At 38.3% G+C, this 72,089-nt stretch overlaps 1 pseudogene; it reads left to right on the top strand.

The window, feature by feature from the left end:
• Positions 1-32,270: 32,270 nt before the first annotated feature.
• LOC128355183 (xaa-Pro dipeptidase-like) lies at positions 32,271-71,480 on the top strand (annotated as a pseudogene).
• The last annotated feature ends 609 nt before the right edge of the window (positions 71,481-72,089 follow it).

Here is a 72,089-nt window from a genome sequence, read left to right as displayed (position 1 = left end):
AACGAATGAACTATGTTGCTGTCATTTCATAACACTTACTGAGCTAACAACATTGCATTGTAACTTGACTCACTGTTTAAACTATTAACTTTAGTATGTGAGGAAATGGAGCATCCTACTGAGAGACTGCAGCAAAGTGAGCACATGAGGATGTTTGCTCTTTTTTTCAAAGAGTGTTTCACGGCATATTTAATTCAGAGCAGGTGATGCTCATTAAATATGCATGATTTGTCTATTATCTTGGAAATCACAAGCCTACTGAAAAGAAGAAACTGTTACAAGAGTGTGTTTCAGGGTTATTTTTCCCCTCATTACAGTATGTGATACAGCTGGATATTTTTATGTGACCATAGGAGAGGGGTAAATATGCTGCATCGTTATGAAGCATGACCACTAAGGTATCATTATCACCTCCCTCATCATCTACTCTGTCTGAAATATTCACAGACAAAGTGGAAGCTATTAGAAACTCTTGGGTGTGACAGTTTCTTTTGCCTACTGATCAGAAATAAAAATCTTCTTTGTACTTGAGGGTGTTCTGTTCAGTTCTGTACTCGCTGCACCGGCCCACTTGCCCCCGTTCTATTAGTTACCCTCCTGAGAGGCAGAGCAGCAGCTGTCCTCAGCCAATCATCCATCACTGTGTCCTCTGGGTGTGGGTGCAGGAAAAGAGCAATGAGCAGCAATCCTATCTATCAGCCTCCAGAAGCAGTGAGGCAGAGTTCAAGTTGGTAATGAATTTAGTCTACCAACAACAGGTTTCTTATAATGGCCTCGCTTTAAATTTTAATGTATTACCTTTGTACTCGTTTTCATTCAGCACTTCTTAAAATGTTCTACACAGTTTTCCCTATTTCTGTGGAGTAATTTGCAACCCTGGTGTTGTCAGTTTGTCATTACCTTCTTAGATAGCCACTTTGTTGCAGCATTACCGTTGCTGTCAGTTATTAATCAGCTACTAAGCTAACATAAACATAAATCACATGCCGAGTTCTCAGTCACTTTATTAAGTTTGTCTTTTAACTTGATTTTATTCAGAAAAAGGTAAATCTGATTTACTTTGATTCATGACCCTGCATGTTCACTGGTTGCACATGCGTCACCCTCCAGGCTGCCTGCCATCACCAGACATAATCCTGGGAACAATTACAGTCCCTTCAAAATGTAACTTTTCAAAGCAAATCAGTAAACGTAACCTCTAAGACTCAGGGTTTCTATTTCTTGAATATTAGCAGGGTCAGGGAAAAAAAACATTTAGATATATGTACTGTACCTGAAGACAAAATCAATAACTAATAAAATGCATCATTACATTTTAAATGTATGTGATGTGTCAATAAATATTCTGATGTATAGTGTACATTTAAAAGGGAATTTCATGCTTGAGAGGCGTGGGTTGGTCCACCAACAAAAGACCTGTGTAAAGACAGTGGAGTAAAGAAAAGAGTTGCATAATGGCTAGAATAGCAGAGGATCATCTTCAATAGCTGCAACAGAGTCAATACTCTGTAACACAAATTTGGGTTTAAATTACTCCAGGCTTGAAAATACTGGGTTCATTAAAGGAGTTACATTCACAGAAGAATGGATTAGCTTTTGAAGTATATACTTCTGAAGTAAACACATCTGAAGCCGCTAGCGCTACCCAGAGGCTATATATAAAATATATCCACCACTTACAACAACACTCTATATTCTATGAATTCACTTAGAAAATATGTAAAATATATACAGTATGTTATATTTATGTTAACCATGCTCCACCACCTACAGACAATGTCACATGTGTGCCTTATTGTGGTTCTGTCAATGGAGTGATTCTGTCTTTAAAAACAGAATGTGGAATGTAGCAACTAGTATAGTGATATAGTATACATCAACATTTTTAGATGTAATCCTTTATCAAACATTTGCTAACATCTTCTCATTTAAGTTATGTATCAAAGGGACATGGCAGAAAATTTGGGTCAAAGTGTATGTCCCTATCCAGTCTGTTCCTGCCCAAATGTTGTCTACACTGACCAATAAATCTGTTTTCATGTGCAACACAAGCTGCTGCCTCAGTACTGAATATTGAATATAGAAGTCAATGGTGTATAGTGTGTTTATATTGTCAGCATATACACAAGAGTTCCTGACATTGGACGATGGCTTTGGTGTGCAGTTTGTGCTGAAGATAAAAGGCATCTGCATACTCTGTGGACTGAGAAAGCAGGCACGCAGGTGATGACTCCTGTGCTTTTATCAGGGTCTTCTGCTGGGCTTTTAGAGTGATGGAGGCAGTGATGGAGCAGTCTCTTCTCCTCCAGGCAGCCTGCGAGTAAATCATTCAAGGCGCCTTAGCATCATCACATCAGAAAGGAGCGGCCTCATTTTTAAATGAAAACATTTCCAGTATGGATATGGAATCTTTTCTCTTTTTTTTAATGCATGTATGCAGCATTCATCCTCTTTGGTGTGTGGAGAAATGGCAGTGTTTTGAAACTGATTCCATAGACTTCAGTCACTTTTATCTTTTCACAGGAGCTCAGCTGTCAGGAGGGCTGCCTGATATGACTTTAATCAGCAAATTGAATAGGTGTATCCAGCTTATCAGAAAAAGGCTCTCACACAGTGTAGAGCTCCAGTAGAAGAGTGCTTCAGCTTAGGGCTGATCACAATGAAAAGAATATTACCATACTTTTCTCTATTGTAGATTTATATGTATTTATTCAGCTCCTGGCTCTGATGCAGCCCTTAAAAGTTCCTCAGTTGGACTAATTAGAGCTGTGCTAGCTTATCCCACTGACTATTGTGGTGGTTATGGAAGCTTGCCTACTGGGACACACTATTTCTCACACAGTAAGCATCTTATTTTCCCTAGATATCACTGCTGATATAGCTGTAATGGGAGCAACAGTAAAGTATTAGCTGTTATATTCTTAATTGCCTGCAAACAGCTTGTGAGGCATCTTGCCCAATGACATGCTGAGAGAGAGGCTCGGAAAATAAAAACAAAGTGTGTCACGGCCGCAGCATTCCTTTTTTCAATTCCCATTATCTGTGCATCAATGTAGACGAAAAAAAATGTAGAGCAAAATCTTTAAATCTCCATGCTGTAAACCTGACCTCACAGTGTTGTACTTGTCTTCTCTTTGACACGGTGCACTGGTGAGTGTCCTCGTTATTTAGACACTTTTTAAAAAATCTGAATGTAGTGTACAGTCCATTTATTTTGCATGCCTTTGGAGCGTGGGAGGGAACTCAAACATCCGAGCGAAGAGCGTGGCAACAGTGCGAGACTATACAAACTCAACGAAATAGCTAAATGAAACCTGCATCCTTCTCGCTGCGCCACGGCAGCTCATATAGCTAACCCTCAATGGCTCAGTAGCATTGTGTCACCACAGTCAAGCTGTATCATGCTGTGACGGATGGAGGACAGTTGCACTCCCTCCCCCTGCTGTGTGCCATCCCCCCCTGACTCATTTGCTTGACCTTGACAACAAAGTCACTGTGACTCTGAAAGTGTAGATGCAAGCACCCTCGGGAGACAGCCTAACCACCACATTCACTAATCCACTCTGTAAGACTCCTCTACCACAGCTCCCCTACGGCCTGCTCAGGTTCTGCAGCATGTGAGCATAGTTAACAAAGAAAAAACACTGTCAGGTGTTGTATAAATGAGCAAAGGCTTTTTTTTTTAAATCTGTGTATTGTCACAGTTATTGTATTCATGTCTGTGCTGCCATTGATCAGAAAAGACAACTTAATTATCAGCATATTATTTGTTATTATTAAGTGCACATTTAGAGTTATTTTTTCATGACAAATGAATTAAATGTCTTCTGTTTGTTCATCTTGATATTATAATACAATGGCAGGTGGACAATTATAAATCTATCACAGATGAACAGAGTCCTCATAAGCTTCTTTGCTGCATTCATTCCTCCACTATGAGAGAACAAAGCCCTCAGGATGATATGTCCATGGAAACAGTCTCTATCCCTGCAGACCTGCATGGTAATTAGCTTGATGTTAGCTGTCTTTCTCCAGCATATGGCACATTAAGATTAAATATGCATGCCTTGTTTTGACACTAACCCAATGTCTTTTAAGATGAAACACCTGCTCGTTTAGAGAAAATGAGTAAAGAAAGGAAACTGGACAGAGTGACATAATGATGACTGACAGGAAATTTTGAAAAAGGATAAGAAAGTAAATTATATAATTATTTATTTATTTTATTGTTATTTTAAGATCTTGGAATAACAGGCGTTTTCTTGGGATCATAATAACGATCTTGTCATTTTTTTTTTATGCATCTAAACACAACCCATCATTCTTTCATTTTCTCCTCTGAATGTTAAACGCCAAGTATAATGTTACCTCTCAATGCAGAAAGGTGTTCCTTGCCCCTTTCGTATTACCTTTAATCAGTGACTGGCACATGTATTAATTGGGTCGTGAGACATGAGAGACTGCTGGCTTGCTGACTGAACTCCTCTACATTAAGCTATTTTGCTGCTTGTCCCGACTGTTTAGATGTTCAGTTCTCTCTGGCTCACTGTCGCTAAGCAACAATGAGTATGTGTATTTATTTCTGTGTGATATCCCAATGTTGTTAGTATTATTTATGTGACTTTTTTATTTTAATATTTGCATATAAAAGGGACATCACTATCAGGGGGCAAGAGGTGCACGAGGAAAAATCAATGTCAAGCAATATGAAGCAAAAAAGTGTGATTAGGTCACAAAAGTAGTAGAATTGATTGATTAGATACTGGGAGATACAAAGCTGGTCCAGTTTACTGTGTGCTGTGCCTAATCAGGAGCATACTTAATAAGGATGATGTGACTCTGACTCATTAAAGGACCATTGTGTAAGATTTAGTGGCATCTATGATACATCTCCCTTACCCTAAACTTCCAAGTGTGTAGGAGAAACTATGGTGGTTCTGAATCTTGTGAAAAATGCAAAGGCCCTCTCTAGAGCCCATGTTTGGTTTGTGTGTTCTGGACCACTGTAGAAGTAAAGGTGCAACATGGTGGACTCATCTCATTAGGCTTGTTCTAAGGTAACAAAACCACACAACAGTTATCATTTCAGGTGACTGACCATTAATTAAAACATACTTATTAATATTTGATTCCATTTTCATTTAGATGCCACTAAACTCTATACACTGCAGCTTTAAGTTCCAGTGGGAACTGGTGGAAAATATACACGTATCGGTCAATCTGAAAATAGCACGATTTTACATCATGTTTCCTGTGACTTTTTAGTTTGTAGTTTTGTAGTTCTTTTCAACTTCACCCACCCAAGTCTGAAGAATCGTATTGGTTTGTCAATAATTCTGGAGCATATTGCTGCATCAGGGTATTGTGACTCACTGCATGAGGCTGCTGGAAACAATTTCAAGCAGTTTGCTTTATCTTCCAGGGCTGCATGTTGGTAAGGGACTTGTTTGGTTTGTTAAGAGGAGAACACAACCATTAAAGTGTTCAGTTGCAGCATGACACAAATACTCTTGAGGCACAACTAAAGAAGTAGGGCCCATTGGTTGCTTATGAGTATTGTTCAACATCCTGAGCTCCAATGGGGAGCCCTGTGCTGGTGATGAAAGTGGAGGTGTTGTCTGCTCTGCCCCGAGGGTGAACACTCCTCTCACCACACAGATCCAGGCACGGTTTGATATCTCCCTTCCACAGCTTTTGATCCTGCCATGTAAGCAGTGCTATATGAGGGAAAAAAGCCCTGCTGTGAATATAAAAACACAGCGCTGGTGTTTATTAAACAACTGCAGAATGTGAGGAATTTCTAGTTTGATAATTACCCTATGATTATTCTCATTTGGTGGGGAGAGGATTGCTGCTTTTGTGCAGTGCGTCTTATAGAAATATATGGTATACAACCTACTGCATAACTTTTGCCTTTCAACACATCACATCTTGCAATTTTTGTATGCTCCGCTTACAGCAATGTAGACAGTTATATAGTTTTCTTTTTATTTAAATGACACCTGCTTATGCGAAGATTTTAGTGCAAATCAAGGTCATTTTGAAATGTCTGCAATAGCTCTCCAAACAGTCCCTCAGTAAAACACTGAATGGTTTTTATTCATAGCAAGAGAATATGATTGTTAGTGGGTGCTGAAAGACAGAAAGATTTTGTTTCTCTTCGGTATATAAAATTGTGATTTGATCGTGACTCATAAATGCTACCCGGTACACAAGCAAACAGTTGCTAAAGCACTAAGCCTGTTGATCAAGTTCTTTTGTTTGTTTGTTTTGGGTTTTATTGGATCACAAGTTTGTCTAACAGCATACACATATTAAATAAAAGACACAGAAAACACCACAACATGACTGATTGCGTTATAAATATAAGCTGAGAACATGGAAGCAAATAAGGGCGATGAAGGTTTGAATATCACTGGCTGTTATGAATACAGAAAAAGGGAAAGTTATGTTATAATAATAATGAAGTCATGAGGGACTACTTAGTAAATGCTCAGTATGATGGATAAATTGAGGACGGACAAAAAGGAGTAACTAATGTTTAACCAATGGGTCGTTATTGTTTTGTGTCGCTCGCTGTCTGGTTCAGTGTTAATCAGAAACGACTCATAAAAAAATAGATGAGTGTGTCGATTTACAGATGATTAACTACTAATTAACTAATCATTACCAAATTATCCAATAATTTAGTATCTCACGGTCTCTTTTCTAGTAACTAATCATTATCTAGTATGTTATCCCCCATTGGGAGTTATTGGAGAAGCATGATTCATCAATTATCAGGTCATTACTGTTTGGTCCTCACTCGTTCCTAAGTAACTCATAATTTTGTCTACTGCATTGTAAAGTATTACCAAAATAATGACAACAATAAATTGATTACTGCCATATTATCACAGCTAATTATAAGAAAACTACTACTACTACTACTACAGTACTACTACAAACAAGAGCAAAATTAGACACTTCATAGTACTCTACTTTGACCTAGATGTGATATCCTCTGAAAAAAAATACAGAGGGTGACAGGTGCAACAGATCGGCTAGCTAACAATAGATTGCTGGATGGTTGGGACAGTTGAATGTCATAAAACTAGGCCCTTTGGCTACATATTGGACAGAAAATCCTTCAGAGATATAGTGGTCACCTGCCTCCACTCCAGCATCACGCAGCACATGCGTGTCAGAAAATTTGCAAGAAAACCATGATGCCAGTTTAAATATAGCTGAGACAGACGTCAAAACACTGGCATTTAATCTGATCTTATATTATTCTGTAATGAACACTGACCTTTTTCCAGTGAATTGGAGTGAACTCTGAAAGGTTGTCACAGAAACACGTTTGGGTTGTAATCCTAGTCCTCTCTGCTTTTTGGGAGCAACTTGTCAAGCTAGTGTCAGAGAGTACGTCTGCAGCACACCTGTCAGTTTGATGAAAAATAAAAAATGTTTTCCAGTGTGTGTTAAAACCCTCAAGCAAACAGTGATATGAGTTTCGGGATTATGTTTTTAAAGCAATAAAACAATTTCAAATCAGTTTGATGCCTGTCTGCCAAATCAAGTGGGCAAGTATGTGCTGTGAAATGTGGCAGTAGTATGTTATGTAGTATTAATAGTGTTAGGGATGACATAAATATCTGACATAGCATATTTGTGAAAATATAAATAAATTAGCAAAATGAATGAATAACACTGTTTAACAGCAGACACAAACCATATTTGGCACGTTTGTAAGATGTGTATGTTACATAAGAGGAAACTAAAAGGGAACTAGGCCCTTGACAGTTGTAGCATTAAACCTTGTTTGAATCATCCTCTTCTATTGCATGTAATCTCTGCAGAAAAGCCCCTGTGCCCACTGCTGTAATTACAGCTGCTTAACTTATCTGCAATATGCAAACAAGCCCATCTTGATTACTTGTAATAATCATCATTTTCCACTTAACTGGTAATCAGCTTTTCAGATGTTTTTCATCTTGTGAAAAAAAAACTGTAGCTTTTGGGTCTCTCCAGACATCACATCTGCACCAAACAGAGAGTAAACACAGCATGTGAGGAGATGTTGTGATGAAGATCATAGGTTAGATCTGAAGTTGTGGAAATGATTATTTGTTAAGAACCCTGTTAAACCATGATAATATAAGACTAATCAAGCAATGCAAACAAATTCATATGAGTGTAACAATACTGAATGGATTCATAATTATCTTCCAGCCCAAAACAGTAAAACAAAGAGAAATTCAGCCTCACTCACAGTAGTGCACTTTCAGACTGAGGACGAGAGTGGCCATAACAAGATGATGGCCTGCACTTGGATCCCTCTGGATCATTTAAGCAGAATTAAACGACCATCACTGCCCCCGTGCATTAGCTTAATAGCAGGGATTTTCTCATGCACTTAGTCCTCTTGTGAGTTTTAAGTATGTTGATAAATAGGAGTTTACTACAATACCTCTGACGTGAAGGTGATTTGTAGTAAATTGGAACATACCATGCATGCTGATGTCTGCTGAGATATACTGGAGCAGGGTCTGCTCCACTATGAAATAAGTATGTGTTTAACAGATCTTTTGCAGACTTTTATGGACACTTTTCATAAGTCTGACTCATAAAGACTTTGTTTAATGGGATTATCAGTGAGAGAGCTACCAAAGGTTTTTACGTGCAGTATACACTGATCATCCATGAATTAAATTAAAACCATCAGCCCAATATTGTATAGATTCCCCCCTCGTGCCATCTGACCTGTTGATGCATGGACTCCAGAAGACCTCTGAAGTTGTCGTCTGGTATCATACTGAAATTTATGTATTTGGATAAACCCCTTGAGATGCATCATCTCGTTTTCGAGGGGGTCCAGACATATAAACAGACATTGATTCAACATACATGCATAGACTAGACAATAGAAAAGACAATACAAAAGACAACAAAATAAATAAATAAATAAATAAAAATACAGAAAATAAAAAACAAACAGAAAGAAGAGAGAGGGAAAAAAAGGACAGACCACAGTAACATCATATCGACATCAGAACAAAACAACCATACACACAATGGCCAACACTGAAACTGAGACAACAGATAATGAATACAATCACTTCACCAAATCAGAAAGTTCATGCAGCTTCAATGAAAACAAGAGCAAGCCAATTCAAGGTGAGAAGACAGAGCACACTTAAAGATAACAAATGAAGGAATGGATCTGATATTAGCCAGTAGGTTATTCCAATCTGCTGGTGCTTTAAACATAAAAGATCTTCTGCTGAAAGATTTATTAACATTGGGAACAGAAAAATAGAGATGGGGAGAATGTCTGATATGGTAAATTGATGTATATGGTATAAGAAACTGCTGTAGATAAGGTGGATAATTAAGGTTAATACATTTGTTTATAAGTTGCAACCAGTGCATATGTCTTCTCACATTCAATGATGGCCAGTTGAGTCTATTGTACATCGTGCAGTGAGGGGTTTGATAAGGGCAACCAAGGACAAACCTACAAAGCCTATTGCAGGCTGTGTTAAGTGCAGCAAGGTCAGATTTATGAGCAGTTTGTTATACAACATCACAATAATCCATGATTGGAAGTATAAGTTGAGTGGCCAGTCTCTTACGTACACTAAATGAAAAACAGTTAGGAGAGCGATATAACGTATTAATACCAAAGTTAACTTTGCGTAATAGATTATTTAAATTAGGTTTAAAAGTGAGTTCTGAATTCAGCCATACACCAAGATATTTAAAACTGTCAACTTTATGCAGTGGTGAGCCGTCATTACAGTTTATAACACAGGAACCAGGTTTGGATTTCAGTTTTTGTTTGGTATCAAATATAATGATGTAGGATTTTGATTTATTAAGCAGTTTGTTACAAGATATCCATTCCTGAACAGAGGTAAAATCAGACTGAAGAGAAGATTGAATTTGTGGTATATCAGGCTGGGATGTATATATGACGGTGTCATCAGCATAAAGTTGAACACAACATTTAGCAAGACTTAATGGGAGATTATTTACATATATTGAGAAAAGAAGTGGTCCGAGTGTTGACCCCTGAGGGACACCACGTTGCTGAATAAGGAGATCGGATTGAAATCCATTGAAGACAACACATCAAAGACATTATCAGCAGATCCTTTAAGTCTTGTAAATTGCAGGATGGGGCCTCCATGGATTGGACTCGTTTTTCCAGCACATCCTACAGATACTCAGTTGAACTGACATCTGGGGAATTCGGAGGCTAAGGCAACACCTTGAACTCTTTGTCATGTTCCTTAAACCATTCCTGAACACTTTTTTTGCAGTTTAGCAGGGTGCATTATCCTGTTGACAGAGCCACTGTCATCAGAGAATACCGTTGCCATGAAGGGGTGTACTTGGTCTGCAACAAGTGATAGCCTTGGGCCCCCATGACCCTGTTGCTGATTTATTGGTTATCCTTCCTTGGACAACTTCTGGTAGGTACTGACCACTGCATACCTGCAATACCCCAGAAAACCAGCCGTTGTGGAGATGCTCTGACCCAGTCGTCTAGCCATCACAATTTGACCCTTGTCAAAGTCTCTCCTTGTGCTTTTTACTCGTTGTCCTGCTATCAACACATCAACTGCAAGAACTGACTGTTCACTTGCTGCCTGATAGAGTCCACTTGCTACAAAAATGCCTCACCCAAGGTAACATGTAATATCACAAGTGCTGTCTCAACTCTTACAAACAATTGAAACCCTTGCATAAAGATTTGCACTGACACATCTTGCTGAGCACACGTATGTATTGGTAATTACGGTGTGTGAAGGTTCATTGCTTGAGGCTGAGAGTGATATTCCCTAAATAAATAAAGGTTAAGATAAACAAACAGACCCCAAGTTCATAAATTAGTTTAAGAATATGATGCCCCTTGCGTGCTAAAGCAGGACTAGTCTCAGCTGAAACTCAATTTGCTTGACAAATCACGTTTGAGTCGGAAAGGCGCTGTCCTTGCTGATGCAGGTGAACATGCCTCATATGAAAATAATATGAATTAAAGAAAAATGATCACAGATCAGCAGATATTTTTGACCTTCAAACCATGGACTGAAGTTAGATTGTTGGCAGTGACCATCATTACCTGCATGATAACACTGGACTGACAACTCAGGTTTGCAAAAGGGAAAACATGGACTTCTGCTTCCTGTTAAGAAACCAAAACTATATCTGCACAAACACTCCTGGAGCTGTGGCTGCTTTGGTTTCTTTATAGCCTGGAGGCAACTTGGACATTCCCTAATCACTCTAACAGCAGCACTGAAATGGATGATTGACAGCAGGACACTCATGGTACATGTACTGTAACACACCTGTCATAACTGTCTATTCTCATCTCCCACATCATTTGTCAAACTCACTTTCATACTTGTACTGTTTATCTTTCCCCAACCAGTTCCAACTGACTTGACCTGAATAGTGTAGCTGGGGGGTAGGTGATTAAGATGATTCTCCAAAGACAAAGTCATAAATATTATCTTTCACTCATTTTTTTAAACTGTAAGTTGTAATCTAATAACACTGTAGTTCATACTTGGAAAGTTTGTTTCAGGGGTACAAATGTTCGAGGACGAGAGAACATATTTTGCAACTGGAAAAGCAAACAGTGAACTCGCTGACACCAGCAGCTCAGCTTCAACAAACCACCTGACTGTACTGTATGACCAAACAATCTCAACTCAAATCTCCATAACACCTTTTTTTCCAACAAAAAATAACCTCACTGACACATTGAGACTCAGTAAATGATGTCATTCAGTCTATAATGTAGCTGTAATAAAAATCCAAATGTATATAACTCAATAAAATAAAATAAAATTCAAAATAGACTGATCTGTTAATTCATTTATATATATTGAAATGTTGTGATATCTGTACATATGGAGCCCCAGAGGCATTGATTAGATAAACTGACCTAAATGGTTACTTTCTTGCCTGAAAATATATTAAAACTTAAAAGTGGCATATTAGCAGTTCTACAGCTAAAAATACAACAGTTTGATCTCTGCTGATTAGTACAAATGCATTGTGGGACATTTAGCTTTGTTGGCCTTCTGACGACCAATGGTGTAACTTTATCACTCAGTCATTCAGTCATTCAGTCAGTCAGGTACAAACATTCACGTTCATAGGGCTGGTCCCACTGTTACAGTTCAGTCAAAAATACTGCAGTACAATGCATAATTTTGGGCTTTGAGAAACTCCAACAGATATAATTTCAGACCTATTATCACAACTGTATGTATGAGCATTAAGCCTTGTATTATATGCAGGTTTCACTGTAGGAAAGTGCAGCATTATTTTAGTCTTTAGTTTGAGTAAGAGCTTTGAATTGTTTGGTTATGTACCACCCATGTGCACTTCTCAGGGCTAATTGCCCTCATCTTTCAGGATGCCTGCCAACATTACCAACCCAAGGATGTGCTGCTTGACACTTAAGCTGTTTGCAGATGGGTAATAAAGTGTGCTAAGCTCATTTGAGCCGTGCCTTTTAAATGTTCCGCTCTGTGCCAGGGGAGCTATAAAAGCGCATCACTGCTCATGTGAGACACGTTCTTGTGTGAAGCCAGAAATCACTGCTTAGTCTTTCCATCAGATTAGTTTGTCCCTGTACGCCTTTAAGATATATTAGAGAGCGGATGGATGGATGAATGGATGGATAGATGGATGGATGGATGGATGGATGCTACGGAGGGTTTTACATCAAAATGTGACAAAACCTCCAGAACATACCCCCTATGCCCCTTTGTTGCTCTAATCACACACTAAATCAGACTATCAAAATTATTACAAGAGGTAGTATCTGTCATCTAAAATGAGGAACAGCAGGGGAGAGACACCACTTCAAAACGGAGCACAAAATCAGCATATAAGGTATCATTTCAGAGGAGAGTGATCCAGACAACAGAGATTTTAATATTAAGATTTTAATATATAATTTAATACAGGCACACAGGGCAGCATTAAAGCAGCCTTATATTGCACTGATTGCATGATTAAGAAGAATAATCATCCTTCTGTACTATGCTTTGTATAAAAAGCTCAGTACAATTAAGTAATTTAACTTGTATTGTTGGTCACTTTTAATGGGGCACATTCAAGCCTTTATCCCTCAGTGCCAGTGTAGAGAAACTATGTGAGCTCGTTACCAGTGTTGGACACAATCTGCAAACCTTACACTGTGTTATAATAGTTGTTTCTAGCCATGCGCTGTGTTTGGCTGATGAGTGCCATAATCTCCATATCAATACATCAGATGGCACACAGCACAGTATCATGTGCTATAACCTGCACCTGTCACCCACTCACCACTATTGATCAGATTTATCACAGGGCAAAAAAAAGCATCGCATTTACATTATTTGTTTATTGCAGTGCCAGTCATAGTCAGCAGCTGATCTTTGCGTATGAAAGAAGCTGGCACATCATTCGTGGACACCAACTGCAGACAACAGTCCGTAATTCTGTATGACTGTATGAATAGATGACTGGGACTGTTATGTGTTAATCATTTAATGGATTTTATTAATGGATTTTATTAATGGATTCACAATGTTTTGTTGCATTCAAATAAACTTGAATACAAACATTTTCTGTTGTCCTTCAGCTACTTATTCATTTGCATTTCCACAATTTGTTATCAAGTTAGTTATCAATACACAGCCAAAAGTTGCTCTGTATTGACAACTACAGTACATCAGGCAAAGTACTATCAGTTTTTACCAGTTACAAAAAACAGCTACAGTATTGAATGACTGGCACATGTAACAATTCTTCTATTGTTTAGCCACTTCATATCATCACTTATTGCACATTTATAGTCTATATTGCCATTTTGATCTGTGACTAAAACAAAAAGTTGTCACAGTATTGTGTCTTCGAAAAATAACTCATTTGGTAATTCCAAAAACAAACCCTCTCTGGTTACAACAAACCCTCCTTGGTTAAGGTTTGTTTAAACTGAATTAAAAGTGCTTGGTTAAGGTTGGGAAATCATGGACATCATGGTTAAATATCTGCTGTTGGTGAAAGATGACATGAACCACAGTCTAAAGTTGGAATTATGCTCTTGCAAAGATAGGTATAATGACATCTAAAGACTTATGCAGAGAAGAGTGCTATAGGCAACTGTATGTCGCAGAGGCTAGCAGAGGAGTTGACATGCACACCTTCCAATACTGCACAAGTATGAACCTGAGCTAACTGGTTGTTCCAACTCTAGTCAGGAGGCAGATTTGAAACCTAGAATAATAAATGTTATTGTTGTACATGTTGTATGTGCAAGTATAAAAGAAACAGCACAGCAAATGTCCAGAGAAGCATATTTCAGTCTGAGGATGCTTTGGTACAGTCAAACTACGTCAAAGTCAGGGTGCCTCCACCTTTGCTACTTGCAGACAGCAGTAATTACTCTTGAGACGTTTGTCAAGCTACTGTGAACATATGTGATTTTAGGTGATTAATCAACTGACCATGAGTGCTGTTGTTTAACCAGTGGGATAGTCACATATCCAAACCTGTCTGTTGTTTATTATCTAAGCACTAACAATATTTAAAAAGAGCAATATTACAAATTTTAATCAGAGATGTCTAAAGCTGCCCTGTTCAGAAAATATGATTTCTTTATTCCAGCTTTACACTGCTCAGAAAATCCAGAATGCAGGATGTTTTCTAGGACTATTTTAAATTTAAAATTCAATACACACAGTTGTGCTCTTAAAATATTAGTGGCCATTTCATGGACATACCACATTGTGATGCACCTCTTTCTGCAACTCACCGTCTTGGACCCTAAACTACATATAACCATCTCCATCAAAAATCTCCCTCTAACATCTTGTTCACTGCAACCCAAAAAGAAATCTGAACCATGAAACATCAGCTAATGGCGTTGGCACAGTAATAGAAAAATAAATGATACTTGGAGGAAAGCCTAATTGTATGCCAGCTTTGATGTTATAACTCTTTTTGAGAGAATTTCATGTTCTCAAGCCACTCATTTCATTACACCGAATTAAGCACACTCTCTGAGCATGCCATTATCTTAAAGTTGTTTAAGAGGGGAAGGTGTTATGGTATACAGTAGCAGCTGATTCCCTAGTGCCTCCTTGTGTTTCCCCTTCCCTGTGTTCTCAGTGCTTTCCTGTATGTCTCTCTGTGTGTTTATATTTTGCTTGTGTGTGGGTTGGCGTGGTTGCTCTTCCTTGTTCTCTGACTCCTGGCTCTACTCATCCTGCACACCTGTCTGCAAATGGATTATCACCTCCACCTGTCTGCTCGCCTGCCTCTCATCAGTTTTGCAGCTTGCAGTATAGCTACACCTTGTCTTTACCCACTCTTTGTCAGAATGTTGTTTCAACCACAATGGTAGCTACAATTCAAGGCAAACTTATTTTATATCCCTAATGATTCAGTTTCTTCATGTTTTGCACTTGTTTTTCTTGTGTCCCAGGAACGTTACATGCCATCAGCCTCTCATCCAGATCCTACCTTACAATAAAAACTCTTCTCTTACCACACATCCCTCTCCATGTCCTGCAATTGGGCCCCTCTTATGTGTTTATAACAGGACAATCTGGCTAACATGGACCCAGCAGACATGGACGATCTACATCATACCAAAGATAAGTTAGGGCAACCCTGGTGGGCCAACATCATCACGACCTCTGTAAAGGTTGTGGAAATCCTCAGGACCCTTCAGCCAGTGTTCACCAGATCAGAACCCAGGGTGCCCTCATGTCCACTTAATCCTTCCCTGTTCTGTAACCTCTCCAGCTCTGCCTACCCATCTGCCCAGAGAGCATATCCCCCCACCAGAGAAGTACACTTGAGATCAGCAGCCCCTTACTTACAGTACTGATAGATCAAAGATCCCTCATGTAATTAGGTTACTTAAAGGGAATACCTTAGACTGGGCATCAGTGGTGAGGGAAAGTAAGTCTAACCTTAGTATGTCTTTTTATACATTTGTTTCTGAAATTTAAAAACAAACAAACATTTTGATGATCCTGTTTGGGTGGCCAGTGACAACTCTCACACAACCATTACACTTAATAGTCATTTAAACTCTAATGCAGGCCAACTTCACTAGAACAAAACAGACATGAATAAAAAAATCTGTGTTTGACACAATCATTTTGCTAATGTGTGAAGCAATCAGTCTGATTGTTGTAAACATTTAAAACTCTGGTACTCTGTACTGGTACTGCTAGAAGACTACACAAATGGAAGGATTAATAGGGAACAAATCCAGGGACCATGGAGATTTCCTGGCCCATGATGTTGACTGGCTAATAAGGCGGTTTAGATTCCCTAGAGGTATGTTCTTGGATCTATGTGCTAAATTGGGTCTAGTTTTAGACAAATCAACCTGACTACACCATCCAGGTAAGAATGCCTGCCGTCTTAGATGGCATTATTAATGAGTAGTCAATACACAAGGTTTCCTTACACTGTGAAAGAACAGGCCAACATTAAAATGCAGTTTGCAGTGTTGTCTAGTTACCCAATTGTAATTAATGCAACTGACTGCACTCATATTGCTATAAGAGCTCCATATGAAAATTAATTTGTTTATGTTAATCAAAACTATGTGCAGGCACTGTGTATGATGACTGGCTTCTAGGTAAGCTAATAAACAATGTATTGTAGAACCATTCAAGCCTGATGTATAATTACTCCCCACTATTACCTGCAGGTGACAGTGGCGGGCTCCTCACCCCATTTCCAAACCTGCAGACCACAGAGGAAATGTGCTATAATGCTTCTCACAATTGTGCAGGCTCAGTTGTGAAGCGTGTCATCTGACAAAAGTTTGCAAAATCATCAGGGCATGTGGCATTCTGCACATAATTGCAGTCCCTCCTGAGAACTGGCTCAAGCTCTTCACTAGTTTCCCATGTCATCCTGGTTCCAAGACTTAGGCTGACTAGGCCCTCTTTCTGGCTGAACATCTCCAGAACATACCCTTTTAACCCCCAACCCAGAATGCAGCTAGAGGCGACGCTATATATCCCTGCCTCTACTGGCTGTAGTGGGATCTGGATTGTATGAAAAGTGGTTAAAGTGGATAAAGAGAGGCCATGGAAAAATTACAGTCATGGCTAACTGGTTGCTGGAATCATCCACATTGACTACAGAGGTATCACCAACCTTCACTGTCAAGAATAAATATCCTTTGCCCTTCATTAACTCCGCCTTTGAACCCATCCATGAAGCCATCATCTTCTCAAAACTGGATTTGAGAAAAGTTTACCACCTGGTTACAGGATACAAGCAGAAAACAGCATTTAAGTACTTCACTACCTTATTTTAAATAGAGTACACCTGCTTGGAGTATGCGTTTTGGTCTGACCAGTACCCCCACTGTGTTCCAAGTCCTGGTCAGTGACATCTTCTATGATTACCACAAATGGTTGAGAGTTGAAAAGTGGGCAAGTGAAGACAGACCTGAAAGAGATCAAGGTGGTGGCAAACCCACATCAGCGCTCCAGCAGTTGCTCAGCTTTGCCAAATTTTTACCTCTGCTTTATCAGGGACTATGGTCAAGTGGCCACGCTCCTAACCCAACTCATCTCCACTGCATCTCCCATTCTCTTGTCCTGTCTTGATGCATTTTATGTTTTATTTAAAGCAATTTGAATTGCCTTGTTGTGTAAATGTGTTATATGAATAAACTTGCCTTGCCTTCTCTTGGACTGCTGAGGTAGACTTAAAAGATGCTGCACATCCATGCCTGTGCTCAGTCTCCTTAGTCTAAGCCCACTTTTGTTGTTGCCACTCTGCTGGCTGCAACTGACACACTGATGATTGTCACTGCTCACCAGCCCTCAACTACCAATCAGGTCAGAAATTTTGACTTTCCTCAAGAGATCTCCCGATGCAAACTACTTCCAAACTCATAAGGTCCAAGTTTCTTTTAAGTTATGTAGGTCAATATGAGATTGATTTAATCATTAATCCCACTGTTGTCAGGCTCAAGCTTCCTCCTCACATGAAGATTCATCCCACATTTCATGCCTCACAGTTGAAACCTGTCTCAAATAGCCCACTGCCTCTTTCAGTGGTGGCCCTTCCACCCCCAGCGCATTATCAGCATTCATCCAGCCTATACCGTCCAGCCGTTGCTTGATCTATGTCAGACACGTTCCACAAATGCTATAATAAATAGTAAGATTATGATGGTAACACATGTACAATTACTACAGTGGTTTGGGAAGAATACTGCATAAATGGTTTTGCAATAAACACAAAAATATCAACCTCTGCTATTCTGTTCAGCAATTGTCTATCTACCAGTGTTTTTTTTATTTTTCTCCTGTTACAGTAGTTATGCTTGAAGTTTTCCTTTATGTGGGATTTGTAGGCAGACATGCTTGTATCTTTTACCTTGAGCCACATGGGAGAAGTTTGTGACATTGCTCTACTTAAATCGTCCACACTGTGAAGTTATGTATGTATATATATATATATTATAGTGCAACTAGTTTTGACTCATTTCATCATACTGTGAGATACAGTACAGTGCAACTATGTGTGCTGTCAAAGTCCAAGAAAATTAAATGCAGAGTTAATGGAACTTCTTAACAAATCACTGTCTGCAATTTTCCTCTTCAAGCCTCAGTGCCATTTCAAATGACTTCCTGCATCTCATTTTGTGCAAATTATTTTGCTCTGTGCTGAAAGATCTCTGTATGACTCTTCACTGCATCTCTCCCCTTGAACAACTAAATAAAAAAAATTCTAGCAATTAGAGTGCTTTTCATGTTTTTTTTATTTGTCAGCTTAGGAAATGCCTGGCCTCAAGAATGTATGTATTTTCACAAAATGCTATCATTTGAAATTAAATTACATACTATAACTGATTTCATATTAGTTACAGAGGAGCAAAGCATGCATTTGGAGTGCATTTACAGAGCATTTATTTTATTTAACATTGCAAACAGCAACCTGAGAATGAAAGAGCCGCTGCTTCCAGCCCTGTCTCTTTGTGGTCTGTTTGCCCTGTTCTGCTTCTCTCCTCTGTGCTGCTGTCCTGAAGAAATGCTCCGGGGATCACACTCACCTCCTGTTCTTTTGGAGAAGGGGTATTCTTAAAAAAAATGAAATTTCTAACATGTCTTCACCTTTGGCACCAGAAGGAAATATTGGCTGCAACCTCGCACGATAATTGTGTCTGCAGTCAAAAGCAGGTGGAGGCGGAGGCTTTCTCTGAGCTGTTTTTGGCCTCCCAGACAGAGCTGTAAGCCAGCCCGCTCAGCTGTAATGGTCTTCGTGCTTGCCTGGCTGCCCTTGGCATTAGACACAGACCTTTATTACCCTGCAGGAAGCCGGTTCATTACTGCCGTGCTTCTCTCCTCTGCAAACTTTCTATTTCTTTTCTCCCCTTGCTTATTACAAAGATTACCAAAGAGAGTTCAAGGGCTGAACCATTTTGATGATGTAACATTTCTCAAATGAGCCGGGACGCCAGTCAGGCACATCTCCCACAGGAGAAAAAATATTGACTTATATTTCCAGGGTTGGGTGGCAGTAAATGAATTGAAATTGTTTTTTTTTTCTTGTTTTATAAATGAAAATGACTTTAGAGACAATAGATCCTGACACAGCGTGTTGTCGCCTTGGATTTATTGGAAGTTTGAAATGAAGTCGGGAAGAGATCAATGACACCAGGTGACGTCATCTCTGTAACCATGGGTTACTGCTGCTGTTATTTCTGTGTAACTATTTTTGTAAAAAGCATTAATAATCTCTGGTGTCTGTTGCTCAGTGAGTCATCGGAGGCGGTGTCACTGTTGAAGAATCACCTAGCAGGGATCATAAGAGAATGACTAAAGATAGACCATTAGGAACATCTCGCTAACAAGATAACAACTGATTTGCCTGACATTTTGAAGGAATCAAAGGCCGTCTGCCAGCGAAAAGTAAGACTGCAGTGCAATGCAGATGACAAGTTGATAGCACAACTTCAACACCAGCACACTAGATATATTTAAATCTTTGCAAAAACATTCTCACTATGACATTTCAATGGTGTGCTGTGACTTTCATAGAGATTCAGCCGAAGACAACAGACGCACTTAATTGACAAGAAAGAAACAAGTGGTGTGTTTTCTACATGTACAGTATGTGCTTTCTTTTCTGCTTGGATGACATGTAGCATTTCTCCATTATCCAATAGCATTGCAGGGAAATACAAATAGTTTTCACTGTTACTGTATAGCTTTTACTTAGGTGTACATAATGTTGTAATTGGTTTCTTGTAATATTTGCTGATGAGAAATAAAAGGCTAATGTCAAGGAACTATAAGCACCAGTGAAGTATAAAAAAAGTAATCATTAATGTAATCTAACTGAAATTCAGCTTGAGTGTCCCTCAGCTGTATTCACGCATGGTGAAACAGATATTTGATAAGTAGCTGATGTAATGATCAGAGAGAGGATCTCACACTTGCTCATTGCTGTCTGTTCTAACAGCCTCTGATTAAGACAGATAAGGAGCTCGAGGTCCTGTGCTGCATTAACAGGATTTCCAGTCGAGCCCACTAGATTGTAAGACCTTGTGAGGCTGGACAGACCTGCCACAGGGGAGAAGAACTCCTCACTCCTCATTCAAACTCATCACATTTTTAAAAAACTCATGATCTGAGCATTTTGGAGATAGATCGGCATCCTCTGCGGCACTGTGTTTAGGCTGTTAGAATTGGTGCTGCAAATGCATGAAATAGATTGGAGATCAAGTCCACAGGCATACCAACAGAGTTGACAACTATTTAAATGTTTTATTTGAACAGTGTAGTATGGTTAACATGTCTATTTATGCATGTTTATGAGCACTTATCCAAATGTTAGTAAGCCTACAGTCAGTTTATTAGGAACACCTGTGCAGTCTAATGTAATCCAAGCTTAGCTGGAGGGCTAAATTGGATGTTGGTAGTATTGGACATGCTCATGGACACATGTGGCCCAGAGAGCATGCACACAATGTTTTCATCCCGGTATTTACTTACAGGTGGAAGTGGCTTCAAGTTGTACTTAAAGTTTGAATGTCTAATTTCTAACGTTATATTTACATCTCATAAATATAATGCTTTTTTGCTTTGTGGGAAACTAATAATAATGATATTCCAACTGTCCAATTAAATCAAATCTACTATTTAGCATTCCATGACATGCCTTTTTCTAATGATATGACACAGAATAATAATCAATATTAATATTCAGGGAAGACAGTTTGTCACAATTATGCAGGCAGGTGGATAAAAATGCAGCAGCAACTGGTAGGCAACAAGAGCTGAAGAAATAATAACTATTTGTTTCCAAATTAAGGTTGTAGACAGACAAAGGTAACAGAACTGTCTGGCTTGACACACAAGAAGCATAGCATAAGTAACAAAGCAACGAAAGCAACCACCAAGATATATTGACCACAAAAAACTCAAAACTGACAGGTATAAATGAACAAGGAACTAATCATAGAACAAGACACAGCTGAGTGGAGCATTACTCAAATATAGAGGGAAATACAAGTATTGGTAGAAACTGAAGACAACCAGGATGTTGCAGACAATGAACACAGCAAAGCGAACGAGACTAAACACAGAGCCGATGTGCAGGGGATGCGCAGGACTACGGCAACTCATGAGGAACACAAGCGGTTACAAACTGACAAGATTAAAACCAAAGTAAGGCAGAGATTAAACTAAAGAAAATCTTGGTACCAAGCTAAAGCTACTGAATTTTTTTTAAAATCACAAACAACTTGTAAACAACAGCACATACAAAACAAAAAAGTCCAGGAACATTTTAAATGATGGAGGGTGGTAAGGGATCTGGATAACAGATTTTGAGGTCCTAGTCCAAAAAAAGGTTGAGAACCACTGATTCATTGTAATTAGTGTGCTACTTTGTCATATGATGATATTTAATTTTATTATATTTTTCCAGACAATGTAATCAGCAGTCAAATATATCAGCCAAGCATGTTGCAACTGCATCTGAAATGTTTTGAGATAGAATTTAGACATTTTGCTCATGTGACTCAAATGAAACTCCATTACAGTTAACTGTGCCATTGCATTAATTATAAATGGGAGGTGAACTTTGAAACCTTTGGCTGTTGTATTAAATCTATTTTAAACTTTCTTGTTGAAAAGTTACTCCAAGCAACTTCACAACAGTCATGCAGAAGAGGTCAAGTGAAATGTGCATTTAGAAGCGAGCATAGGCTAATTGGACAGTCCAGATTGATGGCAAGCACTTTAACCATGAGAAATAATTGCTTGTCGTTTCTAAATTGATTAATGAAAGGCCTCAGAGAATATATGAATGTTTTTTTTTCTTTCTTTCTTTACTCATTATGAAGAGAAGACATTATTTAATTGGGCTGTGGCAGGAGAAGAAAAAGTAAATCTCTGAACGCTTTCCACAGCACATGTGCACATGTCAAGTAATAACCAATTACTGAGTTCGACAATTAATCAATTGTAGACGTGATTGTACACAATCAGAGGGAGATCTGTTGATGAGACATTCTGCTAGAGGCATAATGTTTTTTTAAACCTTGAAACATGCAATATGTTAAAGGTTGAGAAAGCTATAAAGGGAGTGTGTTCCTTTCATAAATTGTTACTTTTTGAAACAGAATAAAACATTTCTACTTCCCAACGGTTGCCAAGGTGGCCTTGAAAGACAAGGCTGATTTCTCTTCTTACCTCCTGGTTAGCCCAGCCTTGAGCAGCCTGAGGCTCTGGCTTGTGCTTTCTGCTCCCATTGTCAGCGATAAAGCTGGTGATGTATATTAAATGACATAGGTCTTCATAAGTGTCATTGTCTCACTGGTCTGATGAAGACTAATATCTGCACTCCTCTCACCAGTGGCTTTCTCTTTTATCACTGCAGGGATAGTCTAAGAGGAGCAGGGCTGTGGAAGCAGAAATGGACTTAAAGCCGAGAGATTCAGTGTGTGTAAGAAAATATATCTGCTGCATTTGAAAGTGTATGTGGAAAGGTGTTAAGATGATCTGATGAATTAAAAAACATTCAGTCATACTGTATGATGCTATTAAAATATTACACTATCTGTGTCTTTCCTTCTCACTTGCTTGGATAAACATGCTGTTATAGCTACATTTCCACATGAACACTTGGGTGCCTTAAGTGGCCTGTTTGTGAAATTGAACATGCAGGGGTTTTTTTTTCTTTTTTGCTGAGAATAGCCTTCTCTGAATTGCGGAGCCGTATGAAGCTTTTGGAAATTAAATCTTCAATCTATGTTATACAGCTGCTAATGGACACCCCAATACTTAGACTACAATCCTCTTTACTTAATGTAGTGTTGGGAAATCAAAACAGTATTTATGTACAAAGTGCTGCAAATATCTCCATTGAAGTGCCATTTTCCAAGTGTTTTTTCAGTTTCATATCATTTTGTTTTTGTTTCACGTTTTTTCCCTGAATATAAAGCATCTCTCCTGTATGTCGAGGAACTCAGGTTATTCTTCTTGATGGCATTAAATGAGGGTCCCTTTATGCTCCCCTCATCTCAACAATAGGATTTGTGGGATTGTGCAACTAATAAATGAAATAGATGCCAAAGGGAAACCCTCTCTTAAATAGTAATTTCTTGCCCCATCTAGTGATTTCTATGAAATGATATTCATACATTTATGGGATACGATTTCTTATGTATTTTTATATTGCTGACACTGGTGAGCACTATATTAGAAGGAAATACTCAGTGAAAATATATTTTCTGAAACAGAACTAACACATAGCTTATTTCTTTCATTGTTTGTGTCCTTCAGACACAGAAACAACGCATTAGAGCTTTTTATGTTGTTTTCTAGTTTACAATAGCCAGAGAGATGAAAAGTTTGCATATAAACAAATATATAAATGCATTCAGCATAATTTCCTATGTGAAACGTGGAGCTCTTTACTGGTAGCTGACCCATGTGCTGAGGTGAGTGTCAAGGTAGTGTTTGCTTAAAAAGCTGTCTTAACATCATGTCATGTGACCACATTTGAAGGCAACTGTGTGAATAGCTGTTCTGAGCAGCCACACATGAAAGCAGGGTGAAAAGCCTGCGGTCATAAAGAAGGGCGAGACACGATAATCATTCAACACAGACAAGACATTCTGACAATCTTTACAGGAAGACATTAATACCATCGCACTTGTTTACATACAAATGATAGCTTGAAGGGGAAATCCAACCTCACCTCATCACACATGATTTTGGTAAGTCACAAAAATTGTCAGCCTCTGACACCGTGTTTCAACATTTGTAAGGAGTTGGGGGAGGGAGTATCAGATGCTGTTCAACCAATTTCAAAAGTTCTTCAGTTGGAGCATACTCTGCTAGATTGTATGACTTGTTTTTGATAAACAGAATTGGCCTGAACAGATGTTAAAACCAACCTTGAACCTTTAACCTTTAACACTGTGCCAGCTGATATCAATACAGTCAAAGCATTGATTTTGAATATCAGTCAAAGTGTGCTTAATTTCACCTTCACAGCTAATGTTAAACATTCAGGGTGGTGTATATGAAAATACTGCATTGCACAGTAGTCACAGTTAAAAGGTAACTGTAGTGGGATTGGCTGCACATAATTTTAGGTTGACATGATTTTTTTTCTGAGTTTAATTGACACAGTGAAGCAAGGAGCATCCTCAAGGCCAGTAGGGATGATGGAGATTGCATCTCCCGGGAGACGCCGTACTCTGTCAGGAGCTTTGTTGAGAAAATGTAAGAATGTGTCTCAAGGCCTCTCATATGTTGTAAATCTGACAAGAGGCGGACTGCGCAGCCATTTGACCCTTGGACCTGCTTGATGAGAGGGTGCTGTGCAGGGTTCAATCTGGGGAATAGAGACACACTCTGATAAAGTTGATGTAGTGCATTGTAAGATAAGCCTAATGTTAGCTTGTCTCAGTTGCACTCTCACTAAGTCAATATAGATGGAGGCAGGGATGTTCTATGACATATTGAATGTTGTGTCCTTCACCATTGTTTTCAAGCTGACCACACCATCTGTCACTGTAGAAAAAGCTTATACAGCTCAATGACAGAAACACTGTTGCATGTCACCAGCATTTTTGCCTCTCTTTTACTGAAATCTACTATTTTTGAGCCCATATTTCTGCTCATTTGACACCAAACAACTATGCACATTCATTGCACTTATCCCTAAACTTTGCTAGTTGCAGTAACATTTTAATGAGGTAGATTATTTTAGGTTCGTTTAAATGTCAAAGCATGAAGAAGGACAAGCCCATTTACATGTCACGTGCCCTGGCAAGGTAACTATCCTTGGCTTTGACTTGACAGGGTCAGACTGCTTTGGCTTTGTCTTCTCTTGGGACATCATTAAATTTCTGTTTCGAGCACCTGAGCCTCTTTTAGTCATCCGATCACGTAACTCACTATCTCCCTGAGCTATAATGTGATGTCCTCTTTCCATGCCCCGGCTCAAATTTTAAAATCTAAAGTTTCTCCCAAGACTGGTCACTTTTTATTCAGATATCTATTGAGATCAGACTGTGTTGGATGGCCAGCTGAGCAGACCTTGTCACATCCTCACAGTGCTTGGCCTAGATTGTGCCACCAAAAGGACAGATGCATTAAAATCCTCATGATGAAGTAGTCTGCTCTACACAGCAAAAAAAAAAAAAAAAACTAAAAAAAACTGTGTTTTGTTGGTCAAGGTCAGGACTAGTGTCTGGAATTCATTTGAATGAATCACACCTATTAAATAATGTGTACTTAAAACAGAACAGTAATGGTGTTTTTAAGTAAATGTATTTGCATTATTCGTTTTTGTTTTTGGGGAGGGTGGGTTTGGTTAATAAAACAGTGAGGTGTGTTAGACCTCTGTGACTTACATCTTTTTCTAATCTTCTGCTGAGTGTAAACATCTAAATGGTAAATTGCAAAGCAATACATCATAAGCAATCAACAGAACCCTCTCTCCACAGTTGCCACCAGTGTCATGCTGTTAAGGCACAGCACACACAAACTGCTGTTTTTCTGCCCATTTGATGTTTTGTTTTTGTGCCGCACAGTTTTAAACAGTGATGTTTTATTGTATTTATGGCACAGTTAAAGTAAAGAGTACACATACCAATCTGACTGAGTAAACTGATCAGATGTAGATGTGATGAATCAGCACTTCCTGTGTCAATATCCTGTGTCAGGCATGTTGAACTTGTCCAGAGCAGAGGTGGAAGGCAACAAGATGGATTTTTCATTTTAACCTAATCCTAAAAAATACTAATGTATTGGGGCCCTGAAGGACCTCTGTTAAAAACACCCAATTCCACCTATGTAATTTAATAGATGGAACTATTTATTGAATTCATGTTGGTCATAGGTCCTAATTTAAAGTACCACTCGCTATCAGAGGGGTGGGGACACACATGTGGAAAGATGCAATTGGTATTAAAGATGTATAGTATATGTTTTATACAATATACAAATTAGCTATACCTTTCTTAAAATAATAGTAAACCGGGGGGGGGGGTTTCAACCTTCAAAATGTAACTCACAAGCTTGCAATGAATTAGAGTACACATCATTATTTGACTGCTGTACAGTAGGTGGGTGTAAAAAGGTGGATTTCTGGTTTGATTTAATCACAATACAGAATAAAGACCATCAGGTAACAAGTTCTACATTCCACAACATAGCAACATACGTTTTCTTTTTGACTGCTTGACAAATTGGAGAGCAAGGAGGACTTCAATTTCACCTGTCAATCTTCATCTGCACTCCCACTGCTACAAGCTCAGAAGGAAATGAAGTGCATTTTCTTGATGTTTTAAAGACAACTTTAATAACCAAAATGTGCACTTGTTAAAAGTTTGTGGTAGAATGAAGAATTCTCAAGTTCAAATACTAGAGTGAGACTGACTTTGTATTTTTTCCCCCAAAACAGTTAGAGAATTGTAGTTCCTATATGTATTCATCCTTGCCTTTGTTGTTCAGAGATGCAAGAACATTTGGTATTGTAAGCAAAAGTTTTACCCTTTTTCATTCCTTTTCTTCTATATTGTTGAAGTCACAATTTCTTTGTTAATTCTGGCTGATGAGGCCTTTACAAGTCGACTAAACACTAGAAATGTAATAAATGAGCTGTGGATTGTCCCTTTTTAGTCTGAAATGCATGTAGTTGATTGAAGAGGTGAATACAACCAGCAACAATAAGTGTTTAGAAAAGAGAGAGGTGAGTGAGTGTTGGGTGACTAGTGCTTGAAAGTAGCTATGGCATAAGCATCTATAACAATCCAGTTAAATGTGTACCACCCTCTCTCTATCGAAAGAACATTATGTTCCTTATCAGTGTCAGCATTTGTTCCAGTGGTTGTAGTATATTTATCCTGACACAGATAAGACAGCCACAGTGTTTCTTTCACAGATTCCCAGAATATCTTTGCTCCTCAAACCCAAGCCAAGATAAGATTTTGTGCTGGATTTTGTCTCCATTGAATGAATGATTCCAAACAAAATGCTACAGGGATGCTTGGGTAATTGTTTTAGCTGATCTGTGTAGTCGTGCTGTATCTAGAGCCATCTGCTGTGCTAAAACTGCTACTACTGACCATAGATATGGCATAGTGCTGGTATGCCTCATCTCATGATCTAACTGATCTCTTCTGATAACATTGTCACACACTCCAGTATGTGCTTAGCTTGTCCTGTTTGTGTAATGGAGCATGATAAAAGGGGATTGTACCAGCAATCCTACCTGTTTCTCTTATTGTACTCATGTTCCCATGTGGGATCAGCATTTGACCTGAGGGCTGATGATTATAAAAGAAAAGGCATGTTGCCAGTAGGGATTTCTTTAGCTCTTATCAGTTCCATTTGGACAATGAGATATTGTATTGGGCATTTGAGAGATGTAATGGCGGAATGCTAATTAGAAGGCAGACAGGATGTGGCAGAGCAGGTACAGTTGAAGGAGAAGTACTGTGGACACGGAGGGACTGCAGGGCTTTGTGAAAAGGTCATGCAAGGCTGCTGTGTGCCCACTGTGAAGGATAGTATATGACACGAGGACAGAGCCAGTGACCCAACACTCTCTGTCCTGACACACCACGCTCCGCTTGGCATACCTTTCATGCGACACACCTGCTTTCTGACCTGCTTTCATCTCAGCACAAAGAGGATGACCACTTCATTTCAAAGCATTCATTGGAGCTGCACACACAGAATTCTCTGACATGATCAGGTGCCTTGATTGCTGTGAGACTTTTTGAAATGTTTTAACTTCATTACCCAGCATAATGTGATTAAAGTAAACTCCACACAGCATTCTCATGTGGAGGAGTACAAATGAAGAGAGTAGTATGAATCCACAGGCTCTCAGTTGGGGTGGGTGGGATGGTGGGATGCTCCTCTGTTCTGCAGCTCTAATTTGTGATTCAAGTCTGGAGTATTTTTGCATTAAAAATGTGCCGGGTGTAGCTTCAAAGATTAAAGTAATGAAAACTATCCATTGTATGTCGTGAAGAGCGCATTCCATTTCAAAAAGCAACTTACAGATTCGCGATTGCATGAATTTTAAGCACTGATGGGCTCAGTGGTAATCAAACCAATAAATCTGGAGGTGTACCTACTGAGCTATACAAGATGTTGTTTGATTCTATTGTGAGAACGGGGAAAGGACATGGGTGGGATATTTATTATCCATGGGGATTCAATCTGTCAGGATTAGAGAGCGTTTGGTGATTTCTTTAATGAGTTTTGTTGCACTGAGCGATCACAGTCAGAGGGTCTCCGCAGTCAACAATGCTGGAAAATGTAATTACTCTGAAACTAATTATTCATTCAAACTCTTGTTGAGGGCTGACTTTGAAGAGATGGTGGTTGCCTAGTTGATGCCCTTGCCTCAAGTGTTTGACAGAAGTGTTAGCTGATACTAGAAGAGATCACAATCATATAGTTTACTACTGTAGAAGTTCATGTTTATATTGTTGTCATGCAGTTATTCTGCATCAGCACAGCAGACACAGTTTCTTTTTTTACTTGGTAAGTTTTATAACAGCATATAATTGAAACAACCATTTCCAGACCAGTTTTTATTGCCTCCTGACTGAGAAAGAATCTAAAAATGGATTTTGACAGAAATTCCTCTTGGGGCAAAAGCAAAAGTGCAGTCTAGTGTGGTTCAGTAAGCAAACAGTTTGTACTTTGAATGTCTGTTCAGGTTTAGGAGGATCCCTTTCACAACAATAACTGAATGAAGTGTAGCACACTGACACTGTCGATATTGCATGCAAGCAGATTTGAAATGTGAATGAGTAGCAATGATACCATCATAACTCAAAAAGTTTCATCAGCAATGATTATTTTTATTCAATATTAAAAAACGGGAGACTTTTTGTGATGGTTCAGTTGTTCATTCAAGCAGGATGTATCTCTGCCTCTAAGTGCATTGAAGCAAGAAAGAAGAAGCGCCCTGTGTGTTTTGACCACACAGCATCATACAGAGCACTCAGTTGGTGGTTTCTTTCCAGGATGTTAAAGTGACACCGAGTCTCTGCATGTCAGGCCTGGTCAAGGTCCTCAGTTTGTCATCTCTCTACCCTGCATCATCCTGCGTGTTGTGCCTTATCAGGGTCAGTGGCAAACATCATTGCATTCAGCACCAAATATCCTCCTCCTCACTTCCTCATCCCAGCCTTTCAATGCCAAACTCTTGCCCTCCATCTTCCCCCGTGTTTTTCCATCTCTGTCTTCATGAAAGGATTACCAGCTGGGTATGTGGAGAAGATGGACTAAAGCCACAGACCAAGCACTGAGGATTCAGTTTGGTATTATAGTGTGGATTTGGAATATTTCATCAACTACAGTTGGAATATGAGTCTATGATGGTTGTGTTGCAGCTCTTAATATTCTCATTGGCATGATGTTTCTGCTTTCAAATATTAATATTGGTAAGCTATACTGGTTATCTCTCTGGATTCAAACTGGATGTGATGGATGTATTTATGTTATACATTCAACCTACATCAATTACAAACATGTGTTGATCCTGGAGGAGCTCGGCGGGGTGCTTGTTTTATTTGACTATTTTTGATGTATTTAGTTTAGTTTTTAGTTTTTTTTACTTTCTAGACTTAGCTGTTACTTTGCAGTCCAAATTGATTTAATGTTGTGAAGAATTATAGGTTTCTTGTGGTGGGTCATGTTTTATTGCTGAGATTTGCTTTGAAATACTGAATACCTCAATCAGTGTTTTTTATTCTGTCATCAGTAGCAGTTATAAGGACTGCATGATGTACTTCACACAGGAAAGATGATGTTAATGTACAATAATAATCAAGTGTGCCTTAGGCTATGATAAATATGGAATACCAGAAGATATGAAAGACAAACACATCTATCAGATTTTCAGATCAATTTGTGGATACATGTATTATTATTCTGATTCGCCTGTAGAGTCTGCCAAGATTCACTACTAATGCACTTTTATTAAGTTTATTAAAGTGTTGGAGCATTTTAAGACTGCTCCAACTATTAGGGGATCACACTGCTCTGCCTCCCAGGGAAAACTTAGGCCATGGTGCTAGACAGTAGGCTCTGGCTAATTGAACCCCCGATTAAGGAGGAACAATGCAGAACAGTGGACTAGCTCTTCACCCTTACAGGGATACTTAAGGGTCATGGGAGTTTGCACATCCAGCCTATGTGTGCTTTTTGGATTTTGAGAAAGCTTGTGACCTTCTCCTTCAGGCGACCTTGTGGAGTATGAGTATAGGTTACTGGGTCCATTTCTGTGAGCCATTTGGTCCTTGCAGATGTTATGGTTCTGTTGTTTTCAACACACCATGACCTCATGCTGCCAAATGTGAAGTAGGGTTAGAGTCAGCTCCTCCAAATCTGAGCCCATGGTGCTCTACCGGTAAAAAATGTGAACTGTTCCCTCTGGGTTGGGTGTGAGTTGCTTCCCCAAGTGGAGGAGTTCAAGTATCTCAGGGTCTTGTTGATAAGTGAGAGAAAGATGGAGTATCAGCAGTAATGCAGGCGTTGTACTGGACCATTGTGGTTACAACAGCTAATGATACATGATAGTGTACCAGGTCCACTTGACAGAGTACCAGGGCGCAAAATACATTACCAGGAAAAGAAATTAAAGCTGCAAACATCGATTAATGGGTCCTCATTCTCCACAAATGTTGGGCTGTGACGCAGTCGGAAGGCTCGCACAGCAGGCATGCAGAGGTCTGTGCACCCCGGTTTTCATTGTAGTGTATGATGTTGAGAACACACCATGTGAATTACATGTAAATCAGATTATGTTTATCATATAAGGCTGACTTCCTGGGTCCAGTAGGTGGCTATGAACCCTGAACACATTCAAGTGTCTTCATCATGCGTGACGAATTTGGGGCAGATTGGACAATGTATGTCGGAGTTCTGAGGACTTCCTGCTTTATGGCGAAACATTGAGATTTGCCACACTGCCACGCCCACCAGGTATAACAGAGGCGAAAGATTTTGATGGCTTTTCATCTTCAAGGTCTGAAAATGATACAGAGTGAATTTGAAGTCTGTGGAGTCAAATCTGTGGGAGGAGTACAAGGCGTGGAAATGGAAAAAATTGAAAAAATTGCAAATTTGAATCAAAATGGCCGACTTCCTGTTGGACTGGTCATGATAGATATGCATACCACATGTCATTTGTCTACATTAATCTGGAAGGGGTATCAACTTTTACATTTTAAAGAGGGCGCTGTTGAGTCGCTTTGCCACACCCATGTCAAAGACGTACATAGAATGTTAACTGGCTGCCCTCCTTTGCCTGTCAAAAACAGAATTGTATTTTAATGGCACAGAATGTGTTGCCATGGCAATGATTATTGGTGATGAGCTTCAGGAAGTAGCATCATCAAGGTCTTAAATTTTAGCTGAGTCAATTTCAGGTGTATTTTCCTGGAGTAAATAGCAGTGGCGGCTGGCCCATAGGGGGCGCTGGGGCACCGCCCCGCCAGCTGTTTAGGGGAAAAAATATCTTTTACATTTAAAAAAAAATAATCAATGCCAGTTTTACTTAATAGTGTGTGTGCCTACATGCAATTTAAATCATTTAAACAACATTTCCACCAACTGACACTCATTAAACAGTGAATTTCCACTGACAGACAGTGTATCATTCTCTCATGGGGCGCTCGGCAGAAGTGCCCCTGACCTGCAGCTAAACAGCCAATCCGGTATGGTTGCTAGGGAGAAATTATGAATAATTGGCCTATCAACGTCGCCAAATTTAACGCCGGTGGGGCGCTGGAAATTTCAGCCCAACTGCTACGTAACATGCGTGAAGGTTTAGGATTGCTAAAACTACATGAGGAGCCAGCGATAGTTTTTTTCGTATTGCGACTCCCAGACTCTGTCCTACGCTACGGCGGGGAAAAAAATACGTGCTACGACGATGGCGGTGACAACCGGAGTTCAAGAGCAGCTTCCACCAAATTCGGTTAAACCATTATTAATCTACCCTTTTGCAAGACGGACGACGGAGGAAAAACTTCTCCTTAAGGAGCTGGAACTGAAACTGAAACCTCGATGCTGTCTACATCGCAGGAATCACCCAGGCATTCATGAACCGCATGCAGGCTATCAGGTATGTTAAATGCATTATTATGTAGCCTAGCCTAATTGTTCTCTGCATAAATTATGTGTAGCCTTAAATGCTTATGTCATCTTATTCAAATTATTAATTTATCTGTGAAGTTTAGATGAAATAATTATAACAACCTTGGGTTTGGTTAATATATCCCTAACTAGTTTTCACAACTGACTCATAAAACTTATGTATTGGATCAGGGAGGCTGTTCCTAATCTGACTGAGGAAGAGGAGTACAGGGGACCTGTTCAGGAGCCACCCACAAAGAAACGGATAATATTGGGAGAAGACATGCAGAGGAACAGACACACAGAGGACCAGAGACATTCTTGTGTCTTTTAAATTGTGTATATATAGTTATTTGTTGTCAATATGTAATATTATGTAATTGTAATATAGTTGTGGAGAATGCTGTGACAGGCTGTGACGAATGTATGACACTGATGCTGTTTTTTGTCTTGATTAGAGAGGGTATTAAAATCATCTGTTTTATGTTTTTACATTTTAATAGGAAAAGTTCTCTTTCATTCTCTCTTCTCAACCCACACTCACCTTAGACACTCCCCCCTCCACTCACTCACTCATTCACTCACTCACTATTGATTTGTATAGATTCAGCTGAAATCAAACCCTTGTTGTGAATTAATCCATTTATTGTATTGTATAGTATTTGTCTATAAGTCTGATTATAGCTGTAAATTGTTACTTTTTCTATGAAATTAAATTATTATTGTGGAACTGTAGTCATTTTCCGACTGTTCATTTGAATGCTTATGCTAGATTAGGCAGGGAAATCTGTTGGCACACCAGCCCCACCAAAAAAAAATTTCACCAGCCGCCACTGGTAAATAGTAAAAGAATTATGCTTATTACTTCCTGTTGGCAGTAGGTAGTGCTTTGACTGTCACTAAATATCAGCCTGTACATATCTTCGGACCGGGACTCTTAACAAGCATATACAATTTGGAAAAGATCAGACAATGTGGAGTGAATTTATAAGGCTTTGAAATTACATGGTGAAACATAAGAATTTGCCACACTGCCATGCCCACCATGTATAACACAGACAAAAGATTTTGATAGCTTTCCGCCTACAAGGTCTTAAGATGATACAGACTAAATTTGAAGTCGGTGGGGTCAAATATCTAGGAGGACTTTGTTAAGGTATAAAAACTGGAAATGGCAAAAAAATAGTACTAAAACCACAAATTTGAATCAAAATGGACAACTTTCTGTTGGACGGACAGTGTGCCAACTCTTTGTGCATCTGGACAAATTTTAAGGTGTTCTAGAGGGCGCCATGGAACCATTTTGCCATGGCCATTTCTGGGACCCATAAGATATCACATTTTTCACCAGGTCTGATGCATGTGGAAATTTTGAAGAGTTTAATGCACTTGTTTTGGAAGAAAAAAACACAGAGCTTTTCCTACAGATAAAATAGAGTCTTCGCATTGTGAAGTGCTCGGGCCCTAATGAATAACATTGGTTCAATCAGGGTATTGCTATGGAAACTGCACTTTCCTTGTTTGTAAAACCTATGACATAAAGGAAGCTATGAAGATATACTATGAACAGATGTTTGCGAGGATTTTTCATATGCATTAGTATGCACTTTAATTGACATTTGTTTTCTTTATAAAAGTATCCATGGGTCGACACACTTACCATATGTTACAAAGAGCGATATTTTGGCTTTACAATTGGCTCAATGTTTTTGGGTGGCTTTTGTGCAGTATGCATGGCTCACAGGAAATGAATCACGTTTACTGGCTTCTACAACAATACTGAATTGATTTTCAGCATGCCCACACTAAATAATCCTGTTTGTGTATCCTCCTGTGCTTATTGCTATAGTGATTCTTAGAGCATCGAGAAGAATGAAACGAAATAAAAAGGAAAAGGAAGGTTTTTGAGAGCTGTTCCATTTTAAGCTGATACAATTTAAAGTGGAGATTATTTACCTGGAGGAAACAAACAAAGAGCCTTTAGATGATGGGAGAAAGCAGATGCCTCAATATACTCCCACAGCTCAGCTTCTCCAGAAATACATACTGTATGTCCTTGGAAAGCTTAATTAAATGCAAAATTAGTTCTTTTTCAGGTCTCATTAGCCCCACCAAGAACATGTCTGAGTTAATATCACCTATCTTTTTTTACTCTGCAAATGTAAACAATGGAGTTACCGCCATGCTCTCCCAGAAGATATTGTGTAGAGACCAATGGTGTTAATGTTTTCTTTTCTTCTTAAAAGCAGCAGGGGAATAATACCAATACCACCTTATATGATATGATAGGATATGATTGAAGAAGTTGATTGTGTTCACCTGTGTAGAGAACAGATGCTGTAGCATTCCCCTGCTGCTCTGCATGAGACAAAAAGATTAATTTAATGTGTGTTGTTCTTCTTATGGTGCAGATGTAAAAAATAAATAATAAATTCTAATATGCTGTGAGTAAAATATAGAAGGTTTTATTCTTAAAATATCACTTTTATGTCTCTTAAAAATGATATAGCTAGAAAGTGACTGTGATGGCAGATGTATATTCATACAGTACAACAGTAATGTTGAAATAGTTGTTAATTTAATTCCAACTGAATTTTACTTTTAAATTTTATAATAAATGCAGATATGGAACAAATGGATGAGATCCAACCACTGGCAGACACGTTTCTCTTTTGCAGATATTTATCTTTGACTAGTTTACTATGATTTACTAGCCTGGGTAAACCCATGCTCTCTTTCCAGCAACATTCCACTTCGCTCAGAAAGTTAGCATAGCCACAAAGACAAAATTTCGTCTGAGATAGGGAACCAATCACAGAACAGGGAGGCGGGCTCAAGGCGATGACGACCATATAGAGCGACTCTGGCCACGGAGGTAAGCAACCATTCCAAGCAGCAGTAGATTGTGTGCTAAAAAAAATTGGAAGACAAGTTCACTTTGAAAATAGAACAAAAACTTGCACTACATGATTTTTCCTTCATAAAAAGGATGTGTTTGCGCTGCTCCCTACTGGCTCTGAATACGTCATTGTGTATCATTGATATGAGTGGCTGTAAGTTTGTCAAGTAGCGTACAGAAGTATTTGATCGTTATTCGTTGATCCCGCCTCAAATACGAGGAAATGAACGGCTCCTCTCTAGACCCTACCTCACTTGTGGTAGGGTCTAGCAATAGCCAGGCTAAAGATTTACATCATTATCTGTGGTATCTATCTATCTATCTATCTATCTATCTATCTATCTATCTATCTATCTATCTATCACAGGACATAACAGGACTTTTATCTGCCATTAGGTTTCATCAGAACCATAGTAAAACTGTTTTGTCTTCCACCATGCAACTCCTGTGGTAGGTATCCTCCAGGGGAGCTCAGCTCTTTATGAATTTGATATACAATGCCCTGTAAGTGTTCAAACCCCCTGCTAAACTACTCAATTCAGTCTCTAAGATAGTTAATGAACCCTGAGATTAAAGATTATATTAATGACAGAACTATCCAAAGTACATTAAAGCTGTCAAAATGAAACCATTTGAACCTAGCAAAATACTTTTAAGTTGTATAAAATAATTTATAGAAGAAAAAAAAAAACAATAATAATTTATTTATTTTTAGGGGTGCTTGAGAACCCCTAAAAAGGGTCTAAAATCACCCCTGGTATTTTCTAATGACAAGTACACTGGCCCCTATTGACCATTTTCATTTAGTATTTCATAAGTTAAGTAAAGCTAACCACCTACTCTAATTCAATAAGGGGGGAGGCTGAGTTTGGACTGCTGCAGAAAGATGTTGAAGTTCTACAGAGCGATTATTAGAATAATAAATATAAAATACTTATGCCATGCTAAAACATTTTATATTTTGAGAATATTAATGAGATATATGGTTTAATAAAAATGTCAAAAAAGCAAAGGATACACATGTAATTCCTGAGTTCTATATTTACATTATATAGTGTTAACATAGAGGCAACACCTGTATAGATAACAAAGATGTTGTGAGGTAGTTCATGTTTAAGACCAATGTTAAAGAAAGCAAACACTGGTTAGTGAGGAGTGTTCAATTTTGACCACCCTCATGTACTTTTAAAGTGTTGAAATGATTGCATTTACTGATTTTGCTTGTATTATTCCCTAATCACAGATCATAGTGCACCATTACCTGCATTTTTTCTTCATAAAAGTTTTTGTTTGCTTATTTCTTTGTTTGTTGTGATGTTGCTGTAATCCATCATCAAAGAGAAAAAAGACAAGAAATAAATCTGGTTGAATTTAGCTCAGTATTTAAACATTCTGATGTCCTATTAAGTCTGGGATGACAGATTGGCAACTCACTGTTCAACCTTGTACTGGCATTGAAATGGATTGAATGGGTATTTTGGGGTTATTTTTCACATTCACTCTGGCCTCTCTGCAGACCACTCTGTTCCTTAATTTGAGAACTAGAATGTGACTCATCTCATCATAATCTTTTAAGGCGCTCCAAATTACATTACAAACAAGGTCAGAGCACATTTAGAAATAATAAGATTTCGATAATCATTTTTAATCCTTCCCGCTGTTACACCACAAGACAAAATGTGTAGTTTACTTATTTTCCATCAGTGCTGTTGCAAATAAACAGTTTTGGTTTCCACTTTCAGCATAGGGATTAATGTTTCACTCCCCTCCCTGTCCCCCCAACCCCCAAAGCCCATGTTGTTGAGTTGATCTAAGATCTGTGACGAGGACGCCTACGAGGTAACAACGTTAGACAGTGGAGGAGACAATCTCACCCTAACCCCACAATGCACTTGGGTCAGGTTCATTTAGGTGTAACCACGGGATTGGTCCCTCCGGGAGCAATTAGTTCTCACTAAAGGATCTGGAATTGTGGGAGCAGCGAGATGTCAAACAATGGCTTCACCCCTCGTCAGCTAAACGCCTGTTACCCTCGGCTCTTGAGAGGGTGAACTGCCAGAGCTGTGTGCTTCTGCGTGAATACTCCCCAGCTGCATATAGTATGGCTCAGAGACACTCTTCCGCCTAACTTGTTTCACAGTGTCATGTCATAATGGAAGGAGTGTTTATGTGCATGTGTCTGTGTCTATGTACACACTAGTTGACTAGTTGCTTAATTAGAAGCAATCAATCATTGTGTTTAAAACCACAAGCTGCCTGTTTGGTAATCAGACTCTCAGAAATGCATCAGACTTGTTTTCTTTTTTTTTATTCCTATCAAAACCTTGACGAAAAGAGGCATGACAGATCTGAGCCCGAAAACTATCTTCCAGCACTGCTGTGTCTTAAACTGATGCAAAGTAGATGAAACTTTTCAGAAAACAATGCCGCTGCTCTTCTTCAAAGCCTCAGTCATCTCTGCCAGTCACCCTTCAGCACTTACAATTCGCCACGCAGGAAGAAAGAGCTCCTGATTTGTTCCTGGGATTCTACCTGGGCCATGATTTCACTGGGACGCTCTCTCTGTAAGATAATAATGTAAATCCCTGCTAATAGCTGCAGTTATCACCATTAACATGTGAGAGTCACGTCAGCTTTGAGAACGTTGATGAAAGTTTTGGCGTTCTCACACTCACTGACATTCTTTTTATCTGAAGCACATAGACACCTAGTGACAGGATTTCGTTTCGTTTGGCGAAGAGAAAAGACCAGTTGTTATGGTTACAAGTTATAAATAGAGCAGCTAGGAGTGTAGGTGACAAGGGAACTGAGAGTTTCAGGATGAAAGACGCAGATGAAATCCACCCCACAATCCCTTGCTGCAGATCTGCTAACTTACAGGGAGACATCAATGCAGGCAGACATAGAAACATCAGCCAAAAAAAAAGGAGAAAACTGTGCTGCATCAATTAAAGTATGCATATAAGCTAGACTGAATATCAGATCATTTGTTTTTTATCTTTATTTCCCGTTGCTGTTCTGCCAGCCGATATCTCTGTTAAGAACCAGAAGTGTTGTTGACTGTTTTGACACTGCAGTCTCAGTCTTGACATACTGTAGAGCCGCAGTGAGATATGGACAGTTTTTTCCTGTCTGTTGAGGCTTGTCTCCCTAGCCTCCCCTGTGATTTTTGGCATTTGTGTCATGCACATTGTTCTCTGCCCCAGTGCCCAGCACCAAGGGCCTCCTGATACAGCTCATAATTAGAAGCAGCTCAAGGATTTAATGAAGAGGCGCTCACTTGATGGCAGCAGTGCTTGAGACATTGCCAGTGGCTCCGACTTCAAAGCTGCAGATATGGTTGCTCAGTAAAGGCCGGAAAAAGCTGCAACGAGATAACAAGTCATGGTTTCTTTTGATTTGTGGCATGCCAGGGCACTTACTATATAGGTTTGTAGCCAGCAAGGGCATGCAAATGGTTGATCAGTGTGGCATTGCACTACTGGGCAATAAGCATAATCAGCAATAGATCCCAGTAATGATGAGAGTGGGAGGCATGATAAGATAAGCTGCATGAATTTCCTCCCCCTGCTGATTCCCAGTCAGTTACTACCAGGATCACTCCCTATCATCTACTTGAGAGTGCGTTGCCTTCCAGAAACAAACTTTAGAGGAGTGTTATGATCACTCCAAAAGCCTTGGAGGAGGAGGAGATGTGTTTCAAAGTCATTTCAAACTCTCTCTGACTGCTGAGATCCCCCCCAAAAAAACACTGCAGTACCTCAGGAAAAGTTAAATGACATTTGCAATGTATGAATGAATATTAATGGTGGTTGTCAGGCTATACCCTATTACTGTTTGCTTGTAAGGTAGGTACGTTTTGATTAAGTGCAATGTTAATCATACAGTCCATGGTGTTGTGTGCTGGTCTGTGAGGCTTAATGAAGCAGATAATGTCCTCTTTTGCTTTGCTGAAGGGTTTCCACTCCCACATTCATTTCATATTAGCTACAGTACATTCTTCTGACCTCTGACATGCCACAGATAAAATACTTTCTTTTTCACTTTGGGATGCCATCAAATTCCATTTAGCTGGTTCATAATTCCCTTTTAAAACTGCTACAGAAGATCTTTCCATAGGGTATATACTCCGTACTTTTATACACAATTAGTTGAAAGCATTTGGGGGAAGGATTAAGTTATAAATCTCTAGAGTTGATTATGAATGTATGTCCTAAACTTAATTTAGGAACACAAAAAGGGAATGGCAGGAGATTTCTTCTTTATTTCATGGTGTTAAAAACTGTTTCCAAAACTCATTATCTTTCCTGCTGGTTCACCCAAATTGTCAAAGAAAGGCCACTTGACACTTTTAAAAACTTCAAAGCCAAAAGTAAGTTGTAAAGAGCTACTGCATCATCACACATGGAATTACGTGATATACAACAGATTAAGTACAAGGAATACAAAGTTGAGGTAGACTTATTATTATTTGTCTGTTTGCTCAAAAAGAGTCTTGAGGAATCTTTTCTATAAAATTTAGATCATGTATTCAAGATCCCGCACACCAACTTGACTTATCTGCTGTTGTCATCTTTGGTTATATTAAACGCAAAACTTCACACAAAGAAGATACAAGATTAAAAATTATAAGCAACATTTAATTGATGTATTTGATGTGTGTAGACTACACTATTTTCTGGTTGCTGTGAATATATAAACTGAAGTTTTTCTACAGCTGCAAGTCTGCCCTCTTGTTAAGAACGTCACTTACATGACTAAATCAAGCTGATTCTCCAATACAGACTAAATGAATCCATCCCTGATAATTAGTTCTCACTCTGGAATAACACCTACCACTAGAAATACTGTCATAGAATAAATGAGGCTCTGCAGCTCTAAATGCAGCTTCAGTTTTTTCTCCTTTCTTCTGTTAACACCATGTATTGACACTACAAGCAATGGCTATTTTTATGTGGACAGAGTAATGTGTCTAACACTCACTGTGTCCTATTAATTAAAAGATAACATATGTAGCTGGCCCATGCATTCCAAAATAATCTGATATAGCTGGTTTGGAAAAAGATCAGGGTTTTGCCATAAGATAAGTGTTGTGTTACGCTTAGGAAAACATCATGCTGCTGGTTAAAATTATTTTAATTAATTAAAATACCTCCTTAGAAGACATTTGTCATCATAGGTACTATAACAACCATGTGGACGATGGTGGTCATACATGGTTAAAAAAAATGGATGATTCAAAGTTGTAAATAAAAGGGTGAAAAAACAGCATCTGATTCTTTTGGGTGCTTCCTTTCAGTCCCAGAGAAGGACATTAAACTGTCCTTAAAGCTTTTAACATGTCTGATTGACATCCCATTTGACATTGTGTTTATGTTATGTACAATGTGTTTGACTCAAATTTTGTTAAAGGTCATCAGTGTAATAAAGTGAAACAACAACCAACTTCTGTAATTCTCTGTGTACAGTATGTGATTGTGGGAGTAGTTTTGGTTTGGCTGTAGGTTACAAGGCTAAAAATATCTGTGCATGAACACTAAAAGAAAACTTTTGCATGCATTATCTGGCTAAATCATATTAATATTTGAATCTCATATTATCTCTGGCAGGAGAGGCAATTATTTTGTGGTGATGGGGTGTCAGTGGTAAATGAATAACCAGTTGTCACAGCACACTGCTGAGGACAGGGGGTATCACAGTGTGAATATAAAGTCCAATATATCCGCAATTAACTTCTACCCTCCATTTCCCTCCAAAGCGTAAATAACATTTATGTCCCACAGTTTCTATCAGTTGAGCTTGTTCTGCAGGGTTAGGCATATTATCAACTCATTACAATGGCACACACACAGGCTCCTTTATTCTCATTAATCTGCCAGTCTCAACACCAACTCTCGCTATCTTCACCTAATGAGTATTTATGACCCAAGACTATCTGCTCTGATATAAAAAAATGTTTTTAACTGCACACACAATACATTTTACATTTTGGGAATTGTCCTTAATGCTTATGTATATAATATAATATAATATAATATAATATAATATAGAAAATATTGATAGATTAATAGACTAATTCTTTATCAACATATTTCAAAGGTAAAAACAATGCAAAACCTTAATGGCTACCTGCTTACACTCGCAGGATCATTCACTTCTCATTGCCTTGTAACTGTACACACAATGGGTGTCAAAAATGATGATGTATCAGCCTATCACAACTCATTTGTAGCATTTCCCCACCTTGCTATATCCCACCTCCTTTGTCACTCTGCAAATTACATGCCCTCTAATGAACAAAGCAGCAAGGAGAGTTTCCTTCTTAGCTTTTTCAGTTTCCATTTTAGCTTTGACACTGTGTTCACTATGTGGAGTTAATCGATCTAAATTAGTATAATTTTCTCTGCAGTGTACCACATTAAAATCTCTGATCTTATACAGTCTTACAGCCGCTCAACTTCTCAACAGACCAACTAGTAAGCTAGGAATTAACAATCACCGCTTGTTTCATTTATATATGCTCTTTTTTTCCAGACCAAAGACCAAACAGGCCTTCAATTTGCATACAGACGAAAAAGTGTGTGTTAAAGCGCTGGATGGCTTCCAATTTCTTATGTTTTAAAATTCACAGCACAAGATAGGGTAAGCAGGAGAGAGAAACAACAGCAAAAGAGAAACACAGGCCGTGTGTGTGTGTATTTGTTCAGCTGTTCGCCCATGTTGCTCTCTCAGATGGAACACCTGGCATTTCCAGCCTGATGAAACTCACACAGGAGCTGCAGTTCTCTTTTCAACACTTGTGTTTTTTGAGATCACTTTTTAAGGTCAAATTATACAAGACCATGAGAGCAAATAGAGTTCTCTCTCTATATATGTGCCCTACATTTTACATTGTTGTGACTTTGGCTCAAGAGGTAACAACAAAGGTGAAAGACACCATGTCAAAGTTCTAACCAAAAATTTGTTTATTAAACTTAATTAAACCAAATTAAAGACTAAATTAAATATTTTAAGTATAAAGTATGGATGTCAGTAGCAGGTGATGTGCATGAGTGGAAGATGTGTGTGTGTATGTGTGAGACTGAGAATGTTGTGAAGATGCATAAAAGCAAAGTAAATAACAAAAGTAACAAAGTTGTAGCAACCACAGCAGCAGCTAAGTGAAGAGATATAAAAGAGCAACACTGAAGCAAGGCTTAAATAACCTGGGAAGATCGTGGGCCCTCGGGTGTTTTTATAGTTGCGCTAATGACTACCTGTAGAGAGAGGGCAGACAGGCAGGTGAAACACACAGCAAACCCACGATGACAGCAGATGACAGCTCCCTCTCCTTATCTCTCTGCATTACTTGTATGTATTTGTGGCTGAATTGTGTCCAAATATGAGGGAAGTCAGGTTGCAATGTAACCCTCGTTAAATCATAAGGAAAATCAAATCAGGGCCCAAATAACAACACCAAAAGCCCAAACAAAATACTGTAGGTTGTCTGTTCCCATCCAAGTGGTTAAAGTTTAGACACTAAAACAAAACTGATTTGTATATGTATTAGATAAGATTGTGGTTTGAGTTATAATAACTGCAAACATTTAGTTACACCAATCCATCTGCCATGACCTTCTTCGTTAAGAGGGCTTGTGCTTCTACCATGTTACAAGTAATATTTTGTGTAGCCATTGAGTCATTATAGATAGTTCATCAATCTGACAGATGCTAATTTTCCAACAAGGGTTTTATAGATAAACATTGGGGTTGTCAATCAATTCAATTATTGAAATCACAATTAATCACGACTGTCCATAAAGTAGGTAGGCTTTTCAGAATTGACCCTATACTGATATCTTTTAAGTGTTAATACTCTTTTCATAGGAGTGTACAAGAAATGCGTATGTCATGCAAATGTATGTATTTATCACTGGAAATCAATTAACAGCACAAAACAATGACAAAGATTGTCAGAAACCCTCACGGGTACATTTAGGTTTTTAAATTGATGCTCAAATCATAACTTATGGTATACTCAAGCTCAACAGGCAACAGATGGGCACGTTGGCCAGCTAAATGTTCCATTACTTCAGTGCTGATTAAAGATCACTCCCTGGATCCCTCACTTCAAGAGCAAATCACACAATATAATTGTGTTTAACCTCACTTGGGAAAAATAAAAGCTCACAAAAACATCTTGTTGTGCTGTGGGATAAAATTCAGATAATATAAAATAAACCAGACAATACATAAAGTGAGCAGGAAACAGTGGAAAGGGGGTATAAGAAAGAAAATTTGTTTTGCCCTCTTGGTCATCATACAGCATATATGTTCAATATGGTCCTCACACATTGTCAAGTTGTGACAAGTGGAATGGCTAATGAGGCTGCCTGTGCTTTGCAATGGTATTTAAGACTAGATGTAGTTTGGTGGTAACTCAGTTCATAATGACAGTAACTACAAATAACTTTGGTCTTGTAGACCTAGACCATCTGACAGGGCGTTGAAGCTGGACTTGCCATTCAAAATAACTTGTTCTTATCCATTGTTTCTTGCAAGTTGCCATCTGAATCAATGCTAAAGGGCTAAACTACAGGAGAGGACTACAGGTGAGGTAAGGGGTTATAACATAACAGAACCTATGTCAAAAATATAAGACATGGTAATGTCTCATATTTTTGTCTCAATGTGTCAGTGCAAACAAATTTGCACTGACACATTAACATACACTAGCCCTAATAAACATACACTAATGGTTATTGCACCTCTCAGCCAGAGAAGATTAACCAACCTTATCATAAAGGATACCGTGGTGAATATTGTAGCTATCACTAGTAATACATGTCAGGGCAAAGTGGCAAATAGAACCTAAGGGCCTAAGTGTGGAGGCAGCAGCATGTCTGTAAATTATATCCCAATAATGGACTGATACGAAGGATGAGTCAACAATCCTCTTCCTACAAGTCAGAGAGAAGCTGGTTTTATTTCTTTACAAAAAATATATTTTGTCGCATTTTGCCAACAAGTTAGCAAATGTGTATTTAAATGTAAATTTGTTGTTGAGCCAGATGCCAAGATACTTGTAGGGGAAACCGGGGTTGGTTGTCACATGGGTAGGTTGTCACAGTGCTTATTACAGACAAAGTGGGGCACTGTGACATTATGTTTATATCAGATAGTTAGCCTAACATTCTGCCCATTTTGCACTGGTCATTTTGTGGAACACACACAAAACATTGAGGTGACAAGATATTTTGTCATTTTTAAAGTTAAGTAATTTTTCATGTTGGTGTTGTTTTTGTATTAAAAGCTTGTAGGTTATTGGTCATTTAAAAATCAAACACTCATTAAAAGGCCAAAGATAATAGCTTTTCATTTGAGTTTAGCAAGCTAAAGCAATGTGGTAGCTAGCTTAAAATCTTTGTCAAGAAGTTGGTTGGGCATGGTTGTCTCATTTTTCCATACACTGATATGTTACGAAACAATGGTTTTAATAAAGTCTAGATTGTTTTCAGCACTGTAAATTCCTTCATTTTACTTCTCATTCCAGAGGCTAATTCAAACAAATAATCACCTCGTTCAAATTCATGGTTTAAACACATGGGGCATTGATGAGTACTATCATAGAGGTCGTGTTCATTTCAAATTATTTGGTGTTTTTATCTTTAAAAAACTAAAAAATTATTTAGAAACTAATTATTTATTAAAATCACATTATTTTTTTACTGAAACCCCATTGATACTTATAGGGACAACCAATCCCATACCTTATGACAACCAACACATGTTGGTGGGTCTGATCGGTTGGCGGTGTCTTTGATGGTTCTTGTGACAATAAGTTGCAAAAGTGAAAGTGATACCCATTTCAAACCAAGACCTTAAGCTTCCATTTAATGTAGGAATGATTATTGAAACTAAGATGTTTTGATGATCAGCAATTCTCACCAGAGTAAAAAGTGTGACTCCCCTCCCCTGTAACCTGTTTGATATTCAACCCATTGACAGAGGAGATATGTAGATTACTGTAGTCTATAGCTCTGGACTTCAAGATCACTATGACTTTCCTGTTATTTGCATGTTGATGTATAAGAGCATGTTGCAGTGCATAAAAGGAAAGCTGCACTTTCTCATCCGCATAGTATTGTCCACATAAAGATGAACCTAGCAACCTTGCAGCGAGACCATTTCTTTGATATAGATGGTGAACAGTACCTAATGACTCAATTGCAGCTTTTACAACATTCAACAATGGAGGGCAAATTAGAAAACAGTCATTAGAAAACAGTCTCCAGTCCATTAGCTGAAAAGTGATAACAGCAGGAGAGGAAAGAAACTGCCCCTCCTTTCCCCCTCACTCTGCATGTGTACTATACATTGGACATATTACACTGTGCCAAGTGTAGACTGCTTTCTCTAAGGTACTGTACCAGTTTCAAGCTCACTGTGTCTGCTTTCATTAATGGCAGGGACCCACCTCTGCACCACCTGTGAAGCAGGCAGAGTAAAATTGTAAATGGAAAGAAGCCCAAAAGAAAAAGGGAAATGAGAAAAGAAAAACTCCTTTATTTCAATATCCTAATAGATTGTTTTTTAAATACAGTTTTCATTTTGAGCTGCCTCATTTTTTGTATTTGGTTTGCAATTTTAGCTTGCATTTTCAAAAAGTCATTTCATGGTGTGTGATTTAATTCTGAATATTTTTTGGTCTTTGGTTATTGTTTTTTTTTCTTCTTCTTTTTAATATTTGATTATGAATTGATTAACACATGTAGAGGTGGGAAAGAAAGTCATTTTGGATTAAATGATCCACCATTACTAGTGTGATGTTATTGCATGATGAAAGCTGCATTACATAAACCTCTTTTCTCTGTGTGTCACTCACAGCCGTGAACAATGAAAGGGTCTGCACTGTAAAAAGTCCACAACAGACTCAGGGTCACACAGTGTTTCTATAGCTAGCCTCAAAGTCCTTGTATGTTGATTTTGATTGACTGTACTTCCAAGAGAAGCCTTTATGTCAGTTTGAAATGAAAACAGATGCTTTCTATTCTTTCGATTTCTGCACTGTTAAACCTGAAGGACATTTGAGGGTAATAATGACTGATCTGCCAAATGGGACACAGGCACAGCTGACCTAAACTGAAAGAAGTTGCATAATAATTGAAATTTTCTAGCAGCTAAACTGAGTGGCTTTAGAGCAATCCGGTTTTAGAATTTGGGGAGGATAAATCCTGATGAAATATGTGTACTGTCCCTAATCCTCTTCAATCATAAACAGCTGTCCTGGGTTATGGATGTGACTGTTGCTTAACCTGCTGAGAGAGCGGCCTTTGATCTGGATTTGGCTCTGCCTTCACTAACCTGATCTCTTTCCCACACCATCTGTCATAGTTTCATTACTCTTGTTTTTTAAAGTCAATTTTGAAAGCTACACAGCATGAGTAAGAGGGTTTATTCCTTTAGTACTCTTTATTTGCTTTTTAACCTTTGCCATTGGAACACTTTGCTAAGCATGCACACTTACAATACTTCCTTGTTGAAATCATCACCTGATTAGAGAACGGTATAATTTATGCCAATTCCTACAACCTGCAGGGAAATGGTTTTGCTATTTGAGCTAATTATTTCAGCCTGACACAGTGTTTACATGTGTGAAGGTCAAGGCTGGAATTTACCCTGAAGACCTTCTTGTGTGAATTTATATGCAGAAGGTATAAGGAATATGAGCATCATCCTGCTTTATTTACACCCCACTCAAGAAGCAACAAATGTCTCATAATGCATTTGGGAGTCACTTTCTACTATTTTATATTCACCTCAAATAATTCTGCTATTAAACTAAAAGCTTCTCCCTGGAATTATGCAATTTCCCCAACAGACTATCTATTGAGTCCTCATATTGTTTCCTGTGTCATTTCAAGAGGGCACATAAATATAAGTTGCTACATTCACGTAAAGTATGGGTTTCCACTTGCTTTGAGTTATTAATAATAGCTAGCTAGATAGAACTGTAAAAGATCAGTAACCAGAGAGTAATAAATATGGTGAGAGATACAGGCATAATTTCATCGTTTTATAAATTCTTGAATAAAATATTGAAGTTACTTTCATCAGTTTAATACTTTATACAAGGTTGATACTAAGGTATTTAATCTGATGATATAATACAACATTCAGCACTGCAGGAGCCTTGTAGTCGGTGTAGAACTATGACTGGGCGGTGCATTTTACAGTACATCCTTTAACCTCCTGAGATTGCTACTTTATCAGTTGCTGTAATACTCTGAAGGCTTTTTCATCAATGAAAAACTACATTTTCTCCCTGAAAAACTCAATGGAGGTACCTTTTCTCACTCTTTGTGGCCATGATAGGAAGACAGGATTGTACAGGTCAGCTTACAGATGTGTAGAAACTAAATATTGTAAAAGAAAAAAAACTAATTACAATTTCAATAATATGGTTTGTCAGTCCTGTGTGAAGAGCTTTATATTGTATGTTTTCTAATATTTGTATCCTCCATGTATAAATGGTGTGCATGAAATACACTACACATTACAACCATGAAATATATCATAGAGATGAGTCAACTAATGTAGTAATTTAACTTAAACTGGACATTTTAAGCCAAGGTAGTATTTATTACCACCACTTTATATTGTAAAAGGAAATTGATATTTGTTTTTTATGATAAAACAGCTATTTATCATAGTAATGACTGTCTTCAAAAAGTAAGGACTCTTTGAACGTAGACAATATCAGAGCTTATTAAGACAATATCACATTCTACTTTGTGTGTATAAAAAGAAAAATTAAGACACAATGATGAAGGACATGACCAAGGTTGGATCCACTGTGAGTGTACATGTTCATGAATGAGTGACATCAAACTGTTTAGTTCATCCTTATTTAGTAATGTTTACTTTTTGTGAGTCCAGTTATTCACATAGTGAAAGATCCCAAATAAGAAAAAATCTAATTTTATTTTAACATTTTTCAACATTGCTTTACTCATCTAATATTATTGAGGCAAATTTGTGAAAGCCATCACAGAAAGAGTTTGAGAAAATATTTAATATATATATATATATATATATATATATATACACACACACACATATATATATATATATATATATATATATATATATATATATATATATATATATATATACATATATATATACACACACACATATATATATATATACATATATATATATATATATATATATATATACATATATATATAAAGACTAGTAATAAACATTTATACAACTACAAAACCACAACACAGGGACCAAGCTGAGACTGATCAGTCCTATTTGGTCTTAAACAATAGAAGGTTTTAGTGCTGGCTGCCCCAAAGGTATAAAATCAGCCTCCTACTGCAATTCATGTTCCAAAACCTATTATACTGTGCATACTGTTGCCGTCACAGTTAAATCAGTTTGAAGTAAAGATGTATATGCAATATTTGTATTAACATTAACACTCCAACCGCTCATACAGTACTGATCTTTTTTTTATGGATCCTTAAGTTGGCAAGCATTTGTAACATGCCGGCTCATATCACACTTCTTGTTGACTTATAGCATAATGCAGCTCTAACTATTACCTTCTGTTTAAAAAGAGCACAGGAAAACAACTTGTCCTCTACACTGTACAGCGTTATTTACGCAGCTCTGAAGGTCTCCACTGCCTTCTATAGCCATGTTTGTCTTGTTTCACTCTCTGGAGATCAGCCTCTAGTGGGTATCCTGACTATGCTGGGCCTCTCAGAGGCATATTAACAAGATGGAAACAAGCAGAGCTGACTTTACTGGACCATTCATCTCTTACTCTGGCATCTCAGCAGATGGAAAGGAATTGGCACATCATACTTGAGCCACCAGCATTACTCCCATGGGGATGCAAGTGCAGTGACTGTCAAAATTTGAAGGATAAGGTCTTGTAGGGAGGTACAGATGACAGTGAACTGCTTTTGCCTAATTCAAGACTTTTTAAGTATTGATTGCATTTGGGTACATGAACACTATACTACTTCAATGTGTGTGAGTGTGAGTGTTGGTATGTTGGTGTCTTTGTTTATGTGCATGTATTATACCCAAGAGCACCATATACATAATTATACATTTCTAAATTGATGGTCTTTTATGGAAATATATACATTATGTCCCACAGGCTTATAAAACCTATAAAGCCCAATGTAGTATAATGTAAACAAAAACACAACAACTTAAGGAAATCAATTCCATCTGCCAAAGCAAGATTGATTCAGGCTGTCACACGAGTATAGTCACAAATAATGTTATCCCACGCTGCATCTGTCCGGAGGAAGCAGCCCAAAGTTTTAAATTGAAGTGCTTAACTCCAAAAGCCTCATTGTTTGGACATTCAGGACTTTCAAGGCTGACATCAAAGCAAATTGGACTCATTAATAAAAGACCCAATCTGATGTTGGATTCGAATAGAAAAATAGTGGTCCAAGTATTGATCCCAGCAGGATACCCCATTAAAAGTTGAGTGCCAGTTCCTTGAGACCAACTAAGTTCTGAAGATAATATTAAATGACTACGGTGAAATAAAGAACACAAATAGCAACAGCAAGTTGGTAGATCAGGAATCATGAAAAATGCACTACATCACATTTACTGTACCACAAAGCTAAACCCCTCTAATGAAAGGTACGGTGAAATTTTCCTTGTACTGTTCTCATACTGTATGTCTGAGTTTGTTAAAACAACTTTGGTTTTATTTCTTACTTGAGTGGAGGATGTTCCAACAATTAGACTAATCCTCATCTACTTCGGGAAAAACTAATCAGCATAATTCTACCTCAAGCAGACCCCCTACTGAGGGAGCCTTAGCCAACCTACAATTTCCATACTTCTGTTAACTCAGCCCTGTGTGCTTGTTCAGATATTACTCAGTGTTTCCATGCAGGTTAAACTATGTATTATATAGATTATACAACATTCAAATCCACATTGCTCTTCTTCTTTCTCTATGGGGCTCTGAAATCAATGGACAATGAAACGGTTAGCTCTGTCTCAACAGGCTTATCAGAATACTGAATCTTAATAATTAGTCTTAACCTTCAACCCTCTGTGCTTCATGTTGTAAACTCACATTCATACCCTCCCTTGGTTTATCACCAGGCAGTTTTGTAGATCAGAATAACTTCAGCTGACTGTGGTTTGTCTTTAATTCAAAGGTCATACTAACACGCAGGACCAAACATACAATGCAACAGACAATGTACATCACTCGTTCATTCACATCAGAACAGCAGAAGTGTTTGATGTGCCTGCTTGTGTGATTATTATAAAACGCTTGGTAACATCTTAAAGCTGCAGAACAGGAAAGGAGGAAGAAGAGTTAAAGGTTGAATATGTAGAATATTTATTAAAAGCTATATATTTTTTTAAATAATACAGCCACGGGCCTTTTGAGGGGTACAGAATGAAAGTATTGCTTTTCCATAAAAAAAAATATTTAGTCTGAATTAATATTTTTAAAATTTTTTGATGGGTTCGACAATGACGTTCTGTGTACACTGTACCAGCCAATTAGCGGCCGGAATTGCGGGTTGCCAGGGTTGTCTGTTGTTCCGGCGCAGCTACTGTAGGCTGGCACTGGGTGAAATGGAGTTGTAAACAAGTAGAGCCGTGTTGGACTTACTAAAACCAGCGTTTTTTGATCTCAAGTACAACTTTTCATCACAAAACTTCGAAGGTAAGACAGAATATCTGTTAGTCGCTGTAAATAAGTGGTTGTTTAACTTTGTATTCTTTGGCTGCTGGTTCACTGAGTTTTAAGCGCAATAATGGTACTGTTGAACTCGCCAGGGTCTTAGCTTTCATATGAGATGCTATTTGTTTGTGTACCATGAAGTATCAAAACGGTAGCAATGGAAATGTGGAGAGTGGGTTGACTTTCTGACGCTATTCGGATTTTGATATTTGATCATGAACCTCTTAACGCACGCTGTTCCGTTCACGGGACAGGACGGATGTTAGGAGGTAGCCACGCGTTCTTCTGAATGTTTTAAACACCAACCCTTAAACATATATACTCATGCCGTACATTGTTGGAAAGCTTAGATTGTTCTGATTCATTCAAGACCACTCACGACTTATATGGTTGCTCACAGCCGTAATAGTATTAGCGATTAGCTTGGCTAGCCACTCAGCTAAGTGAGAAAAGCTATAATACTACATACCTTCAAAGTCTTCCCTTTATCCACAACGATCATCTTATGACTCAGCACTTTCTGTACAGCTCGCCAAGTATCCATTCTTGTGAAATATGAAATCCGTTTTCCATAAAACCGGAATACTTTCCTCAATTACCTCCATGTATTTAGTCCAACATGTAACGTAATAACACAAATAACAAACCATATACGGTCCGTTTACGTCATTTCCTGACCTGCGCGTCCATCTCAGAGTACACGTGACTAGATGTTTACGACCGTGAGCCTCTTCTGCTTCTGACGACACCACACACAAGCCAATCGGTGCTTAGGATTAGGCAGTACACGCAGAGACATTGCTGCTACTCCCACTGGCGTTACAATATAATGTACCTCGGTGGTTTCAAGTCAGTTACAGCGAGGGTATGTTCGCTTCCTGTTGTCAAAATAAAAGCACCAACTCTATCGTTATGGTTTTCTTAATAATATAAGGCAACGGGTGTTTTATTTTGTGAAAATGACCGGAAGTGCGTTACTCGCTACGGCTAACTTGAGTGGCTCCGAATTCGCAGGAACAAAACTTTAAACAGATATTATTTGGACAAATTAGCGTCACATTGTGGATCTAAAGGGCTACTTTCTCGCCTAAAAAGGTTAGACATGTGGATAAAGTGGTATATTTACAGAGTTAGAGCTAAAATAAAATCCGGCACCGGACCTGGCAACCCGACTGCTGGAATTACTTTTTGGTTGTTGCGACTACGATCTCGAGACATTAGATGGCGTTGTTCTGCTTATTCTACATATTCAACCTTTAAGAATGAAGAAAGTGCCTCAGATCATGAAGACCTATCAGACTGCTCTATGGTGCATTTCCTGTCATCGTATGCACAAAGTTTAAAGTGTTTACTTCCTCAGCATAAAAAAAATGAATTTATACAATGCAATAATTGAAATAGAAATAATAGCATCAGACAAAGTTATAGTTTACTCAACAAAAGCAGTATTTCAAAATATTTATTTCACATAACACTGGTGTCGATTCTATTTTAAATTTCAATTACATTTTTGTGTATTTTTTTTTCACTACTATGTACCTTCATTGACATTCGTATTCCTGATTGCTTTCACACCTGAGCTCTCCAGTAAAGTAAAGCTTACCCAGTTTGGGAGAGAAAAAGTGCTTTCTGCCTAGCAATTTATATTTCCAATTGGCTGATGGTCATGCACTAACTAAAATTGAGAGATTGGGAGTATGACTAAATTTATGAATGAATAAATGGAACTTGCTCCAGGCAGGTGAGAGCCTAAGTCTTAAGTGAGAAAGATGTATTATTGTAGTATTATTATGAGCCATTCTCACATGTGCTACATTATAAATTATGTAGTTTAGCTTTAACTTAGTTATGCAGTGCAGTGACTGGTAATCCCATCTCATCTCATCAAAAAAACAAAACCTTTACCTAAAAAAATTGTATATTGTAATTTTTGTAATTCATATATAAAGATTACATAAAGCTTATGAACCTATACAAAATGCGAGATACCACTGGCACAAGCCAAGATGAAAAAAAAGTTTGCATTATTTTTTGTAAATTAGATGAAAGAACTCAGCAATGTCAAGAAAAGTGCTTCTGTGTGATCTGTGTTCCTGTGTCCAGACATTGCTGATATGATAATGTCAGTGACATAACATTAAGTTGATTTTAAATGGACAAGGAAATTAATATGTTGCATACTTATAGTTTTGTTTGGTGCCTTTTGGCAGTGTGTCTGAGATACACTCCAGAAGGTTATAGTAAGAACCCACTCAGCAGAATATGCCTACAGGCTGCTTTTTGTGTTTTAATTAAACCCTCTTCTGGTCATCTGAAGAGAATGAATAATCTGAGTTAATAGTGCTTCATGCTACAGTTCACTGTCTACCTAATTGCCTGAAGCAGTTTTGTGGTAGGGGTATTGGCTCTCTGAAGGAAACCCAAAGTGATCTGATTTATTTTCTGTGTATGAAACTGTTACCCCATGTTGGCTTGAAAGTTGGCTGTAAAAAGTCTGTAGTTTGGCAGTAGTCACCTTGGAATTATTAAAGGTAAAATTAAAACAGATAAGTAATATAAAAATGTCCACAAAAACTCGATTTATAGGAGGAGATACACAGGGAAGAAGGGAGGCATATTTACAGCATATTTACAGCTTCTTTCCACAATTAGTGCTCATTCTTGCACTGTTCAGGGTTGTGCAGCTTGCTCAAGGAGAGCTAGAACACCTAGTTGCTTTCTGAACCTGCTTGAGTATTCAGAGCAGTAACTTTCTAAAACTTTAGTTATTGTTGAAGTCATTTTCTGTAAAACTACTTATTATTCATGTATTTCACCAAAAGTTCAAGTCTAGTGTGTATCCCCAGCCACAATGCTCTCTCGCTGGCCTACACATGTATTAATTATGGCCCCTTTTTGTCCTGAAAGACCAAGTGTCTTTGAAGACGTCCCTGCAAATGTCCAAAGCCCTCAAGGAGTAAAGTTTTGAGTTCAAAGCTGGACGATTCAACTGTATCTGCACAACTTACAGCTGGCAGTAGAGATAAAATTTTGGATGCAGGGGAATTGGCACTCAGTCTACGGTGACAGTGGTGGCTTGATGCCTGGTGCCCCAAAGTCTTCCTTTGTACTACCAGCAGGAAAACTCCCTTTCTGCCAGGGGGGTACCGAGGGAGAACAACAAATTTATGAGTGTGTAACATGAGGATACATATATTTTCATGGCGTGTCTGGAAAATGTGTGAATTAAGCCAATGATTGGTCTATGAACTAATCTGACTTTTCCAAGTTTATTGTATTTTGCAAGAAAAAGGATGAATATAATTGGATTATACTCTGGCCTTTCAAAAGTGGCAAATATGCACATGAATATATATGAGTATAATACAAAACTGCCTAGAGTTTAAATTGGGTACAACTTACTGAGAGCAATGGCCTTGTTTAGTTTAGGCCACACTGGCAGAAAGGGTGGTAGAAAGGTCAGAGTCTTATTAATAAAATCTGGTAATGCAAATAAGTGTTCTTTAAAAAAAAAATAAAAAAAATAAAGTTATACAGTAATACCCGCAGGGCACAGGTTAAAAGTTTAGATATTGAAAATGACATTTGCAAGTACTTTATACTTTTCTATCTTTCAGTTTAGAAATGTCACCAGTTTGTAGTAAATTCTCCACCCACCCCCATTAAATAAATGTTTGGATATAACTCATATATCTACCTCAGTGAAATCTGAGCATGGACCACCCTCTTGATAGTCTGTCAACCATGTCTGGATGCTTTCTTTCATCACACATTGTTTAGACTTACCTGTATCATGTATCTGCAGTCTCTCATAATAATGTATTATTTCCTGCATTGTGCCAAAAGAGAGTTGCATCTCCCCCTACTGTTTTTACTGTAAAAGCACCATTGCAGAATCAAATCAAAAGAGAGGGTATACTCAAATCAAGGAGAAAAGGTAAAATCTCTGTTGATTCCCAGCATATGTAGGAGTGAGGGGGAATGGAGGGGTGGATGAGTTGGCAAATAGGACTTTAAAGAAAGGAGATATACAAATGCAAGGCAGCATCAGTGAAACAGAGGTTAAAAGTTTAATTTAGGAAAGAGTCAACCAAATGCAGCAAGAAAGGACTGAAAGGGGAAAGGGAATCATCCATGTCAAATTTAAAAGCAAGAGTAGGAAGTGGCACTGTAGAGAGGAAACAGTGTTGACAAGGTTAACATTGATGCACTGTGTATTTAACAAAACACTGAAATTGGTAGGGAAACACCAGACAGGCTTGTGTGAGGGATGACAGGAAGTGGAGTCTGTGGAGCATGATTTTTTTGAATTGTAGGAGGTATGAGACACTGAGAGAGATGATGAGAAATAATTTCAGGCAATTAGGGGTGGAGGAATTCACACTGAAAAGTGTACTGAGCATGGGGTGATGCTTGGGCTGTTAGATTTCATGAGGGACACAGCTAGGGCTCTTTCATAGGATATGAGGAATAAGGAGAGATAAAATGCTAAACTGGCTCAGACGGACACAGGGTTTTATCAGACTAGTTTGTGAAGCATTGATAATAAAATGTAGATTAATTTGTGTTTGTGCGTGGATTTTTTTTCTTTTTAGTAAAGATTGTTAGTCTATTTTCTGGCCCACACTCCGGAGCAGATGGTGGCGGTAAAGCACCAAAAAGCTCCTTCCTGTTTAATGGCGTTTAGCCGTCATAAAAAAAAAAGAAGAAGAAGAAGAATAGGAGGACCAACGCATCTTCATGGCTCTAACACCACAGTGAGTTGAGTTTTCTTTTTTCTGACAGCATTTTACTGACTAGAATACGTATTTATCCCAGGTCAGATATTCAATAGTCACGTTAGCTTTTACTGTCGGAGAACCGAAATGTATGTCTCAGCTCGCAGGCAGGTTTATAAAGTTGTTGTCAGGCAGAGCCACCGTTACTAAGGATGTAACAAGTGGAACTATTGGTAATGAATGTCACATATATTTAAAAAATTTAAACTTCCAAAAAGAGAAGCACTTTCTCTCTCACTTTCAGTTTCTAACGAACAAAAAAGAGACACATTTAGTAATTTAGTAAATTCACCTGTTGGTGTCCTGAACTACTAATGAATGCCACTTCATTAGGGACACCTGTGCTAATCTAATTCAATACAACAGCTCTGCTATAAATTCTACATTCATGAAGTTTATACATTTTCATTTTTTATACATTCTACTGTATGTTTATTAGAATATATTATTATGTATGTTACTGGAGTGCATTACAATGGCTGGTGTTTATTATTATGTATATTTACCCCTCTCATGTATGTTAATGGAGTGGACAAAATAGTAGGAGCACCATTCAATATAATGCACCCAAATACACCACCATCATCAACTATGATCTCAATAATAAACATAAAGCAAAATTATCACCTTCTTGACAATGTCAACAAAAACTGAAAATAGAATCTATAACAGAGCTGTTATATTGGATTGCATTAGATTGCACAGGTGTATACATGAATATGGATAAAATCAGCATAATTATACTTGTTTTTTTGTATTTCTTTATTATCGTAAACAGTCTTGGCACTGTGTCTGACAGTGGTAATATTGCCTCACACTGTCCCTTTGTTACTGTAATAATCAGCGCTTTTGTATAAGTTATGTTTTTTTTTCTCATCCAGGTAACATGTCACAGTGCAGTCTGACTTCTAATGATCATAAGATAAAACCATACAAGGATCAACTGATATTATAATTATAAATGTGTCATTAATGTGCAGATTACAGGCTAGAACAAACCAGAGGTATGCTGTATGACAGGCTGTTAATTCAGAATGCCAGAAACCATGCCTTCAGAAATTAACATTGAATTTTAACACAAATTATGTGTTACTGTCTCCTTCAATAAAAACATCTACCATCTCACTGTGGCTGTATCTTCCAAATACAGATACACCTTTAAACTCAACACTTTAAAATCAACAGTGAATGATACAGGAGCCATAAAAATACTGTGAGGGTTGTGGATTAACTTTTTTTAGTCAAGGCCAAATAAGATGTGCTGTGTTTGTTATGTTATCAGTAAGGCCACGGGCCAGAGAGAAAGATTTAGATTAAGATTACCCAGACCCAACACGTTACAAGGTTCTCTATCACTAATTTTGTCTTAATGCTTTCTGAGGACAGCCTGGTAAGGCTAGTTCACACACATCTTCAGGCTCAAATCCCAATGTTTCAGTCATATCTGAAGGATTACTTCAGATATGACTGAAATATCATGGGTCTTAATTAAAATCAATTGATGAACTCCTGAATTCTCTCACAGAATTTCTGAACATAACTTTCAGTGTAGCCTCCATAATTCCAGATGAAGAGAGATTAAAACGTATTGATTTGGAAAAACTTGCAGTCCTTGACAGAAAGTGATGATACCACATCACAGAAATCCTAATCTAGACACAAAGTCTTCCATTTAATAGCTATTCTTTTCAAACACTAGTCCACACTGGGACTCCAAACATACGTCTCCTTGTCCTTTCAGACCTGTCTACTGGCTGGGTAAGGAGACCCTGAGGGTGTCTGCTGCCCTCTTTGCTGAGAACCGTCGAAGACTGTGCAACGGGCTGAAAGCCAAAGATGGATTGGTGTCAAAGTCTGTTGTGGTGCTGCAGGGAGGAGAGCAGAAACAGAGGTACTGCACGGACACAGACCTCCTTTTCAGACAGGTAAGTAGTCACTCTGGGATTGGTGCAAAAACTGAGACTGGGGTGGGGGTAAGGTCTTGCATACATTTATCCATCCATGCAGCCATTATGCTCAGGTGATCTTCAGCTAACAGTAAATTTAGGTTTCCTTCAGAATGCTGTGGTTCAGTCTCCTCTCCTTAAAGAAAGGCACCAGGGGGCATTCTGTTGAGGTGCCCCAAAAACTTCACCTGGCTCCTCTCAAATTTGAGGACCAGTTCTGAGTTTCTCTGGCACTATTACACTCACTCTGTCACAAATATGTAGGCCAGACACCCTGCAGAGAAAACTCTTGTATTTATGATGTCAGTTTTGTGACACTAGCCTCTATTCTTGTAACTGTAGTTGTTTTTTTAACAAAAATCAAAGGACACATTGAAAGTCTTGTATTCATCTGTGTGGACTTATGTGGCCTAATCAAACACAATATGTTATATTATCATCTGATCATCTCTAACTTTGCTTTCTTCAAGCTAACTATTATAATCTCCCTCACTATTGCCCTGACTGACTGTCTGACTTTTGTAGGAGTCTTTCTTCCACTGGTCTTTTGGAGTAACCGAGCCCGACTGCTATGGAGCCATTGATGTGGACTCAGGGAAATCCATGCTTTTTGTTCCCAAACTGCCTGAAAGCTATGCCACTTGGATGGGAGAGTGAGTCACAGTAATCTTCAAAGCATGGTGTATATAGCCAACAATCATCACACGCTGGCCTTTTGCTGTTAGCTGTAACTTGAAGAAATGGTCATGTGCTACACAGTAATATACACAAACATGTTTACACTGTGTGTGAGAGGGTTTATGATGATTTAATTCATTGTAAATGCTGCCAAGAACCCTTAAAGACATTATATTTTTGTCGTCAAAAAAAAATACTGGTGACATTTGACTAAGCAGAGGCCGTAGTCATCCAGTCCACATGCTACATGTGTGAGAAGAGAACAAATAAGCTCAAATAAGTAGATTGTTTTGAATATCATGAATCCTCCTGCAAAAGGCCTAAAATTCCACTTAAAACTTAATTGGTACTTTTATGCAAGTTTCAGATACTTAATTATGCTTCCTTCCTCCGATCTTTAGTTCTGCACTTGACCTTTGTGTGTTTTGCATCTGTTGACAGGATCTATACTAAACAGCACTTCAAGGAGAAGTATGCTGTTGATGAGGTGCAATACGCCTGTGATGTAAGTCTACCTTTGTTGATTCTCATCTATCCAACCTGTGTGTGTGTGTGTGTGTGTGTGTGTGTGTGTGTGTGTGTGTGTCTGACCTTTTCGCTGTGCAGTAACTGAACTTTGACTATAAGTCACTGAGCCATGAAGTTACAGGAGAGGACAGTAGTGCATCCATTGACTTTTTAAAGGTGAAAGCCATCATTCTTTCTGTTGAACCTGTTTGCAAAAAATGGTACAGTTGGCGTCAGATAGTAGGAGTGATACCAGGTTTATACTGGGACCTTGAGCTGTATAAGGTGACATTGGATCTTCTCAAATAAGCATGTCAAGTAAAATTTAATTATGAAGCACTGCCAGCCAAATTTGTCACAATTTGTTATTCAACGGGATACTAAGAAATCAACATGCATGGACATTTCAAAGATACTGGATCAAGCCTGTGTGTTTACATGTAGCTGGATGTTATATGCATGTGTGCACAATTGTGTGAAAGAATGTCAAATGGTTAAATGTGGTCTCTAGTTGGACACACACAAAGTAAATAGAGCGTCATATAGATAATTAATTTGATAGAACAAATCACCACTAAACATCCATCTGCCTTACTTCAGCCATCAATGTTCAGCCACTAAAAATCTCTTGGGATCTTATTTTGAATTTTAATTTATATTTGTAACCAGCAGCTTCATTGTCTTCATTTTAACAGGCTTGTTTAAGAACTACACTTCTGTTCAGGCTGGCTGTGATTACTTATTTTGAGAATTTTGGAAAACAGTCATTCATATCAGTGTTGACAGCAGATTCCCAGGGGAGCGATATTGGAGGGATGACAGCTCCCCAGCTATTTTGGAGAAGTGCCAGTTGACAAATCAAAATAACATATTCAGACTGTAACATAAAAGCTTTCATGGCCAACAAATCACCAAGTTTTCATGTAAAATGATCACATATCATTTTACTTAAATTTCTATATTTACACTGTGACCTTTTAATGACACACCCTGCAGAGGACACTTCAGGTATTTTCACATTTCTAGAGTCGCCTGAGTTGTTAGATTTACGATGCAGATCATCACTTTAATCAACACCCAGTTCTTTCACAAAGCAATAGTAGGTCAATGCTGTAGTATAATATTAGGAAACATTAACTGACATAATAACATCCTCCTCTTTGGTGTCACTGTAACTGTTATCTAGTCAGACAAAGACATTACTGGCTGGTGTTCACTATTCTTTAGGCAGTGCTGGTACACAGAAGGACTTAAAAGAGAACAATCTTTCTTTTTGTTAAGAACCGGGTCATGAATATTTGAGCAGTTGTCTATTTTTCAAACACTCAGACATGACACACACACTTGTCACACACACAAACTTTCTCAGCACGGGCCTGTTTAATATGCAAACAGTTCACCTTCACAGCAGTGTGTCGAGACTTGAAATGTGAAAACTATGTTCTTAATAACTTCAGGTTATCTTCATGTTGTTCTGGTTCAAGTATGTGCAATGGCCTGGAGTTAGGTTCATATCATTGACATTGACAGAATTTTTATTTTACCTGTTTACCAAAAAATATTCAAGTTACAGTTGTAATGAATATGGGTTTAAAGTGCAGACTATCAGCTTTAATTTGAGAGTATTCACATCCAAATTGGGGGAAGAATTATTTCATATATAACCATCTCTTTTTAAAGTAATGTACAATTAGCACTGCTCCCAGTAGACCACACACACCCCTCAACTGACAATTGACAACTGAACTATTAATATACACTACTGTGTACAGTACCTCATGTATGATATTTTTCAGTTCAGTATATGTTTCATCAAAATCACACTGATTTATCATTCGGAGAATACAGATATTCCTTTTGTTTATACTGTTACTATTTTTTATGTCCTCTGTTAAATTGTCCTTATTTTTATATTCACTATTGTCTATTGTTCATATTACTTGTTTACGTGCTTAATATTTGTTTTTGGGTTTTTTTGTTGTTTTTTTTTTTGGGGGGGGGGGGGGGGCATTTCATCATCATTTCAGCAGGTAAAAGGTCTGGAGTTGATTCCATATGTGGTGTTTGAAATGTGTTCCTTTTAATCTACAACATGTGGACAATCCGAAGGCAGCAAAAACAGGAAAAAACATCAGAGATCACAGTAGGAGTTGCCAGATAAACAGTTTGGTACATTCTAAGAGAAAAAGAACACACTGGAAGTCGGTCTGCGTTGGATGTCCAGAGAAGACAACTGTGGTAGATGACCTCAAGATCCTTTCCATGATAAGAAAAACCCTTCACAACATCCAGCCAAGTGAATAACTCTCCCCAGGAGGTGGGCCTTACAACAAGGTGGTATGATGGCATGGGTATACATGGCTTCTAATGGCAGTGGGTCACTGGTTTTTATTGATGATGTTACAGAGGACATAATTAGTCTGATGAATTCTAAAGGGTATAGAGATATACAGTACTATCAGCCAAATTCAGTACATCTGGACAAGAACCATATGCCATATGGGCCTGAAACATACTGAAACAAAGCAGCTCAGGAGTTTCTTAAAGCAAAGAAGTGGAATATTCTGCAGTGGCTGAGTCAATCACCTGATCTCAACCCAATGAAGGATGCATTTCACTTGCTGACGAGACAAAACTTAAGGCAGACAGACCCTCAAACAACAACTGATGACATCTCCAGTAAAGGCCTGGCAAAACATCACAAAGAAGGAAACCCAGTCTTTGGTTATGTCCATGGGTTCCAGACTTCAGTCATTACATGCAAAGGATTCTCAAAAAAGGATTAAAAAATAACCTTTCATTTATGATGTTAGTTTGCCCAGTCACATTTGAAGCTGAAAGTTTTCTCTTCAATTGCATCTTGATTGTTTCATTTCAAATCCATTGTGGTGGCGTACAGAGTCAAAATTGTGAAAATTGTCACTGTCCAAATATTTACGGACTTAACTGTATGTTGTTTTGTATATTTCTGTTTGCTCTACAAACTTTAATCTTCTGCTTGGCTTTACTTGACTGACAAGTGTGTTTTACTCCAGTGGGTTACAAAAATGGCTTTTACCACTGCAATTAATTATTATTCAGCCATTAAAAACTTGTACCACATACTTTCAGTCCAAAACTTTCAACTAGGTGTGAAAATGAGAAAATGTCACATTTGTCACCAATGACACTTTGAAGTTATTGTTGCAGCTAATCATTGATGTATTGAAGCTTCAACTTGGATTTAGTTGGGTAATAATAGCAATCCTCAAATATCAACACAGTGTCTGTGAACATTGAGCCAGGGATATTTTACCTGACATTTACGCTGTTAGCAGAGGAGTAATAAAGTCGCTTGAGGTTTGTCATTCAGTGTGCTGCTGAGGACCAGAGAGGCCACAGAGCCACAACAGTGCCTGCCAGAGTGACCTTTATTCTGCAGCCTGAAAGCAGATTAATCTGCTGCTCTACTGTGTGTTTCAGTCTTCTAATTACTCCCTGTCTGCTTCTTTACAGATTGCTGATGTCCTCACCAACCTGAGTCCAGCAGTTCTCCTAACACTGGTATACAGTTTATTTCCCCACATTTAAGTTACTTATTGTATCCATTTCTAGTTTTTCTCATTCAGAGTGTAGTTAGGACAGTGCATCACAGTAAGCTGGATGCCCCACAGTCGGCCCTTCGGAGGCTACGTCTGGATGAGGAAGCATCGGCATCGCCGTAGAACATGGTTAAAATGTGCAGTTTAAGAATGATTCACTACTTCCAAAAGCTCCCAAAAACATTTTGTCTTTCTGTGACAATGGAATAGATGATCAGCCACAGACCAATCTATGTACAGCATTGGACCCATGTGTGATTTCATTTCACGTGTTTGTTTTTTTCTATGCAGCGAGGACAGAACACAGATAGTGGGAGCATCTGCCGTGAAGCTTCCTTTGAAGGAATTAGCCGGTATGTTTAATTGGAGTCAATTTGCATTAACATAATTATACTTTGTTCTGGGAGGTTATTGTTGTGTTTTTCTTTTCTTTTATAACCAAGGATGCACCAGTCTCTCATGCATACCAATTGTTACTGATTAACCTAATTCTGATTATAGTTTAATTAAGTAAACAATCTTGCTTTTGCTCGTAGGTTATCATTTAACGGTGATGTTGTCCTGTTGTCCTTACTACTGCTCTTTGTTCTTTTTTTAAACATGTATATATTACAGCCTTTTATCTTTTCTACACTCTGAACCTGACAACTTTTGAAAAAGTAATCACATTTATTTCAATGGTTGGATAACCATTTGCATAAACTTGCATTTATATTCATAATTTTGCTGTTTTTGTTTTGTTTTAAAATCAGCTTCCAAGTGAACAACACTCTCTTACACCCAGTCATTGTGGAGTGGTAAGTACTTAAAATGTTCAGTAATATTATTGAGAAAGCCCACTCAAGATAGGAATTATTACTGTAGTGTCTCCTTTCATTTCCAAATTATTCCTTCAGTCAGATTCTGCTGCATGTAACTAGCAAACCTTGGCAATTGCAGCTGCCCAGTCAGGTAATTGTGTGTCTGCCATCAGAAGCAGGGCTTTTCTGTGGGTTGTTTTTTTTCCCTTAGTGTTAGAAGCCAGCCTACACAGATGTAATGGACTTCGTGCTTGCCTGGTTGTCCTTGGCATTAGGGTTGGCACCCTCCAGATGAATTGACATTTTGTGAAATAAGGAGGAATGCTTTTCAGGCACACCTCCTGGGGAGAAAGACTTGATTGAACCCCTTTGCCCCTTCAAATGGCTCTTTATTAATGGTCTTTTTTGATTTGTTTTGGGGGGTTTTTAACTTTGATTTGTGTTATTAACTGCACTGTGTGCTGTATTTGGTTCTATCATTGAAGGAATCCTGAATACTCTCCAGTATTTATTTCATTTCTTACTATCTAAAGTGAAGCATTCACATTCATAAGTAATAAGAAATGGCCTCAGTTTAGTTCTGATGTTGTCTGAAGCTCAGTTTTAAATCAGTGAAATTGGTGGAAACTCTGTAATTGTAGATAATGAGAAAGTTTCCCTCTGGAATTTCTAGAAACAACAGGTGTTATGTACAGTATGTACAACTTTTCTGTGAATGATGGAGGACAGTTATTAGCAGTGTAGATACATTTCAAAAATGTCTCCTTTCACCCATCACATGATACTGCATTCTTAATGTTCTGGTGGTATGAATTCTGTGCTGTTTGGTTGTAAATGCTGCTAGTGCTTTATGTGCATGTATGAACACTTCTTGTTTCTGTGTGTTCCTGCAGCCGCCTGACTAAGACAGATATGGAGCTGGAGGTCCTGCGCTACACCAACAGGATTTCCAGTGAAGCTCACAAAATGGTAAGATTGATAATATATATTCATCTGCAAGGACTCTCACATTGATATATTTGAATTTTCCAAACAATTTGAGAAAGGAATCAAAAGAAATGGAAAGTTTAGAGCTTAAAATTAAACACCCAAAGTATCAAAGCAAACTGTAAAGCTTATTGAGTTTAAAACTTGCCCAGATGATTCAAGAAGTCAGAATCTTCTAAGGCTATAAACTGTTTAAATGTTATAGATTTTATCTTCATCCAGTAGCTTGGAGGGCAGCAGTTAACTGTGATAGCCTTTGACCAACAATCTGTAACATTAAAGCAATATTTCACTTGTGAAGAGAAATTTCACTTCTCACAATGAATAACCTCTTCAGGGGCTGTGGAGCAGTTAACCTCTTAATGTGATCTGCTCTGGGAATTCACTGTCACATCAGCATTCAACATTTTTCCCTCTGCTGTTTCCCTATTGTTAAGAGTGTGATCATTAGACGCAGTTTTCTGAGGTGTGGAACCAGGTGTTTTGTGTCACCCTTTCTGGAATAAAAATAGAAAATGTTCTTCTCTATCAGCAGTTGTGTGAGGCCACTTATGAACTCTTCATGTCCACTTTGAATAAAAACTGTAGACTATCCTGAAGGGAATAATCCACAATTCACAGTATTTTGTTAAAAGTTCATCCAATAAACTAAGTGGGGAAAAAGAAACTTTCAGGAAAAGTAATAATAAATGACACTAAACACAAAACATGACCCACATTTTACTGACCACAGAGACACACTCAGGTTACATTTAATGTCACAAAATGTGTCTTGTCATAGAGCGGAGTTTCACCAGCAGGGTGTAACATGGCAAGCATTTTGAACAACTGCATCAGTTTGACACAGAAATTAAGTATACGGTTTGCATCCTTTGCACATTGGATGGACATTTTCTGCCTGTATCTCTGAAGCAGATTACATATAAGCACTTGTGAAACCTGAACAGAAAGAATATGAAATGGAGAGGTAAGTGGTGCATTTTGTCAATGGGTCATCTTTTGTAGGCCATGTTTTGGAAAAATTTCTGTAATCTTACTCATGAAAGTGATGAACCAGCAATTTGAACCAAAAGAAATGTCATGCCTCAGTACATGTTGACAGTTCAGTAAGTGTGATTATTGTGTCATGAAATAAGTACTGTAAGGTTTTTGTTTGTTGTGAGTGCGCTACATTATGTCACATGCTTCACGGGGCCATAATGACACTGATTGACCTGAAATGACTGTATACTGTAGGTACAGTACCAGTCAAACGTTTGGACACACTATCTCATTAATTGAATGGGAAGGTGTGTCCAAAAAAAATAAATATGAGATTAAATAACAGGCCTATATATTATTAAAGGAACAGGGTCATAATCAAATGGAAGATGGATATAGATTCAGAATGAAGCTTTCAGACATGTTGTAGATAATTTTTTGATTCATGGGCTTGTCATCCTACACAGCGTTGCAATGCTGTCGAGACGAAGTGTTTGATGTGCTCAGCCGTGTGATGATTAAAGAATAAGTGCTCAATGAATTCTTTAAAAGCATGGAGTCAGGAAGAGGGCAGTGCAAGTCCTTCAGCTAATTGGTGTTTTCTCTGATCTCCGCTGTGCTGAAATGTTTTAGTTTCCTTTCTGTTACAGGGATTTGTCTTTGAAGGAGTGCTTTTTTCCTCCCCTTGCAGCCTGTTCCAGCACCTGCTGGACCAAAGGAGGAATGCGTCACACCTCGTACACCTGTATCTGTGGAACGTGAGAGTTTGTCGATAAATTCCTTACTGGTTTTATTTCTGATGTGCTAAATTACTTACATACTGGTTTTCTTAATGTCGCATTTGATGGATTAATTGATAAGGATAATTTCATCAGTCTAACTTAAGGATGCTTTGAAATCAGAGGGTTAGGGTTACGTTGCCCCTTCAAAGATTCAGATCAGATTCTGTATTCACATGTTAACCTGAACAATCCGATCAATAAACAAACAGAAATATCTGAAACACATTATAATATGATTCAAACCAATACAACAACAACAACAAAAAAAAAAAGTTCAATCAAGACCCTACTGTCAATGAAAGTTAAAAGGGTTCATGTGTAACTGGACAGACATGCTTCTTGTTATGACCTCTTCATATAAAATACTGTCCCTCAAGTGTCTGTGGCACTCCACCACCCTCAGGGGTTTGAACATAAAGTATCATCAGGATGCATAGCTGGTTGTAGAGATATTGGCACTCACTAAGTATCCCAGGGGTCTTGTTGGCCAAACCAAACGATGTTCTGGAAAACAGAGCAAAGCATCATTCTCTGTTGCCAGCTAGCAGCATCATTATGGATGAAGAATTTTGAAACGCTAATCATGCTCTGACCTTTTGTATTAAAGGCCATGTGTAATGAGCATTTTCTGGGGATTAGTGGTCAGTGATTGCAAGTTGTTTTCTTGTTCAAATGAAGATCTTGAAAAACTAGGACCAAGCCATCACAATTATTCTTCAAAGAGACAACATGTCTAGGCTTTCTAGTCAATGGTAAAGGGAGATTGATGAGAACTGAAAAGGCTGGAATGCTTTATTGAAATACATTATTACTTTAAAATTGTTTTAGTAGTAGCTATATGTGTCATACATTATGCAGTTACCACCATGTAGATATGTAGTTAGTACTGTCTTTTTAATTAATGTAATCATGTCACTGTTCATCACCAGGGGCAATAATTCCTCTATCATTTACTATGGTCATCCTGGAGCTCCCAATGATGACACAATTGCAGATGGAGACATGTGGTGAGTAAATCTCAGTAGGTTTTTTTGTTTGTTTGTTTTTTTTTAACTCTAAGCAATTTGTAATGTGAGCGGTGTGACTTACTCACAAACTCAACAGATTCTTCAAAAGAGGATTGTCATTATCATAGTCGCAGGCATTATCATAGGCATAGATTTCATTATGTTGCTGTTCTGTTGAAGTTGTCATCTCAGTTATTCATCCGCCTGTTTGTTGTTGCTGTCAATGACACAAAGCACTTCTAAACAGTTGAGATGGTTTGTCCCCTGCAGTCTCTTCGACATGGGTGGAGAGTTTTAGAACTATTGCTACACTTCAGACATCCCCTGCTCCTTCCCAGCCAATGGGAAGTTCACTCCAGACCAGAGAGCCATCTATGAGGCAGTCCTCAAGTCCTCCCTAGCCGCCATCGCTGCCATCAAATCAGGTTATCATCTCAGTTACCAACTATTGAGGTCACAGGATCTATGAAGTCAACTGAGAAAGGGTATATAAATTTGATCTTTGATTTGAAGTACCACTAGCACAGAGGTGAATCGCACTTAATTTTGTTGCAATTTATTGGTACCTTTATTGTGTACCTATATTTAAGACCATTGGAGCCAGGCTGCTATGAGGCAATATTAGCTTACTACAGATTTATCAGTATTACCAATAAGTAAATATAATTACGGTACAGAAATGCTGAGAGCTCATTCAGACACAGTGTCTCCATTATACAAATTGTCCACCAGAGTTCCAAGTTCAAGTTAATTGTTCCACTGTAAATGATTCCACTGGGTACATACCTTTGTTAAAATTCTTTTAATAAAGAAGTTTTAGGGATCTGTATTTAAAAACAAACAAACATGCTTTATCGTTATTGGTATGGGTTGGGTTATAATTACCATAATTACAGGAATGCTTTTCCATGTTTTTCAGATAAGCTAAACAATGATTTTTAATTACAGTTGCTGGTGTTTTGCCAATTCCGTTCTTTGAAAACTACACCTCCAAGCAAAATTTAAACCTGATCTCATACCCATATTTTGATGGGCTTTGAGGTCACCACTTAAATGATGTATTATAAGTTAATTACAATCATTGGGATAATGAGATTGTGATAAAAAGTTCGGGATAAAAAATGGTTTTGTTCTGTTGTGTTTCTTCTGAAGGTGTGAAGTGGACCGACATGCACCGCCTGGCTGACCGGGTTCACCTGGAGGAGCTGGTGAAGATCGGCACCCTGAATGGCAACTTGGAGGACATGATGAAGGTCCACATGGGCTCCGTCTTCATGCCTCACGGCCTGGGACACCTGCTGGGCATCGATGTGCACGATGTGGGAGGCTACCCTGAGGTGAGAACAAAATTACACCAAGCTACTGGAAGTTCAAAATAAGGCCAGTGGAGAGGGGAAGGTCAAATATTGCCTGAACTCTGAACACTGGTGGTTTCAATAAGACCTTCTGGATCTGGCATAATAATAAAATTTCATCCATTTATACCTCATCATTTTTTCAGTCACATCTCAATTCATACTTAAGTGTTCCTTCCAGTATATTTAATCCAAAATGATAAAAAAAATATATATATATATAATCTCAATGCTATTATCAGGAAACTTGGAAAAAAAGTTTTATTTTTTAACCGCAGTTTTAAACTGTCTTGTTGTCTAGCAGCGGGTGGAGCGTATAGATGAGCCTGGATTGATTCATCTCCTAATGAGCCGCCTGGTGCAGGAGCGGATGGTCCTCACCGTGGAGCCTGGTATATACTTCATCAACCACCTGCTGGATCAGGCCCTGGCCAACCCTGCACAGAGCTGCTTCATCAACAACCAAGTGCTGGCTCGTTTCCGTGGCTTCGGAGGGGTCAGTTTGCCTGCACACTGTTATTTGTTTGTTTCACAGTTTGGTTTCACCAGAGGGGTAGTAAACATGAGTCGAGTTGTCTACAGGATTAGTGCTACAAAGCCCACTAATACTGCAATTCACACACAAGGTTGCAAGGCAAAATGTCCCAAAATGTCTTACAATCCCTTAAGCAGTCTCTGTCATATCTATCTAGTGTTGTTGTCCTTGTCTCAATGTCTGCACTCTGCTGCATTAGACATGGATTTGAAGATGTTAAAGTCACAGACTGCAGGGTGTAGGGAGTAATATGGAAATGTTAAGGTAGATTTAAATACAAAATATCAGAGAACCTGATGAATTGTAAAGAGAATTCATTAAAAAGACCTGATGAGTAATAGGCATCCAGCCATTATTGAACAAAAACTCATAAAAACCTTTCTGAACTAACAATTTATTAATCCTAATTAAAGTTAACTAATTAATCTCTTAAAACCATGTAACAAAAAACTCAGTAATTAAATCTTTAATTACTCAATTCATTTCTAGGATTTGACAAGGTTGAAAACAGTCTGGTTGTAAACAAATCCCCAGTTTAGTATGTTGTTTCAATAATCCTGATAAAATTGACCTTTTGACAGGTTTACTCAGTTTAACTCTATTTAACTTCCATGTTATTACAGCTCACATTCAAAAATGAAGGAATTGTCTATTCACATAATTACATTTGATGATGCGTTGGCCTTTGAATGTCTCCTGCTTTGATTGTACAATGTTGAACTGATCACTGTATCTCTATGTGCAGGTTTGTGTCAAAGAAAACATTGCAGTAACAGCGACTGGTATGGAGCTGCTGACCTGCGCCCCTCGTACTGTGGAGGAGATTGAGGCGTTCATGAAAGACTTCAGCCCCGTCGTCAGCAGTGAGAAATGACAACTCTCAGTAAAGTCCAAGATGTTAGCTGTGATGTCAGCAAATCCATAATCAAGACTATTAATCAGCCAAGGATTTCAGTTCAAGGCAGCTTCTCCTCCTGTACGTGGAGCCAGATGCAGCATAAGTATGAAAAAGCAAAATTAGAAGCAATATTGTTCTAGCAGGCTGATGCCTGTCTCTTATATTTGTGTCTGCTCAGTCTAAAGTCTGAATATCCTCCCATATGGATATTACACACACACCACTGCAAATAAGGCAATTAATCATATGTTCATAAGCAAAGCAAACTAAAGAAGCAAAACAAAGTTTTACCATAGCATAGGGGAACTTTAAGTGGCTGTGCAAGTTCCCTTAAGAACAAACTGACACATTTTACAGCTGTGAAGGAGAGGTACTCGTCTCCCTCTCCATCAAGTCGCTCTGACGCCAGCCTGCCACTCGGCCTCCGCTGTTGTGGCATGCGAGCCCTTTCCCGTCGTGTTGTCTGTGTTCGGTACTGCCGCGCTCAGTCACTGCCCTGCCCTGCTTCCTGGCTCCATCGGGCCCGCACACCTCCGGTAGGGGTAACAATTTGGGGTTACTTGAAGATTTAAAATGAACTACACTATATACCTTCTTAACAATTAAATGTGTAAATAAATATATAAATATGTTAAAATTGTGAAAAGTTTAAGTGGAAAAATAGAACATTCCCCCTTCTCTGTATTGCAATGGACTGTCCTTTGTCTTTGTAAAACTTTGTATTCGGTGATGTATAGATTATAGAAAAAGAAAACTGCAAAAACGGAAAAAAAATGTTTCAGATATGTTGTCACAAAACCTGAATGTTAAAATAAACTTGATATAGAAAAATGTTCAGGTCTGGAAAATGGCCATTATCTAGACGATACACTTGCAAGTATTGGCCACAAGAGGTCACTGAAGTTCTTCACTGGAAGAGACAGCAGCTCACAGTAAAGACAGCCAGATTTATCGGCCTTCTACTAAGGCCATCATAATTCTATTTACTTTCTTCTTCTTTCTGGAAACTAACAAGCATATATATTCTAAAAAAGTTGAAGGTCACTGACTTAAGACTTGCCCCTATAAAGATTTTTATTTAATTTAAAGGCCTACAATTAAGAAACTTCCAAGTCTTGACATGCGGGCAGTCACACTGTTTCTGAAGGTTTCACCAAGTTAAAATTGAGACCACACAGAATGTAATTTAATAATTCCTTCCCAACCATCCTGATAGTTCACTAAACATTAGGTCAATAATTCATCCATCTTAGCCCAGGTACCACTAATGGGCTCTTTGTTTGGTACCAGAATATGTACCAACAGTACTCCGGCTTCCACAGCAATATATTGGGGCCATAGAGAATTAAGCAAACATTATTTATATCATTATTTAATCATTGCCTTATTTGTTGGCTCTGCTTAGTATCCCATAGCATCTTCACTTCATTGTCAATCTGTTTTGTCTGCTCAATGAATACATCTCTGGACAAAAAGAAAGCTATTCAAATTTTTGACATTGCTTTTGTGTATTTATATTGAGAGTCTTGAATCCTGGCTTGCTTCCTGAGAAGAAATATTGGAAAGTATGTTCTTTTAATACAGTATGTAACTGAGAAATTCCCACAGCATGCACCAAGTACATCACTCAGAAAACTTCAGCAAGGTTACCTCAGAAACTGTTCTTGAAGGTAGTTTTACTAGTGAAGTTGCTTTTCCCTGAAGATATGAAAGCAGAACAATGCCTATCAGCTGAAAGTGGAGCATGACTCCAGTCAGCAACATCTTGTTTGCACTTCATTATACCATGGCTGCATCACCACTGCAAGTTGAGGTTTCTGTATTCTGACAATAAGTTTACCACCCAAATAATATTGGAATATCAATCAAAATGGATCAAGACAGTTATTTTAAAATAAAAATAATAATTAAAAAAAAATACAGAAGCAACAACACTAATGACTATAAGAA

Source organism: Scomber japonicus, chromosome 1, assembly GCF_027409825.1.
Source record: "Scomber japonicus isolate fScoJap1 chromosome 1, fScoJap1.pri, whole genome shotgun sequence".
Classification (NCBI taxonomy): domain Eukaryota; kingdom Metazoa; phylum Chordata; class Actinopteri; order Scombriformes; family Scombridae; genus Scomber; species Scomber japonicus.
The sequence above is the reverse complement of the archived record's forward strand: the minus strand, read 5'-3'. Positions and strand labels throughout refer to the sequence as shown.